The 72,089-nt window shown below is 41.4% G+C and overlaps 1 protein-coding gene across 2 annotated transcripts; it reads right to left on the bottom strand.

Annotated features, from left to right (window-relative positions):
* Window positions 1-18,740: 18,740 nt before the first annotated feature.
* LOC135247560 (thrombospondin-2-like) lies at window positions 18,741-46,192 on the bottom strand. Of its 2 annotated transcripts, none has more exons than XM_064321143.1 (22): window positions 45,352-46,192; window positions 44,771-44,839; window positions 43,440-43,990; window positions 42,283-42,367; window positions 36,515-36,717; window positions 36,016-36,156; window positions 35,831-35,924; window positions 34,319-34,489; window positions 32,382-32,558; window positions 31,184-31,357; window positions 30,492-30,619; window positions 29,995-30,147; window positions 28,108-28,326; window positions 26,661-26,768; window positions 26,267-26,426; window positions 25,566-25,684; window positions 25,068-25,302; window positions 23,050-23,277; window positions 22,296-22,567; window positions 21,458-21,555; window positions 21,203-21,342; window positions 18,741-20,777 (listed from the first exon to the last, which is right to left on the bottom strand). In XM_064321143.1, the coding sequence occupies exons 2-22, from the start codon at window positions 44,832-44,834 to the stop codon at window positions 20,770-20,772; spliced, it is 3,528 nt and encodes a 1,175-aa protein (XP_064177213.1). In that variant the 5' UTR covers window positions 44,835-44,839; window positions 45,352-46,192; the 3' UTR covers window positions 18,741-20,769. The 2 variants fall into 2 exon arrangements, with proteins under 2 accessions (XP_064177213.1, XP_064177212.1); XM_064321142.1 differs by having other exon boundaries at window positions 43,440-43,993; window positions 45,352-45,966.
* Window positions 46,193-72,089: the final 25,897 nt, after the last annotated feature.

The following is a 72,089-nucleotide window of genomic DNA, read 5'->3' as shown; positions in this document are numbered from 1 at the left end:
AGTGTTCTTTGGTCATAACGCAAAAAAACTATGCAATGGTCATTTCCTCATAAGTACTTGAAATTATGTACAGCAAGCATCCCCTGTGATAGACTGCAGTATAGCACTTGTGTTTTTATGAAAGACAAACAAAATATTAGATTAGATTATATATAAATTTAATCATTAAAGAAAAATCATACAGTAATGCAGTACTGTAAACTCAGCTGCATTGTAAAGTAAAAATAAAAACAACAGTAAAAGCAAAAACAGTTACAGTAACAACAAACTGTGAAGTAAAAAAAAAACTTATTTTCAGTGCTTAAGCAGCATTTTGCCTCTCCGCTGCATTTGGCCACAGAATTTCATCGACGTCGCATCTGTCTTCATTGGCAAGACAGCGCTGGCCTGAAGGAGCGTTGCCTGCTCATATGGACGCCTATTGTATACCTTCCACCTCCAGGCCGAGAAAAACTCCTCGAAGGGGTTTAGAAAGGGAGAGTAAGGTGGAAGGAATTTTGATCGGAACTCTGGATGAGCTGTAAACCAGTCTTGCACAGCCAATGCACGATGGAAGTTTACATTGTCCCAGACAATGATGAACACCATCTGAGCATTTGGCTGTATGAGACGGTTGTACAGCCCACCCAGAAAATGTATGAGGCGCACGGAGTTGTATGCCCCCAGCAGAGGGTCATGACCCTGTCCTTCGTTACCAACCTCAACCTCACCGACCTGCTCCATGTTGTCAGAAACTGCCATTCAGGTTTCTAAGCAGCCTTTCATGGCGTGGTGAAGAGATTATCAATTATGTTGCAATGCTACTCACCTGGGCAAGGTTGTTGGAAGTACTGCGACTACAAACACCTGTTTAATTGATTTAGTGATCTGCATTTGTAGTAATAAGAATTTGAACATTGTTGTAATATTAGGTGGCTGTATTCTGAGAATGGAGCATATGATTGGCACTTCGTATTAACAGTTTTGCACTTTGCATTATGAGTTTTGTACATTGAAATTCTGCTGTGCAAAGCAATCGTAAAAAACTGTAAAACATCTTAACCCTGCAGTCATAAAATCATGAGTCATAGTCAAAGTCAAAAGTCACACCTATTATAGCAAAAGAATCATCATGGTGTGTGTTTTGTAGTAAAAAATAAGTGAAAACTGATTAAATACAGTCTCTAGGCTGTAAAAAAGGAAAAGAGATATTCACTTATTTATTGTTGAGCAACAAGGTATGTCTACACAAGAAATATTCATTTAGGGTTTAAAATTCAATGAAGAGACTTTTTTCCAGGGGGTCTGATGGAGGTGGGTCATTTTTGACCGGCATGGGAGTAATTTTGACCCTGTTGACATGCCGTGCATGGGTAATATGAAGACAACATAAGGGTAAATGAGTGATGTGCATGTCTAATTATGAATTAAAATGACATTATATTGTCATTGTACTGTCATTGTTCAATTCCAAAATTATTTCCATCAACTACTCATGAGTTAAAAAAAAAAACAATATTCTTCTGCAGGCTATATTAACAGTTATTTATCGCATCACCATGGACAATGGCTTGCATCATTACAGGAAGCTATTGTTTCAGGACCTCACTCATATGCACTGTACATTATATTCATTCAGCAGATGCTGTTATCTACAGTTACTTACAATAAAGGAGAATATAAGCACATCCATTAGAGTTATGTGAGTAACTGTGTTCCTGTAATCTTGTTCCTGTGATCTGTTGTTCTGTAGGTTTCCATTTCAACCCTATTTTACCATACCTGATTCTACTAATCATCAGCTCAATGAGATCTCTAGTTACATTACATTACATTACAGGCATTTAGCAGACGCTCTTATCCAGAGCGACTTACACAACTTTTTTTTTTTTTTACATAGCATTTTACATTTTATCCATTTATACAACTGGATATATACTGAAGCAATGCAGGTTAAGTACCTTGCTCAAGGGTACAACGGCAGTGACCTTACCTGGGAATCGAACCTGCGACCTTTTGGTTACAAGTCCAGTTCCTTACCCACTGTGCTACACTCCGTCCTACAGTTGTTCAATGAGGTGTACTGTGTTAGGGCTGGAGTGAAAACCTACAGGACGATAGATCTCCAGGAACAGGGTTGGGCAGCCCTGCTATAATTGTGCCAAAAAATGTCCCCAAACCTTACAGCTTAAAGTTTAAAGCTTAGGTTTATGTTCCAGCTTTAAGATGGAACATAAACCTAATTAGAGCTCTATATTATGCCCTGAGCAGTGCTCAACTGGTAGGGAATGAAAAAGAGAGTCATCCATTTGACAGCATTTACTGGGTGCCTGTGTAGATTCTCACTCCCCAAATACATGGGAGTGCACTTGCAGTTGACCATACTAAATAGAGAAGAAGTATTCCCAATCAAGAATGAAAATAATCTGCTAAAGGCTTCAGAATATTAAACACATGGGGCTGCTGTCTCCCAGAGCCACAGTCATTGACCATAGTCACAGAGACTTGTTACATTTTGTAGAGCCTTATTAGAAAGCCAGTATCACCAATAATCATATTGCATGAGTGAAAGGCACACTGTAGAATAATACATACTATATATATATATATATATATATATATATATATTTATACAGGAGGACTCAATAATGAAAAAAAACGAATAAAAAAAACATATGAAAACCTTTTCCTTAATTAAATATATTTAACAATCCACCAGGCTATTGTTTTTATTTACAGTTAAAACTTGTTTTGATTATCATTTTGAGCTTCCAGCCTCGCAGTGTGATAAGCTTTTGTGCATGCATGTGCTTGAGTGTGTGCATGAGAGAGTAAGAATGTGTGCGGACATGTGCATTAATGCATGTGCATGTGATACTGACCTGGTTCTCAGATATTTGCATGAAGCGGGTGGTGAGGCATACAATGTCAGGATCTGCCCTGTGTCTGCAAGCTGCTTTCACTCTGTGTGTTTCTTTTCAAATTAAAACATTTTACATTCTTTAAATTCCTTCCAGGCTATAAATACCGTTGGTACTATCGTTCTCCACATGAGCCAAGCACTGCTTTTCACCTGAAAGCTTCAAACCACCAAGTTCATCCGTCCGGCTCCTCTCTGTACGCAGAGACAGCTATTTGAGTATTGTTTTATTGCTTCCTGTGTAAAAAGGTAGTAGAACTTTAAATGCGTGGGCATAACCTGATTTTATGGGTTTCGTATTTAGGCAGTGGCAACTTAAAGCTGCTTGTAAAATGATTGAGCAGACAGGCAGCAGCTGGGGAAGCAGGTCACGCCACCGTTTCACTAAGAGCGTCTGGAGTCGATGAACACGGCAACCTGGAGAAAAGCTCTGAAAGATTTATGATTTTATTTATTTATTTATTTTTTTGCAGGGTTGCTCGCTGGGTGGAAGCATATGTCTATCGTTTCAGCTTCAGATGCAGTGGAGAGAAGGAGCTTGTTCTGTAGTAAGAGCCACTGCACAGCTGTTGTGTGAGTCAGAGAGTGGCAGAGAATTACCTGCCTGTGATTCCAAGCACACCCACAAGAGGCAGTAGAGAGCAGAAAAGTGATTTAACATCCGGAGTCCTGAAGAGAAATCACCCAAGTTAAACCACCCACTGGTTTAAGAAGGCAGTAAGGTGTCACTGGTAAAGCCTCATGTCATCACATCACTGCTATTGAAGAAGCGAAGGGAACACGGAAGGGGAAGCGGTTCCACAGGAAGTGTGGTCGTCAAGCATTTGGCACGGAAGTAATATCGCAGTGTTTTAGCACCTCCGCTGAGAACTGGATCAGAAAAAATGAAATGGAGTTCAGCTCTTTGCACAAGGCTACCTCAACAGGCTTGAGGAAAGAGGTAGTCGGAGACTCGGAGCCATTTAGATGAAGAGAATGGGGGATCAATAGAAGAAGAAAATAAAACCAAACCACGCCCAGTACTGCATGTCAGGCAAACGCTGTGATCTGAGCATGCTTACATACTACAAAGCATGCACAGAAGTATGGTATTTTGGAGCTGATGTGTGATAGGACTGCTATATCACTGAAGTAAGCAGCAGCGACACAGCACAGAAACTCCATAGATGTTTTTTTTGCGAACTAGGGTGGAAAGGAAATAGATTCATGTGCTGAAGCTCAGAAGCTTACCATAGTTATATATATATATATACTGTATATATATCAAAGAACACCCCACCCTCTCTTTCTCTCACACATACACACACACACACACATATATATATATATACTGTATATGTGTATGTGCGTGTGTGTATGAGGGAGTGGGGTAGGGGATGTAATTGTGGGTGGGGGCATAGTCCACAGAATCACAAAAAAAAATTTTCTTTGTGGTTTTGACAGGAAGAAAAGTTATATATTTGAGCCTTTTGACAGCAGAGAAAGAGCCATTGTTTAGATAACAAGTTCTTTGATCCGTTGGCATTGGGCTGATGATGTCATCAAAATCATTAGCAGAGCTGGCGTGGGGGCCCCCGCCACAGAGCCGCATGAAATTACTCAGAGGGGATAACAGAGGTCTCTGTTACCACCTGCATTGGGCTGACTCTTTCCCCAGCAGGGTTACATATAGCACTGAGCCCCTGTCTACCAAAGAGATGCACACTGATGATGTCATTCAGAGGAGCTGGCTGGAACTCCACAGACACCAGAATTTCCTGTTTTAAGCCACACTGTCAGTGGTGTGGTGGGAATGAAAACAGAACTGGCTACGTGGTTTTATTCCTAATATCAATTGTGCCAATTTAGCAGGATGTTGTTTTTGCTAAGGCAACAATTGCCATAGTTCTGTTTCCTTAGTTATTAATTTGGTGTAAAAAAAAAAAAAAAAAACTGCATTAGCTTCATACAAAACAAAGATGTTGAGGGCATTTGCTTTTCTTAAGCAAAATCATGGCTTGTGCATTCATTGGTAGACAGATAAGACACATGGGTTTTACGTTGCTCTTGTTAAGTCTCACTCTGCCATGCGGGCTTAGGGGGATTTGGATACCACCCTGGCAACACAAGCAGTCCCTGTCCCAGAAGACCAACACTGTCTCTCAGCACTTTCATTCTTGTTGTACATTTGCAGAGGAGGCACCTGGAGTGAATCAGTCTCTCGCTGAAAAGTAGGCTAAAGCACCACACCGTTTCACAGTGTTGGAATATGACAGGGGCAACTGCACCCCTGCCGAAATTCATTGCAGTTTTATCCATTACATTACATGGCATTACATGACATTATTTCCATCCCTGTCCAAGGCCATTTTCACTGAACATGCGTCCACACGGCAAGGCGAGCTTACGTCATGCACTTATCCATCTGTACAGTGTTTCCTGAAGTGGTGACACTTACGTGCCTAGCTAAGGGGTATAACAGCAGGGTCCCATCTGGGGTTTTGGGACTAGTCAAGTCGTGATTCCTGCATCACCCTTGGATTTCCAAAATGTCCTGTAGAATAAAGCATTGGCCATTTCTCCATTGCAGAAACTGCCTGTGCTTTATTTTCTAGTTTTTCAAGGTCACCAGAAGTTGTCAACCTTAAGCTTAAAATGATTTTAAAATTCAATTCAACAAATATAACTTGTGAGTCCATATTTGTGCCTCTTGCTGTGTTATTGTTTATATACTGATTAACATCCAGTATTTTGCGTAGTTGACTTTACCAAGCACATAACTAGCATGCTGGCTAAAGTATTGTGTTTTCTGAATTTGTTAATCACAAACTATGAGCAACTTAGGAAATCTGGATGTGAGTCATATCCATCCCAAGAGTCAATCTTGCTCAGTGGTTCTGGAGTCCTGGAGGAGCCCGGTATATGCTGGCTTTTCCTGCAGCCAATCTCTTACTCAATTCAGTTTGTTGAACACATAATCGCCCCCCTTAATCGTATTGACACAATGCAGGTTTGGTTCATTATCTTTGACTTTTAATTCTTCATCATCTTCCAGATGGTTAGTTTTAATTCCCAGGTGTGCACACTTTCAATAGTTATGACCCTTTGTTTTACCAAACAAAAATGACTTTACAAGAGAAATGGTAATACCAAAACAGAACAAACACCATGTTGTAATACAGGACAACAGCAAACAACAAAAACTACAATTGTGTGTACATTTTTATAGGGGATAATGGGATAGAAATAGTAATTATAATAATAATCCAATATAGAAAAGGACTACAGGTATTCCCGTAAACAATGACTATTCAAATAGCACTGTTAATCTATACAATCCCATCATAATCCTATAAAATTGCTACAGAAAATGTATTCATTTTATAGAGATACAATTATGATATCAAAGGGGAGGAATAGTATTGTAAATTGCTGAAAGCTTATAATAAGACACTTCCTTTAGGAGTACTTCAGTCACCCATCATATGGGATCAGAAACAAAAAAAATAAAAGTGAAATGGAAAAGGCAATAGAAACAAAGTAAAACTAAACCAGAATTGATAAATAAAAACAAAAAAATAAGGGTGGAGGTTAGCCAGAGGCTTACATTACTAAAATCTCACCAATATGCTACAGTAGAGATTCTATAAAGGCACCCCAGATTTATTGAAAAGAGACCCACCCTGTCTTCAGTCTAGTCAGCAGTAGAATCATAAAAATAAAATAAAAAATCACTGTACCATTAGGAAGGGTGAGCAGTTTGGAGCCTTTGAGCCTTTGATGTGAATATGGGACTTATTTTCTTAATGGCACGCATGGCTATTGCTGGCAGAATGTGGCTTAAGGGTAAACAATTTTTCAAAATGTGAAAAGTGCAATTAAAACAAATGAACAGTTTGTTAAAATTCTGGGATTGCAACTGTGGTTTGGGATGAAAACCAGCATACACAGGACTACTATAAATACAAAGCCTTAATACCTCCCTAACTCATGCATTTATATATATATATATATATATATATATATATATATACACACACACACACACTCACCAGCCACTTCATTAGGTGACAGGAGTGGCACCCGGTGTGGTCTTCTGCTGCTGTAGCCCCTCTGCTTCAAGGTTTGACGTGGTGTGCGTTCAGAGATGCTCTTCTGCATACCTCAGTTGGTCTGGCCCGTCTGGCACCAACAACCATGCCACGTTCAAAGTCACTTAAGTCACCTTTCTTCCCCATTCTGATGCTTGATTTGAACTTCAGCAGATCGTCTTGACCATGTTTACATGCCTAAATGCATTGAGTTGCTGCCATGTGATTGGCTGATTAGATATTTGCGTTAACGGGTGCAGTTTGCAGTTGAACAGGTGTACCTAATGAAGTGGTCGGTGAGTGTATATATATTATTTTATTTATTTTATTTATTTTTTGCTAGAGTTACTCAAACATTGATTAAACAGCTGCTTCCCTTGAGTTATTCTGGGATTCTAGCAAATAACTATACAATTAATTTGTTAAATTGGTTCAACAACATTTGAATCCACTAATTTGACAGGTCATGGTAACAGTCTGCAGCAACAGCTGATACCAGTTCAAATGTAGAAGAAATTCAGATGGTGGAGGCTATAAAACAGAAGTCTAATTTTTGCAGGTAGCTGTGTTAATGCCATATTTATATCAAATCATTAGTCTGCAATTGAAAGGACAGTCATGTAAGATATGAGGTCAATCATAAGAACCTTTCACATTTCATTCCAAACTTTTGATTTTAATGCATAATGAGACCTGTTTACCACTCTTTAAGCATTCTTTGAGAAATTTCTCTGTGAACATTTTCTTGAACTCATTTGTCGTTATATGACATTCCTTGATGGAGTGCACTACATTTTTGTGATTAAAATCACAAATAACATTTTTTGTGACTCAAATTTCACCACATGCATATCTAGCTCCTTTTCGTGCACTGTTTAAGCACCCAACTCTAAATGCACTTAAACTGCCCAAGAGTTAAATGTTGAAATAAATTTGGCTTTGCGCATGTATCTCAAGTCTGAATTGGTCCCAAAGTGATTTTATCTTTGAGTCAAATTCAGACTTGAGAGACACATGGGCAAAGTCAACTAAATTAACAATCTCCTCTGCCTCAAACACACACACATGGACAAGCACACGCACACACACACAGCACACGCACATAAACGCACGCACACACACTGATGGTGAACTCCATAATGACCAAAACACAAGTGTGAGGTAGTGGTCTCTGGGGATCACAGGAACAGAAGCAGACTGTGGAACTGGCTGCTGTTATACATGACTTGTGTCAGGGGAGGGGGTCAGGGAGAGTCCTTGCTGAGTGAGAATAGGGCTGGATTCTACCTTTTCCACATTTATTTCCACACAAAACAACTAATGATCTCAGAATTTAGCTCTTAATGCAGCCATATGTCTATATATGGTATGTGCTTGGAGCACAGTACTGCAGGCACAGTGGCTTTCCAGGACCAAGGACTCTGTAGCCTTGCAGACACAGTGGCCTTCCAGGGTTGAGCGGCCCATCAGATACTGTGCCTTCCAGGGGTCACAGTCAAGTAGCTCTTCAGGCACTGTAGCCCTCCATAGTTGAGTAGACTTTCAAGCACAGTGGCCCTACAGGACTGGGATCCAATTAACCTTCTGACACTTTGGGTGTCCAGGGCAAGGGTCCAATAGACCTTCAGACACTGTGGGCCTCCAGGACTAGGGCCCAACAGACCTTCAGATGTAAGTGTCCTCCAGGACTAGGGTCCATGAGACCTTCAGACACAACTGCCCTCCAGGACCAGGTTCCAATGCACCTTCAGGCACAACTGCCCTCCAGGACTAGGTTCCAATGCACCTTCAGGTACTGTTGCCGTCTTGGACTGGGGTTAAGCATCCCTGAAACTACTGTAGCCATCCTGGGTTGAGTAGCCCAACAGATACTGTAGCCCACAAGTACTATGGTTGCAGTGCAAAATTGGGTTTTGATGTTAGTGATTTGAGTTCTGTGGAGATCCCGGCTTGGCAAAGGACCATCAGGGCTCTGGGCTGTAAGACACACAATTTCATCAAAACTACATTCAACTCCAACTTTCAATAATTTCTATTACATATAACACATTGTAGTCTCTGCTTCTGGATATGCTTAAACAGAATTTCCTCAACTCCCTTGCCCTGGCAAAACAGTCCATGAATAACATTTGCCAGCACCTTTATTTCATCTAATCCTTGGCTTGTTTCTCCAATGTGGTTTCAACATCCTCTCATGATTATGGCATCCAGCTATTCAACATTGCTGCAGCTTAATTACTCTTATTTTTCCGACAGTAATTGACACAGAAAAGGAATAAGCTCAGTGATGCGTGTTTGACCCTTTTCCACATATCAGTGGAATCTTACTGCACTCTTTGATGTGCTCACACTTCCACGTGCATGGAATGGATTGTTTTAGCCCAGCAATACCTAATGGTTGACTTTGTCTTCAAGCACACTATGCCACTTAACAGCCTGCCAACAAGGTGTTTGATAAAGAGGATTACAGACATTTTCCTTATAGATTTAAGAAGAGGAATTGTGTCTTTTCACAGTCCAGAACTGCGTCCAGATGCTGAGACTTTGCTTAAACACTTTGAGTAATAACTCAGACATGTTGACAGGCATCGTGCACCTCAATCAGCTTTCATAACGGAATTACTTTTACAAAAAACAAAACCACACTTTTCCAAATATTGTGCCAAAAATGGTTTCCCAGTATTTAATGGGGTTTGTGAACAAGGGTGCGTGTGGCAGCAGAACTTTTTCTGAGGTAAAAAAAGGTGAAATTCAGTGAAAAAAAAAACAGAAGCCAGATGTTTTCTGATGCTTAATGAAGCAATTATATTTTTTCTCCAGCTATTATAAATTACCACTGTTTTAAAATCAGCCTCACTAGAGGATAAACACCAATGAACACTGAAAGAACTAACTTTCATCAAACAATCTACACATGTACTGTACATCTTTAAGTTTTTGTGTTCATAGTTAATAATAAATTATTTACTGTCATGATGGTGCTGTGTGTGCGTGCGTGTGTGTGAGAGAACGAGAGAGAGAGAGATAGACTGAGAACATGCAAACACATGATTTAATTGTGTTTTATAGCTTTAATGTCTATTGGTGTGAGTATATGTATGATTATGTGAGGCAGAATGTCAATGAGAATGCACTGTGCATGATAATGTGCATATGAGTGCATGTGTCAGAGCAGGTGTATTGGGGGTTTTTGTCACAATCAAGATCATACCAAAGTAATGGAATAAGTCTTCCAAGTAGTAAATACTACATTCTGAAGTGTTTAAACAGGCACCAAACTTTTGCTACGTGTCCCAAAGTCAAGCTACTAGCACCTAGGCAATGGAATCATTAATAGGCCCCAGTTCTCCGAAAACACTCATAGTTTTCCCCAGCTGCTCAGAGAATGATTAATGGCTTCTAAAAAGTTTTTTCCTTAGCTGAGCTTTTTGGGATGTGCATTTGAGATGGAATCAGCTTCAGGTATTGCTCCACACCATGGCCCGGGTAGCCAAAATCAACCGTGAAATTCCCTGGACCTCATGCTCAGCTAAAGCCTGATTCTGGACCAAAAGTGAGTGGAAACACGCAGGGGAATGTGATCATTTTCATGATTATTATTACGTGCATGAGGGGAGTTTGCAAGTTTAACACCAAGCCATCCTTGCAGAAAGCTGAGACAAAAGACTCCTCACACACCACACCACCTCTCTCACACCGTTTCACCCGTTAAACTCACCACGGACATCGCCACGGACTTCTCTCATTAGTGTTGCTTTAGTTCCAGTGACATCGTAATGCTACAGCATATAATCACACTCTAGACGATGCTTCCCCAACAGTTTAGGGTAGGCCCTTCCTGTTTCAGCATGACAATGCCCCTGGGTACACAGCGAGGTACATATATAAGTTATTTTGTCAAGAATGATGTGAAATAACTTGTCAGGCCTGCAAAGAGCCCTGACCTCAACCCCATCTAACACTTTTGGGATAAATTGGAAAGCCATCTGCAAACCAGGCCTAATCACCCAATCAGTGACCGACCTCACTAGTGCTCTTCTGGCTAAATGGAAGTAAATCCCAGCAGCAATGCTCCAACATCTAGTATAAAACCTTCCCAGAAGAGTGGAGGTTGTTCTTGCGGCAAAGAGTATACCAACTCCACACTAATGACTATAATATAGGATGAGATGTTAGATGTCAGGTGTCCACATACTTTTGTCCATTTAGTGTAGTTTGTTTCGCAGAACCCAGAAACATGGACCAAATAATCTTTAACAAATGAAAGCATTGCTAGCAGTAATAATTATAACTCACGGTTCTGGGTTCCACTAAACAAATGAGTCTGGGCAACAGTCCGCAAATCATTAACATTCAGGGACAAACCCAAATTTATCAACCAAAGTAAAGTCGTTGAGATCTTAGCCGGCAAAGGTACAGGGCCTTGATGGACTGGTGTACCCCACAGACGGGTTTGGAATTACATACCAGATCTCAGGGTTGTGTAAGTGTGTGGAGTTCATAAAAATAAAAAAAATTGATAAAACATAAGCTGCGCGATGGGTCGTGGGTTCGAATCTCCACTTGGGGCCTTTCTGTGTGGAGTTTGCATGGTCCCATTTCCGCGTGGGTTTCCTCCGGGTACTCCGGTTTCCTCCCACAGTCCAAAGACATGCAGGTTAGGTTAATTGGCCATAGGTATTAGTGTGTGAGTGAATGCTGTGAGCGCCCTGCAATGGATTGGCAGCCTGACCAGGGAGTATTCCTGCCTCTCGCCCAATGTACGCTGGGATAGGCTCAATCACCCCCGAGACCCTGCTCAGGATAAGTGGGTATAGATAATGGATGGATGATAAAACATAGAAAATATAATTATTGATTTTGAAATATATAGCCTACTTAGCATGTAGACATTAACAGCATCCCAAAACCCTGTTATTTTTTAGCTGGGAAAACTATTATTTTTATTAGGGATGATCTGCCCGATTCAGTTACATTTCAAGGTTTTTAAAAACATTTTTTTAAAGAGAACTCCACACTATTGAATATCATGAAATCATGAATATATTATGTCTGGGAACAAAAATTATTCTGTTTTTAGAGTAAATCAAAGCTTAATAGCCAATAACACTGGCTTTCCACACCCTTCTGATTTTAAAACAGTGAAGCAAACACACTGTTTCAAAAACAGGCTTATTATGATGGTCTTCTGCACACTGAACACGTGTCAGGTCGAAACAATGGTTATGCAACTGTTAAGGCAGCTAGAGAAATGTTTAATTGGAATGGGTTGGGTTTGTTCTAATATTAAGCATGATTTTGACTCTCCTGAACTAACGGCTTTCATTTTCTTTGATTGAATAAAGCAATGCATCAATTGTAAAAAAATTAAAAAAATGGAGCGTCCCAACCAGTGGTCAATGTGCTGTCTTTCTGTCAATCTGTGTTTGTGCTTTATTGTCATTGGTGCTGATTTTAGTCCAAAGTCCCCATTTCCCTAACCCTATCCCTAACCTTTATTTATAGGTTGACACAAAAAATTTCCATTTACCCATTGGCCACTTTGTCTAAAAAGAGCATTTAGGAAAGCAGAAAGATGCTGTATGCTAGGAAAATGTGCTCACAAAGCACAGCATCCACAGAGTACCAGCTGTCATCAGCAAAATATGACTCTCTTCTTATCAGCGCTAGCTCTTCTCTAGTATGATGTGCACTGAGAGGTGTTAAAGGCTTTGAATGAAAAAAAATACGATGGACAGTGTGTTTAAAAAATCGCTGTAAAAAATTACGGAGTGCAAAGTCTCAGATGTAGTCATTCCTAATTCATTTAGAAGTGAACACAGGTGTTAACAGCCAGACGCGCTGTGTTCATTAATCACCTGTCGCCCTGCGTCTCTCTGAGTCGCTGGTCACCTCATTTACCAGGATCCTGTGTCTTCAGACAGAAGAGGAAATTGAGCAAAGACTCTGAAACCCCTTAGCAACACTGTTACTCAGAGTTTCCGTTGCCACGGAGCTCAGTGTTGATGTTTCTTTAGGCGACATCACAAAAGCTGGAGCCATATTTTTTCAGCTGTGGGCAGCGTATGACTGTGTATGTGTGCTTTTGTGCATCCCCATGTATGTGCATGCTTGTTGTGTGTGCATAAATTTGTTTGTGTGCATGCTTTAATGCAGATAATATGTACTTGTGAGTCAGTGTATGTACTGTATTAATGTACTCCATTTTAACATTTAACGTAAGAATGGGATGGCTGTTGGTGAACATACAGGCAAGGCGTGCACATGCACACAAACACTCGCACACACACACACAATACTGATACAGTACATGACTGATACATGAAAATAATGATTTCCTCACAAGATACCCTTTGGGCAAGGCGGTGGACCACAAAAAAGAGATTGAGATCGAGGAGGGTGGAGGGGGAATAATGTTTGTGGATGGAGAGAAATTGTAATTTCACGTAGCATTAAAATTAAATGATTTTTAACTCACCCAGTTCCCAGTTTAGAAGGCTAGGCAACAAGGATGTTTGAATGAACAAAAAATGTTACTGTGTGTACATGCCAAGACAGACATATTGAAATACAGAGTATGATGAAAGCATATATATATATATATATATATATATATATATATATATATATTGTTGTATTCACTTTTATAGGCATATCCTAAGTGGTTATTCAGAGACGATCTAATGTTTTTGTATTTCTATATAATGTTTTTATGTCACATCACACTCATACAGCATATACTTGAACATCTCATTCCAAAGCCATGGGCATTAATATGGATGTGGACCCCCCTTTGCTGCTGAAACAGCAGCAGGCTTTCCAGTAGATTTTGGAACATGGCTGCGAGAATTCGCTTCCATTTCGCCACAAGAGAATTAGTGAGTTTGGGCACTGATGTTGGGCATAAGGCCTGGCTCGCAGTCGGCATTCCTATTCATCCCAAAGGTGATTGATGGGCTAGAGGTCAGGGCTCTGTGCAGGCCAGTCAAGTTCTTCCCCACCAAGCTCAGCAGACCATTTCTTTGGACCTTGTTTGTGTATGGGGGCATTGTCAAGCTGAAACAGGAAAGGGCCTTCTGGATCTAGAATGTCATTGTATGCTGTAGCATTAATATATCCCCTTCATTGGAACTAAGGGGCCTAACCAAAATCAAGTTGACCCTATTTGGGCCAACACGGTTGGCGCTATGCATTTCGCCAAACCCAGATTCTTCCATCAGACTGCCAGATAGTAAAGTGTGATACATCACTCCAGAGAACACATTTCCACTGCTCCAGAGTCCAATGGTGGTGTGCTTTACACCACTCCAGCTGATGCTTGGCATTGCACATTAGGCTTGTGTATGGCTGCTCAGCCATGGAAACCCATTTGATTAAGTAAACAGTTCTTGTGATGACATTGTTTCCAGAGGTAGTTTTGAACTCTGTAGTGAGTGTTGCAACCAAGGACAGATGATTTTTACGTGCTACATGCTTCAGCACTCGGCCCCATTCTGTGAGCTTACTGTGTGGCGTACCATTTTGCAGCTGTGCTGTTGTTGGTCCTATATGTTTCCACTTCACAATAACAGCACTTACAGTTGACTTGGGCAGCTCTGGGAGGGCAGAAATCTGAAGAACTGACTTGCAGCAAAGATGGCATCCTATGACAGTGCCACGTTAAAAGTAACTGAGCTCTTCAGTACGACCCATTCTTCCGCCCATATTTGTCAGTGGAGATTGTATGGCTGTATGCTTTATTTTATGCACCTGTTTGTCATGGTTCTGTGTTTTGTCTCTGTCTTTCCTTGTTGGGCCGCCAGATGGCGGCACTTCTGTTATGTGTCCTGCTTGTACCCTGTGTAATTGTATTATTGTTTTCAATTGTTCAATCATTGCTTTTTGGTTGTCTCGTTTTCCCATTTTCCCTTCCCTCTCTGTGGCCTGATTGTTCAGGGTGTCCTCCTGTGTCTCGTCAGTGACTGTTCTATTTAAGTTTCCTTCTTCCTTGACTCAGGTGCTGGATCCTTGGTTGTTTGTTAGTGTGTGCTTCTGGCCATGTTTCTGTCCATGTTCCATTTTTACAGGTTTTTGATTCTTGGAGTTTCTTTGTGTTCTGTGTTTTGAAGTTTTCCTTTGTTTGTGAGAGTTGCCCTGCGAGGCCTTTTGTTCCCTGCTTTTGGTTCCTGTTTTGTTAAAGTCTTTTGTTCTTACCATTTGGAGTTTGAGTTTTTCCCCCTCTGCGTTTGGGTCCTAACCCCCCACGCACCCTGACACTGTTAGCAATGGGTGTGGTGTGGCTGTTCTTTTAGAAATAGCCAAAACCACTAATTGGAAGGGGTGTCCACATGCACTACATTTCCAAAAGTATTTCAATGTCCACACTCCCCTGCTTTTGGGTTTGGATCTTTCCATCTTGCAATAAGGCTGAATAGCTAAGGGCAACAAATGTGCTTCTGAAGGAATAACCTACATTCTAAGTTGAGTAATAAATCAAACACAGGTAAAATAATTTTGTCTTTACAATCTGACAAAGGAGTCTCCGAAACACATTAGTGATCTTATGATTCAATAAATATTTTTAAAGGGTGTTGCTGTCTGAGCCTTTTTTTGCTTCAGTAATAAATTATGGTTCAGCTCCTCTCTCATTTTGGAGGCTTTCCCAACATTCTCCAGTAGAAATAATTACTTCAAAGGAGTGCAGTTAAAACCAAAGAACACTTCACTTTAGTTACATGATTAAATGCAACATTACCAAAGTACACTAGCAAATAAACACAGCATTTGTATTAGACAAATTAAAAACTGTACAGTACTACCAACACATAAGTGTTAGATGTGAGCAGTGGAGAAAAAAAAAATCATAGCAATGAAACAGCTATTGTCAAGACACGTGGGGTTAGGACCCAAACGCAGAGTGAGGGAAAAAAACTCAAACTCCAAACGTTAAATGAAACGAAGACTTTACTTTTCAAAACAGGAACAAAAGCATGGAACAAAAGGCCTCGCAGGGCAACTCTCAAAAAACACAAAGAAAACTGCAAAACACAGAAAACAAAGAAAATCCAAAAATCCAAAAAACACATAGAAAACAGAACGTGGGCAGAAACACACAGGGCAGAACCACCACCAGAAACACACAAGGATCCAGCGTCCGAGTCAGCGAAGAAAAGAGCTTAAATAGACAAGACACTAACGAGACACAGGAGGGCACAACGCACAATCAAACCACAGAGAGGGAAGGGAAAACGAGAAATAACCAAAAAACAATAATTGAATAATTGAGAACAATAATACAATTAAACAGGGAAAGGAACAGAACTACAAACTGAAGTGCCGCCATCTGGCGGCCCAAAAAAGGAAACGCAGACAGACACAGAACCATGACAGCTATGACAATCCTTCCTTTTCAAATGCTAGTTGGTCCTTTGTTAGCTAACACTGGTATCAATTTTTAACTTTTAAGTCCCTTAACATAAGGTGTACAAGAGTGAAATTGGCTAGGTGTTAGTTCCTCCATTTTAGTTTTTTCTAGTGAAATTATCAACTTATCCTGAGATAAAATAAAAAAGAAAGAGAGAGAGAGAGAGAGAGAAAGGAAGAAGTCAGCGAGACAAAGAGAGAGAGAGAGAGACAGAACATGTACACATGTGATTGAATTGTGTTTAATAGTTTAGTGTCTACTGGTGTGAGTATATATGTATATATAGGGTTAAGGTAACAAAAATTTAAAAAGCTCATGTATATATATATATACATGAGCTTTTTTAATTTTTGTTACTGATATTAAATTTGCTTTAAAAAGTCTGTGTCATAGTGTTGCATTGTGACATTATTCATACACCACTGTTATCATTTTTTAATGTTTGTCTGCGTCTCTCCCTGGTGAATTCTCCTTTGGCACAGGCTCAGTCAGTCCACACACACACACACACACACACACACACACACACACACACGTTCGTATTGCTATATTTGTGAGGACTTCCCATTGACTTACATTCATTCCGCAACCTCTAATCCTAACCCTAACCCCAACCACTACATGCCTAACCTTAACCCTAACCTTAACCTAATTGTAACTCTAACCCTAAGTCCTAACCCTAAAACAGCCTCTTGAACTTGTGGGGACCAGCAAAAGGTCCCCACCATGCGTAATTTTCCTCATCTTTCTATCCTTGTGGGGACATTTGGTTCTCACAAAAATAGTAATACATGCCCACACACACACACACACACACACCCTCTTCCCTTCACTTTGGGGTGAAATGGGAGTTTGGGAAAAGACCCAGAACTACTTTTTGCATTTCCATACATTACACTGTTTATTTTCTGAGCAGATGTTTTCATCAAGAGTTTACACAGCTCTTTGCCCACCAAATTTGTTCACAGCTGGTCATATATACAGTAGCTATTCAAGGTTAAAAACCTTACTGAAAGATAAAGCAGAAGGACTGGACTTCTGGTTGTTAAGTAAACATTTCTGGAAAACATATGTTATTACATAAAGGCTGTGTGATAACAGACACATACATGTTTGTGAAGGCTGACAGCCTTTTTTTAACACCACTATGTTCTTTTAGAGATACACAGTAAAATGTTCAATTTACACTTACAGTGACCTTATTGGTCACTATTGGGCTATCAGACTACATAAATACATAAACTGATAGAGTAGAGGATGAACTGCATGTGCAAGAATTAGCCGGTGGGCACAGAGGCCGATCACATGACTGGCCTCGGCTCACCTTGGCACCCTGCAGTTTCCATATGAGCTACATGTGGGAGCGGGCATGCAGACCGGGCCCACGGCCAGGGTCTCACGATGGCCTAACACCCAGCCTGTGGGCCACGCCACGTGGACAGTCTTGCTACCACCCAGGCATGCCAACACCTCCAAGCCAAACCTCAAATGCCAACGCTGCTTGCCAACCCCTAACACCCTCCCCCCCCCCCCCCACCAACTGCATAGCGTTCCATGCTTTCCTCATCCTCCTGTTTGAACTGTCACCTTTCCTCAAAACCCTCCCCCCACCACCACCACCGCCATTGGCAGTCATCATAATATAGGTGCATCAGCCATATAATTACAATGAACCTCTGGTAAAAATGCATCCATCCATTATCTATACCTGCTTATCCTGGGCAGGGTTGCGAGGGGTGCTAGAGCCTATCCCAGCGTGCATTGGGCGAGAGGAAGGAATATACCCTGGACAGGCTGCCAAACTATCGCAGGGCACACTCACCATTCACTCACACACTCATATCTAGGGGCAATTTAGAGCCTCCAATTAGCCTACCTGCATGTCTTTGGACTGTGGAAAGAAACCGGAGTACCCGGAGGAAACCCATGCAGGGAGAGCATGCAGACTCCACACAGGAAGACCCAGGACCTTCTTGCTGTGGATCAACAGTGCTACCCCCTGACCACCATGCCACCCATGATGGTGATAATGTGATAACATTTAAAAACATTTAAAAATTATTAATACATTACATTCATTTTTAAAATGTCATATATTGGTTCAGTACCAAAAACACTGGCACTGAACAGCTGCAGGGTAGAGGTTTCAACATTTTTCCAATTGTAAGACATTTTGTCATACAGAGATTTACTTAGGATATTTTATTATGAAATGGTGGCTTTTAGATGTAGTACAGATTGAAGCTTCAATCACAGGTTTTAATTGGTCAGAAACCCGTTGCTACTGCCACTGATACTTTGTATCAAAACAATTTATACTGTACAACATCCTATGCATTTATAAATAAAAGTAATCATTAACAAGAAATGTATGTATACAACCTTTATTTATGAAACAACATCATTTCCATTCATCAAGAACACATACAAGTGTTTGTTTGTTTTGTTTGTTTTGAAAACATAAATTTTAACAAGGTGTTGATCCGAAAACAAATTGTTTTTGAAAAAGGTAAAAAAAAAGAAAAGAAATTCATGCAAAACTGATAATATGAATACTAAACCATAAACCACATGAACATATATCTTGATAAAAAGATAATGGCTATGTTTACAAATTTGATTTCTGGAATCACAAGGGTGATATTAAGGGGGCCTCGGTTAATTTCTCAAAGAAAAAATGAAATAAAAAATTCAGGGGTGCTGCATTGAATGTACTGGACGTGTTGTTTTCATGTGAGGTACCTTATTTTTTATTATGTTGTAGGGTACAGGGTTCACCCAAAGTGATTTTCCCCAAATTTGGAGTATTGCCTTTTCCCTTGAAGGATTAGCATAAATAATAATAAATCAGAGATCAAGATTTTTTACGCCCTTGGAGGGCGCACTTGAAGTCTCTTTTCCATGCCTGATTTAAATTCCAATGAGTAATCTCCTATGATATCCTCAATACGCTTAATAAGTCAGAGTGATCTTGCGTTTTAGATTTATCCTTTGCATTCTCTCCCACTGCAGAGGTCATCACACATTGCGCGGGCACTTTGATCTAAACTCACGGTCTGATAGAACTCCACATGGGTTAAAATTAATAGTATTAACAATATTATATACCCCCCCCCCCCCCCCCGAATTGCTTGCTTAATTTGAGGAAATACATTTTAGCTTGTTCCTTTTTTATACAAAAGTTTTTAATCCCTGTTTTTAACATTTAGAAAATATTTTCTAAATACTAATGTAACGTTTCAATTACTTATTTTCAGATAAACCGTAGATACTGAAATCAAAATGCAAAAATCCAGGAGAAAATATACTTTAGACTTTATTTTAAAGATAACCAGTCAATGTATTTCAATTGTGAAATTCGTCTATGTAAACAAATAAATAATTATTTACAATCTTTGGCAAAAAAAAAAAACAAAACAAACAAAACACTGACTAAGAATGGAAGCAAAACAAATAATTTACAGACAAATTTATAATACAATCCTGAATATAAACATCTTCATCTCCCAGTTATAAAACAGTTTTTAATCAGAATAAAAATTGTGCAATCCCTTGGAAAATTGGGATTTACTGAAACACAAACAAAAAAGACAACTATAACAAAAAAGAACACTTTAATGGTCAGAATTCAAGAAGCCAGGAAACAGACTGGTAACGATTAAGAGCTCTTTGTGCAATTAAGCTGGAATGATGCAGTTTGGTTACAATGCAGAATACTCCCAATGAAGCAGAACTATCCTTGTGAAATGGAGTCTTGTGATTAGATCACATGACATGCATCCCAAATATCCCAACATTACTCTGTGAACTCAAGTCAACATGAGAATATGAACAAGAATAAATCACGTGAGGAATAAAAAAAGGTAATTTAGTAATACGTGGGAAAAAAAAAACTTGAAGAAAACATATAGAGTGGTCTTACAACTAAAAAAAAACCTATAAGTGGTTGACAATGTACAATTCATAATTCCTCCAGGCACATATTTGTTTGGATTGTGCACTTAATTTTTAGTTAATGGCATTCATAAGGCACACAAAGAAATATGATGGCCTTGCTTGTCTCAAGTTGTAAAATCTTACCTTCCCCTCAACACCCCTCCCTACAAACCCCACCCCTTCAACTGACAGGTAAAGCAGACATTAGCCCTGAGAACTCTGTATGGGTGGAGCTAAAGTAAAGTAACCTGGACTAACATGTGAGGATGTGGCTGATTTTGAGCAATTCTGCATCACTTTGGCATAGATGGATTGACCTCCAATTTGTTCAACATTTTTGTGGCAGATGTTTTGGGTATAGGAATATGGTAGGAAAACTGATCCTGGTTCTGTGCATGGAGGCTATCTGGGCATGGAAGCCGTCCATCCAGAGCCATCACCGCTTCCACACTGAGCGGAACTCAGTTATCTAAAAAAACAAAATCAAAAAGGGACAGATCCGTAAAACATTATAGCACAAAACTTTCATTTACCATTTTAATACCAATTTAATACCACTAACTGAGTATTGAGACTTTTGCTGTGGTGACATGGTGACAGTAGTTTATGCTATTGTACTGTTTTTTTCACGGGAATACAAAGTAGAGAAGAGGATTGAGAATGGATGAAGCCGTACTTGTAAACGAGAAGCACACTTCTTGAAGAAAAGAAAGAAAACGGAAATCTAAATGTTCCAAGCAATGAAAATGGTACTGATACTAAGGTGTAAGTGGACACTTTGATTTTCTAAGCACCGTTCCATTGCAGAATAAGTGAGGCCCGTGGCTCATCGGAGTTTGACTCATTTTTGATGTGGTGTGGAGATGCAGGGCCAACGACCGTACAGAAACTCACCTCTGCACTCGTATTTGAGGTCGGAGAAGTAAACTCGCTCCTGCGAGAAGACAAAAAGCCCTAGCCTTCCGCCCGCAAATGTCCTATCGTAGACGGGGCCCGAGTCGGCCATAATCTGCTTCCCCTCATAAACAACCACCCTGGAAGAAGAGAGAGAGTGAGAAAGAGGCTTATCTAAATCTGCTCTATTTACTTTCACAAACAAGGGAACCCATTTTAGATGGCAAAGCCGTTGCGATTCCGTGAGATGTGCACCTGATGAAGCCGGTCTTGGGTCTGTGTATCAGGTGCCATCTGTATGCGGTGTAGTCCTTCCAGCCAATGTTCTTGGGGTCATGCCAGAGGGTGCGAACCTAGATGCATCGCAAGCAAGAAAAATTATTCATGGGACTATGAGGAAACCCCCCCCCTCCACCTAAAGTTATACACGGGCTATAATTAGGCGCATAGCCACAGCCATTGTTTGCAAAAACGTTCATATAACCAGACTCAAAGCTAACTTGGATAACAGGAAAATACTTGCAGCCTTGGTAACAGGCAATTAAGAGACACTGTAAATGAATGCAATATGACCGACAGAACAGAAATAAACAATTGATTGTGAATAAATGTGCCAGTCGGCCTACTGATTGAAACCAGACCTCAGCTTGTTGAATGAATACATCTGAAGCCTGCAAAACCGGGTGACCAGGGAGAGCCTGCTATTTTTTGTTTTCACTTTATAATCAGCAATTCAGACCTAAGAACACCAGGTGAAGTGAGTTATCTGTGTAATCTGATCATTTGTGGTCTTCTACAGTCCCCTGTAATATGCCATCCAGTTCCATGAGGGTACTCAGACACCCAGGATGTGCAGCTGGGATGACTACTGGAGGCCACTGGCAGGACATGGATGAAGACTTCCTAACCCAGAGTGGCTGGGGGGAGGGGTGTGTGGATAATTGAAGGCCCAGCTTTCCTGCGCAGTGATGATAGGGTGAAACAACAGTGTGCTGTGTTTGCACTACCCTTCAGGATGATCTACCAACCCCAAATTAGACTAGTCTGACTGTTCGAATGCAGGGTAAGTGAGCTTGTGAGAACACCAGCCCACCTGCTGCTTGGTGTTGCCCGTGTGCCACAGGGCATTGCGGAGGTATTCGCCGGTGCCCGTGGTGGAGTTGACCACTTTGAGGGAGACGCCGGAGATGCCGAAGGCCTTGGAGGGCTTCTCCTCCCAGTAGGTCTGAGTGATCTGCTTCCACATCACCACATAGAACCTGCGGCTGGACTGGTACCCGAACACAAAGCCCGCGTAGTCGTCGTCCCGGTCCGTATTCACGTAAAACGTCCCACTGAAGTCCACTGCGTTGAATTCGTCGAACCCTGGGAGTTCGTGGAGAAGGGTGGGAGATGAGCAAAACAAATCAGACTACATCCATTCTCAGGGCCAGATTTAATCATACAGATTTCATTAGTGAGAGCCGTCAACTTTCAAAAGGCTATTTTTCTTACACATCTTCTTTTCTTACTTTGGTCTTAATTTCACTGACTGAAAAAGAATGCCTCCGACATGAAAATGGAATACACATGAAATGTTACAATTTTTTATACAAGATTAGGGACATTGCAAAACAGTTGACCATAGGCTACAGTAAAGTCAATTCACATTGATTAACTGAAGCTTGTGAACACAGCCAAGGAATTAGACATGTACACATTATACAGGGGTTCCCAGACCACTTTGTAATTTTTCCAAGAATGTGTAAACCAGACTCGTACAGCTTGTTTATGAGGACTCCTATGAACTCTTGAGGTCAGCGGACCCATATTGGGAGTCCTAGCACTTTTCAGTACCACTCACTCACCGACTGCAATTCCTGGGTCAGAGTTGGCAGTCTGCAGCAACTCCTTGCCCTGGTTGCGCACAACCCAGTTCGGATCAATCTGCGTGGTTCCCTTGGGGTCCAAGTGCACCATCTGGAACTTTCGGAAGTCGGTGATGCTGATTTCGCTGTTCTCCGGGCAAACATCAAAAATATCGGGGATGCTGTCGTTGTCAAAGTCGTCCTGGCAGGCATCACCCCGGCCGTCTCCTGAGGAGGGGTTCAGAGGGTCAGTCAACATGCTTCTTCACACTAGGAGCACTGTGCAACTATGCCAGTGTGTCATGTCCACTTCAAAGTATTTTGAAAGACTAAGGAGAAAACGTATGAAAATGTGCGGGGGGCTATAGTTGGCACCGGCATGGATTCGATACTATATCATGGGGCCCATCCAAGCACTAGATCAGTGCCTTGTTAGGACGAGGCACTGATCAGACCTCAGGTACTCTTTTTATGTGGATAGCGCCATGCAAGGAACATTGCCACTGCAGTGCCATGGACACACTCATCGATGAGCCTGAAACTATTTTCCACAATACCAGGCACAAATCACTACATCAGAGCTAGTACCAACTGAAAGAGAAGGCCATCTCACGCAGATGCTAACTAGTACTGTGTAGGCATGAACACTAGCTAGGAGGTCCTGATACAGCCATAACTTGAGGACTCCAGCTAGGAAGATCTATGCTATGGAGCTCAGCTTGCTGTCATGAGACGCACCTTTATTGACTGAGCCACTTTCTAATGAGAGAACAATGACGTTTCTAATGGGAAACATGCTTCCAAGTAACAATCCTTGGTATGTAGGTCTGTTCTGAATAATAATAAATCATTGGTTTGCTAAGGTGCGTGTCTGCTTCTAGTTCACCCAAAATGACTCGGAGCCTGTTGCTCAAAATATAGACATGTTTAAATCGCAAACATATCATCTGAGACCGCTCGTAAGTTCTGCTAACTGAGGGTGATCAGTGTGCTGGCCAAGGGCATTAGAGTGATCCCAGCGGTGGCAATATTCAGGGCCCCATAGATGCTGTTTCACAACGAAAGCAAACACTGGATTTGGATAAAGCCATTGTAAAATTCAGCTACACATTTTTGCGCAGCTGAATAAATTGACAGACTATGATAATTGATGCCACATGGCACAAAGCACTGTTTGTCTTAGCTAACTATTTGAGTATCCTTGGCTTAAAGGATACTTACAGAAATAAAATGCATTTAAGTGTAATCTCTTGAATTACAAACACACACAAGCTAGAATAATCATGGCTTACAGCAAAAAGAAATACATGCCATCTCTTTGCACGGTAACAAATTCCACCAATTCATGCCGCAGAACTTCCACAGAACCAAGAGCATATTAAAATCAGGTTCACCGCTGGGGTTTATCCAGCCAGCCAGCCACATGCGCACATGCCAATGTGCAGTAAACACTGTCCCATGTTACATCTGCTGCCACTCCTACATGTTTCTGCCATGCAGTGAACATGACAGCATTGTTGTGTATCTACCTGATTACCTGTGTGGAATGTACTGTAGGTAAGAGGCAGGAGGTCAGAACCTACCGCCGCTAGGATTCTCGTATCGCTGCCAAAATGTTTACCTGTAGTACACCAAAGTGGCACATGCCCCACAAAATAACATCCAACAATAAAACCTCTAACATAAGGTATTCATTTTTAGTGTGCAATAATTACTGCTAAATTACAAAGAAATCACTCAATAGTGATCCCATGGGGTCGAGCTAAACTGACTGCTATTAAAACTGGTTAAAACCCATTCATTCCTGACAGCACATTTTTGTATGACAATTATTTTCACCTCTATTCACATTCTGTATAAGTTTTGTCTCTGATAGGATTACAATATACAGCACGGAAAATGGAAAAAAAAAATGTTTTCATTTTCACATTTGGTTTTATGGCTTGTGAGCGTTTGGCAGGCATGTTTGTGAAGTGTTCTGCGATTAGCGTGAAACAGGGCCACTGAGCAGTGCTCACTGTTAGAGTCCAGCTGGTCTTCATTGGGCACCAGCCTGCAGTTGTCCCGGTCATCGGGTATCCCGTCATTGTCGTCGTCATGGTCGCAGGCGTCCCCTTTCCCGTCCTTGTCGTGGTCGGCCTGGTTGGCGTTGGCGATGTAGGGGCAGTTGTCCATGTTGTTCTGGTGGCCGTCCTCGTCGATGTCTTGGTTGTCGTCACACCGGTCTCCCACGAGGTCATTGTCTATGTCGGCCTACCGGGTGGAGGGTGGGGCACATCAAAAGATGTTTTGACCCTAATTCCAGAATATTTCACAGCCCCACAATTCAGCAGGTTTTCCAATTCTCTTTAAAATCACTGACGGACTTAGAGCAGACCATCACAGCTAATCCGGTTCAATAAATAATCATTTGAATCTGATTGATTGGTCTGGTTGAGACTGAATGTAAAATAGATAATTATTTTCAGATTTATGATTTATATTTTTGGCCACACCCATTCCGCCGCCCCCATTACCTGGTCTGCGTTGTGAACGAATGGGCAGTTGTCACACTGGTCACCAACGCCATCTAAATCAGTGTCCTTCTGGTCAGTATTGTAAACGTAGGGGCAGTTGTCCCGTTCATTCAGAATTTCTGAAGACAATAAAAAACATATACACACACACACACATTATTTATTTCCAAATGATTTATGTCTTACACTTTGAAATTACCCAATGGCCAATGTCTACATAATATATTTTTGACACAATCATTTTTTTCATTTATACAAATACCTCATAACAGTTACTAAGAGATACATAAAACACAGACACACACGCACACACACAGGGCGCTGCATGCAGGACTGAATTTTATTTCTGCATGACTTTCCACACTTCAGGAAAGTGATCCATCAAAGAGACAGTGGCAGAATGTGAGAGTGTTTGGACAAGTGCTGACTGGGAGGCAGACAGCATGTGTGCAGTGTGTATGTCCCCACATAAACATCGAAAATCACTGTCAGGCCCTTTCAAACACAGTTCTTTTTACTATCATTATTAGTCATCATCAATAGTAATCTCAAATGTGTCTCGCCCTTTCGAGGTATTTAGAAAAATTCTCAGCCCTCACCGAACACATTTAAATGAGCATTTTGCATGGGTGCTATTTGCAAGTAGTCGGCACGCAATAATGATTTCACAAACTATGGTTGTGAACATATGACTGATTTACCGTCTCCGTCGATATCGATGGCGCAGGCATCTCCCTCTCCATTGTTATCCGTGTCCGTCTGGGTGGGGTTGTGCTCGTACGGGCAGTTGTCACACTGATCGCCAACGTCATCCTTATCATAATCAAACTGCCTCGGGTTGTACTGCAAGGGACAGTTATCCTGAAGAAGGCACAAGGAGGGAAACCTAATCAGCCATTTCCAAAACAATGGCCACCCTTCGTTTCACAGGCACCGACAGGCAAGCCTTTGAGTTGACCTTTAAACGAATTTCCGGGGTTGTGGCTACCTGTGAAGATGACAGCAACAGCAAAAGACAGGTAGAAACAAAAGTGACATGAATTTGGCATTCATTACAATGTTTCGATCAGGGTGCAATGGTGTTGGTGCACTCACCCTGTCATCCAAGATGTCATCGTTGTCATCATCGTTATCACAGGCATCTCCTTGGCCATCGTTGTCAAAGTCTTCCTGCCCTGAGTTGGGCAGTTTAGGGCAGTTGTCCTGCAAAAGCAAAACATAAAATGTAACTATTCATTAATGTAAGTAATCATAAAGTATAATAAAGTAATCTATCACAGATGAGACATCATCTTAAACATTCCTCCAATTTCTGAATTCCTGAAACCATTTCATCACCAATTAAAGGCACTCAAAATGGCAGTCACTATCCCCAAGGTCTAAAATGTTTAATTTCAGTTATAATAAAATAAACCACACCACAGCTTCTCGCAAACTCTGAATTCTAATTTATGTTTGTGCCTTTCATTTTTCTCGTTCTGTTCATTTTCAGTTTCACTCTCCAACCAGTGCATTTAAACTTAACCTCATTTGTTGGATCATCTCTAGCCATTCACTTATTGGATAGATTATCTCCAGCCTTACTCTCATTGGCTAGAAGTCTGATGACTGACAATCAGCAGCTATAATATAAAGCTGTGGTGTTTGTGGATATGACTTCAGTTTTTGGCTAGGTATTTTCTCAGCATGATATTCAGAGGTTTCCCACTGAGAAAATGTGAGCACAACCACCTTTAGCCCACTCCGGTTCTCTGATTCTGTCAACACATTTGGCCTATCGAGTGCCTTGTAGTCAGCCTACACCTCTCTGTCAGTGTGATTTAATACTGATTGACTGACACGGTGGCTTTGGCCTGGGGGTTCGGGCAGTTTGGTGGCATGACCTCTGCATTCCTCTGATCTTTCAAACTGAGCACACCAATGCAGGTTCTGAAGGTCAGTACTGCTGTAGGGATTCTTAAAGCAACAGACAAATCTGCTGCGTGTAATCCACAATAGCAAAGTTTAAGACGGAAACTAGGAGCCCCTGAGCCAGTTCTGGTGTGAGTTTGTGGTTTGGTAATAACATTAAAAATACAACTTTGCCTGCCATTACCAAAAAAAGCAAGAAAAAAAAATAATAAACCAATTTTGTCAGAAAGAATTAACAACTCAATAGTCCATGTCCTCTAGGATAAGCGCATTGCCTTTTTAGTTCTATTTCAGGGGGCACACTACAATGCAATAAACTTAATTTACCCGTGCTGGTTTCATTGGGCACGAGCAATGTGTACAGAAGACTGTAAGATGTTTTACAGCCTCAGAATACTAGATTGTTGACCCTAAACTGTGAGGTAATCAGAGGTTTCCAGCCACAGGCTGTTTCTGTGTTTCTGATGTGCTTTTATCCTCTCTGCAGTCAATGAGCTGAGCCATCACGGCCACGGCGGCAGGGGAACGTACCCCCGACACAGAACAATTCTCTACTCTATGAAGTGAGGTCATACCTCCAGCCCTAAAGGGGGCGCTGTCTGATGGTGGCGGTTGAGTGGGAGGTCAGTACCTTCTTGCAGTGATAAGTGGCATTGGCGCCACAGACCAGGTCCTGGTTGGGCCAGCCGTCCAGGTCAAAGTCCTCGCCGCAGATGAAGCCGTCCCCGGCGTAGCCGATGCGACACTGGCACTTGTACATGGGGTCGCTGAAGTGGCTGATGTAGATGCAGTCGGCGTACTTGTGGCAGCTGTGCGTCTTATCCTTACAGGGATTCAGGGGCTCACACACCTGGAGAGGATGGGGAATAAACATGGAGAGAGAGAGAGAGAGAAGTAGATGAAGAGAGAAGAGTGAGTAAGATAAGAAAGAGGGATGAAGGAAAGGACGTAGGAGGAAAGCAGAAGCAGGGATGGAAGGAAAAGAGGAGGAGGACAAAAAAGAAAATTGAAAGATAAAGAGGCAAAAGAGGAGTATGGGAAATTGAATGATGCTGTCACATAATTGCCTTTATTGGTTCCTTGGCTTTCTTTATCAAGAAAGCAAATACAAGTATTTATAAAGCAATCAATGCAGCAATCAAAACTTTTTAAAATCTAGGATTCCCACTGCTGTGCCCTGATTTTCATTAAATTAGTTCCATTTTTAGCTCTCTTATTTCTGTACAAATATTTTGTCCTCAGACATTTGGACTGTGGTTCAAGAGCCAATGAGCCAAGAGCCAATCTGCTGCTTCAGTGATGTCACAATGACAAGAAAAACTGTTGTCGACGAAAACGGTCTGCTTCAGGCTAGTTGGCATAGTAATGGCATCACTTTCAGGAGATAGGAAAGCCCTCAGGCTTTAGCATTCCTCAGGTTTCAAGCTACAGTCAGTCTTTAAATCATACTCTGCTGGTTGGCTTCAGATTCAGAAATGTGTTTCAGTGTGTTATAACTGAAAAGGTCTTCCAATCCCCCAATCTCCCCTTTCCAAAAAAGAAAAATATTGTTGTTTTGAATATCTTTTCATCCAGGGCCAAATATTTTGGCTGGTATTTTTCCACATTTTTCCTTCAATGTTTCTCCTTCAACCTAAAAGGTGTTGCTGGTGAAAGTCTGTGTGGGGAGGGGGGGGGGGGTGTAGCCACATGGCAGGAAAAACTTCCAACATACTTTCATCTCATAGTCTTACTGAAGCTGCCCTTGCCACCGCTAACACCTCAAAGTGACACAGGAGACTACCATATCAGTTACATTGCTGTGGCCCTCATAAGAAACAAAAAAAGAAATAAAATATGACACATTTAGGCCAGCCTGTGAGGAACACATGTCTCTGCAGGCTGGATTCCAGATGAAGAGATAAATTATGGAGAAAGGCCATAATATGTCAATCAAAAAATAATAAAATCAGGCAACACAGAGCCAGGTTCACATGATTTTGTATGGAGGTTCCTCTGTGCATGATATCATTGTCCTGCCTTCCCACTCAAATGGGCAAGCCCCCAGACAACGGAATCAGCTCACCCCCCAGAAGAGATGTTACACTGAGGTCCTGAGACACTACGGTCATTAAAGGAACACCCAGTACCTTTTTTTTTAAAAAAAAAAGAGTAGGGTGTTAGCCCCGCTGTGCAGGTCACACTACCATAAATCTGTCTAGATCATATCTCCGACCACCTGGTAATTCCCCCTACATTTGATTGGCTATGCATTTCATTCCCACTTTGACTCCCTAGCTCCCAAGCTGGCCTACCTGGTTAAAGACAACCTGGTTTAAGATTTTTGACCTAAATGGTTGACCTAAACATGATTTTAAATGGATCCACAAACATTATTATTATTATTATTATTATTATTATTATTATTAGTTCAGCAAATATTTTAACATGGCAAATGTTGTCATTTAAGAGGTATGTAAAGAATGTTACTTGTGTAAGTCCCACTGGAAAAGGTAGGATCCGTGAAAAATTTCCCCACCTGCTTATTCTTCTTGGCAGCCTCTACTCCCATGCCGTACGGCTGGATCCCTTTGTACCTGGGCGGGCAGGGCAGGCAGTGGAAGCCGGGATCAGTGTTGATGCACTGCTGGACTCCGCCCACCTTGTGGCACAGGTCTGACACCATATCACACTATTGGAGCAAGGGGGCGGGGCATAGAGAGAGAGATGGAGAAAAGAGAGGGAGTTTTATAATGATTTTTCTCTGGAGAGAGAGAGAGAAAGAGAGAGAGGTGAGTCAGTTTCATTATAAAACATTTACTGTCTGGAACATGGAGCCCCTTCTGGCTCTCTCTGCTGCTCTATCTTTGGTACCAGTAAAAAGGCAGTATAAACACTCTGTAATTTTTGGTTTGCGATTGTTGTGCAATTAACATGGAATGTACACAGCTGGGCTCGTTATACATCATCATCACGTGTAACAGCTGTCAGCACCAGCCACTGTTCACGTTTCAGTATTCATGGACTCCACTTTACCTCGTTCACATCCTCACAGTGGGTGCCATTACCACGGTAACCCAAGGGGCACGGCCCACACGCCCAGGACCCATTGACACCGGTGCTGCACACCACACCAGCGAAGCATGGGTTCGAGAGGCAGCCATCTGTTAAAGACCCCACCCACCATCGCAAAAAAAAGAAACAAAAAAAAAACACACACAACAAACTCTTTAATCTTGCAATGTTATGCTAGACAACTGTCTTACTGATATTCTTAGTTTTTAAATTAATTCAAGTCAAAGATCTGTACCTAAGTGTGAAGTGCGTGTTTTGCTTGATTGTAAAAGTTTCCTCAATGCAAGAAATTTTAGATTTCGCACATAAGCTGAGCTAAAATTGCTTCTCAACTACAATAAGAACATTTCAGCATTCGAATCCTGCTCTAAGTTCACAGAACATGAGGAACACATGATGGGTGGAGCCATCATATGCTATTGCTGACTCATTGACTCTTTACTGGTTTAAACAAGATTGCAATCAACAGCATGTGACATCTCCGCCTGCTATAGACTCCCAGACTACCGTTTTTAGTGCTTTTGTGTAGAATCAGTCAAATTTTAGAAAAGACTGTGTAGCAGCTTCACAGGCCCATCTGAAGTACTCCCCAGGGCAGGCCTGGTGGGGGTGGAGGTGGGGTTTATGGTGCCACGGGGATGCCACGTTCTCACCGACAGGGCAGGCCTCCTGGTTGCAGAGATCATTGTCGGTGGGCTCCCCCAGACACCTCCTGCCCCCGTACTGAGGCTTGGGGCTGTTGCACAGCCGGGTTCGACTCTTCAGACCCCCGCCGCAAGTGGCCGAGCAGATCGCCCACGGTGACCAGGGACCCCAGCCGCCATCGACTGGACACGAACAGACGGGAAGGATGAAACGCGCGTCACAAGCCGCCAGGCTGCCAGCAAAGGTCAGAAATGTAGTGCAGACACTGAGGGACAATGGGTTTATAATCGGGTTTGACGTTTCGTATAGTATGCTGCTGTAGCACTTTTCGCACAGTTCCATTTCAGAAATCATCCAGCTGTATAATTGGTCTTAGATATTGGTCTGCATAATTGTCTGGGATTGAGTTGTCTGATAAGATGATAATAATAATAATAATAATAATAATAATAATAACAATTAGTAGTAGTAGTCTTTATTTAATAACTGTTTCTAACTTTGTGGCAGAATATTGGATGAAGTACTGCAGAATTTTACATATTATACATTTACTTCTGGAATATGTGCAATAGAAAACATTAGAAACCAATAATTGTACTTAAGTAAAATGTTAAAACACCAGTAAAGGCACCAAGCCATCAAGCCTGTACTTCTCTAATAAAGGGAACGTCCTGACAGTACACATCCGCCTCCTGAAATGCGCTCAATTTCTTCCTTATTTTCTGTACGGAAACTTGACCGAGTGCCAGAGCATTGTCTTTCACACAGCTGGACTGCTTTCTGAAGCAGGACTTGCCATCAGGCTACACTATCGCCGTCTCTGATGTCGATTTCAAATGGAACTGACATTTACACTTGGTGTCTCAGCGGAAGCTCCCTCCTCTCATTTACTGCTGCTGAATATTCGCCTTCTCAGCTCTGGTCACAAGAGTTCTGGAAAAAATGACCTCACCAGAGCACATGCACAGTCTCTCAAGTGTTTTTTTTTTTCTTTTCTTTTGGCTCAGAATCAGACCACGGCTCGGTCAGGAAGGCGAGCTGGAATGGGGATTTTTGGGAGTTGTTTCTAGGGCTGGGGTATTGCGGGTGATTCCTGTGGATGGGGTGTCACTGAGTAATCAGGCCTGCTCCACCGTGTCAGGTGCTGATTGAATTTGGAGAGAGTAGAGGAGGTGCAGTTTGTCCTCTCTGGGACACCATACTCACTAGGACAGGGCTCTGCCTCACAGCTCTGGGTATCTCTTCCATTGCCTTTGCAGTCCTTGCCCCCCCACTGTGGCACTGGGGCATTGCAGTGGCGGATTCGGGTGATCTGGCCCTCACCACACGTCACAGAGCACGATGACCACGGAGACCACAAGCTCCACCCACCGTCTTGGCGAACTGCGGCAGTCGGGCAGACAGAAACGTAAATGTCCAGCAGACAGACAAAGGCAGACAAGAAGACTCTAAAGTCAAGCAGCGAAAGACTGCAAACAGACAGACAGACAGAAATAAATGTGAAACAAAGACAAACAGAACAGCATCACGCATACAGACGTTAATGAAACGTAGAACAAAAAAGACAGACATCACGAACAGGCAGAGAGTCAGTAACGCACACTGACAAACTGAAAGACAGAAAACATTGTTATAGTCATTTGATATAACTTCACATATTTGGTACAGAGAGAAAAATGATAGAAATTAAATTTGATTATGGGTCTGCAAGTTAAATCATGAGTCAAACAAGAGAGATTTAGCCTTGGCTCCAAAGTGGGTCAACCACACCCTCACTGATCCATTTCATACTCCACCCAACCAAATGAGGGTTTCCCCATGGGGCCACACCCCCCACCCCACCCAATGAAAAGCTTTTATTCCTTTGAATCGTCTCACACACAGTCAATAACACACTCATTCATATACTCACTAATGCACGCATTCATTTTTATTGGCCCAGATAGGTTTTGTGTTTTTTTTGTGATATTTTATATACTGTATTTATAGACGTTTCTGACAACCTGCTGGCTTTACAACAGCAGTTATAGGGTACTGGCATCTTAACTCTAAAGCCCCATGTACAGCAACATCATTACTTCAGAGGTTGTACGCATGAATATTACCTGATTAATCTTCAAAAAACTATCCTTAATATTGGTTGAAAATATTTCCTATGATGCATTCATCCTGATACTGCTGCACTTATGGAAAGCCACAATACTACCAGCACAATGTAAAAATAATATTAATGTTTATAATTGTAAATAAATGCTATAACATTAATATGTTAATATTTACAGCCTTTGGAAACATAATAATATATGTGTAAATTGTGAAGTGTATTCTCTTGCTTTAGACCACACACTCCCAAACAACCATCCTGATAAACCCCGCAGGTAGTCACAAAACTCTTGATATTTGTTGTATTTCTATTTAATGAACATACTGACTGCCATGATATGATATGTTGCGTCATAACAACATTTTCTGTAAGCTTGTATGTAGAGACATTAGGTGCACACATGCTCATACACACGTTTGGCAGATGTTCTCCCACCTTTGTTTTGTAAGATCTTCACTGTTTTCCCTCTCAGCTGTTAATCATTCATCCAATTTTACGATGACTGGTGATAATACATATGTCAATCTATCAAAGTTCTTAATCTGGGTAGCCCATGTGGGCTATGAGCCCGAGAAGTTTATTCCTAACCTCTCAGGAAGGAGGCCCAAATTCTGAACTGATGGCAGGGGAGGAGTCGTTTTAAGCCCCCTCAAATATAATCATGTCCGAATGCAAGTAGCCTTTAAAGAGTGTGAAGCGGTCATTTGACCACATACTGTTTCTAAGTATTAATATTTAACTGGTGTAAACCTGATGTAAAATGTGTAAAACTATGATTAAAAAAAAAAACTGCTTTAGTGCATGGCGTACAATGCTCCTTGTCTTTGTACATCTGTCAGAAGAACAATAACTCAGTGATGTAGTGATGTCATAACAAGCAATTACTCCATGCCATAACTATAAGACACTACTTCCCAGGGTGCACCTCTGGGAATGGATGGCCGTGTTTGTTGCTTGTGAGCAGTTTCTTTGCATGAGTCTGGACAGAGCAGGATACAGGTGAGGTCACGACAAAGGAAGTGATGCAACAGGGACTCACCGCGGCTGTCGCATTTCCCCAGACTGCACCTGCGGGTCTGGATGGAGGGGCCCGCGCAGGGGTTGCTGGCGTCGTCGCAGGACCGCCCTCTCTGCTGAGTGCCTGTGCCGCAGGTGACCGTGCACTCGGTCCACTCCGACCAGGGGGACCAGCCGTCCTCGCTGTCCATCGCTGATCGTGTGCGGGGCGACGAACGGAAACGCGGACGCGCAGGGGAATCCGGTCGTAGGCGCGCAGACGCAGGCACGCGCATGGGCACGGGCACAGACGGACACGCAGAGACATGAACACACAGACGCGAAGGCATGTCAGAGACAGGCAGGGGCACAGGGCGCTCACTTTTCCTAATCCAAACCAGAAAAGATCTGAGCTTCTCATCTGTCATCACGCTGGACTGGTGCCCATTTCCCCAATCTCTGTACACTGTCATCACTTCGGGGGGACTTTAGACAGAACCAATCAAAACTAAGATTGTCTAGCAGCTAGCAGTGCCTAGCTGAAGCACCCAGACCAAGGTTTAATAGCCATGCAGTTACTGTGGCCCTTCTGGACCAAGGCTTAATACCCCTGAAGTGGCCATGACTCACCAGTTATTTCTGTCTTGAAAGAGTTACCGTATGATGCTCACTGTTTTTACATATTTTTACATTTACATTTAGCATATTTATACAGCTGGGAAATTTTACCACAGCACCTGAGATGAGGGTAAAGACCAATAGTCTAGTGATCTGACCCACCTTCAACAACATATTTACAGTTCTGTCCTCATGCATAATGCATAAACAAGAGAGAAGAAAGGAAAGAAAGGAAGAGACGTGCTTGTTGTTTTAGAGCAGAATTTTAGGAGGAAGATTACTCGTTTTCAACCCATCATGACCACTTCAGAGCAGGGCTGAACCCAGAATTTCACAATAATCTTAAAAGGACAGAGTGGTTAACCCTTAAGAACACATTGGCATTTACTGTAAAAAACTACTTCCTGTTATTATATCTCAATAAACAGGGAGGGTCATTCATTCCACTTTGGATGGGTCTTGAAAAACACACATCTGGAAAAGAAATGATGCTCTCTATTAGAGGAAGATGTTATTTACAGACCCATATGTATTTGTTGGCATCTGCCACTCAAACTAAAATGAGGTCTTAAAACATCCCAAAAGGTTGATGAATAATGATAGGCAATTATGAGACTAAAACAAGCATTGAGACTGGGGAGAAAGGCTCTAAAACAGAGATGACCTAATAAGGACATAGACAGGCCAAATGATGGGTGGTTAATGGTCTAAATCAGGCCAAAGCAGGGATGACGAACAGCTTAAAACAGGCCGAAAAGCAGGCAGTTAAGTGAAAAAGAAATAAAACACCACAGAACATCTGTGAATAAAACAGGCCTAATGATGGGTGAACAAGGACCTAAAACAGACCAAAAGCTGGGTGAACAAGGACCCAAAACAGGCTAAAAGATGGGCAAACAAGGACCAAAAACCGACCAAAAGATGGCTAAATACTCACGGAGGCATACAGGGCAGCACTCCCCGTCAATGAAGGATGGACTGGCACAGGAAACAGCGGGACAGGATATCTGACGACACACCACCTTTGCCTCCTGTGAAAGAATGCCATTTTAATTTGCACACCCAGGAGATATAGCGCAATGCATACCGTAACCACAATGCTGAACGCATGCCCTGTATCACCTGACAGGTGCACTTAGTGCAGCTGTCCACAATCCATTCCTCCTTGTCTTCAAACAGTCGGCCGTCCTGCCAGCACATTTGCTGTTCTTTGGGGTTCTTCATCTTGGACAGAGCCTCACGCATGGCATTATTCTCCTCTGTCTGAGAGAACACACACACACACACACACCACACACAGTGGTTACCAAAGGGTTTTCCTGTAGATTTTCTCTTTCCAGAATTAGTTGTATGTGACTAAACGTAGAGCATGACTCGCAGTTTAAATGCTGTAGCCACATCCCCTTTCATTACTTTCATTACAATTATTAGTGAGTCTTGCGTGAGTTACTTCTGAATGCTCTAACTTTACTGTGGTTTGGGGTATTGCGAATGTTGAACGACATGAATGTGACTTTGCCAGTTTTTGTGTGCACCAGTGGTCAAGACTTTATATTGTGGAGAGGGTGTGGCCTGCCATCAGAGGCGTGGCCTGTTGCTGGGGGAGGAGTCGAGGACTCACCACTTTCTGCAGGCCATCCATGAGATTGCCCACAACGGTTCGGAGGCCCTTGAGCTGCTGGAACAGGCTTGTGAGCTCCTCGCACGAGCGCTCGCACATCATGTCTGCTCCCCCCTGGGGGGCGTCCGTCTTTTGGCCGATGAGGTTGGTGGCGATGGAGGAGCCCACGTCCTCCCCGCTCTCACTCACTATGTTTTCTTCCTCTGAACAGAAGAGGGGGAAAGGGGGGGGCACACAAGCCGTTTAAGTCACAATGGATTAGGGATCAATACTTTTCACAATATCAAATAAAACATTTTCCCAGGAAAAGGTGTATGCTGTCCTGGGAATCCCCAGAAACTGGGCTTGTTTTTAAGGCATAAGCTACCAGTAAAAATATGTTGGTCACATTTCAATAAGGATTAAATAAAACAAGGAAAAATATGCATAAACCTATGGGTTTCCAACATGACCATGTACTTAAAGAACACCATTTCAACTAAATTTGTTAAACTAAGTAACCCGCATTACAATAAGCCATCAGAATAAGTTGAGACGGAAGCCATCTTCTGTTACAGTTAAAGTTGCATGGTGGTGTGAGGATAAGCCATACAATCTTAAATAGTAATCCACCACTCAAAGTTCACATTACAGACTGTTTCTTTATTTTATTTTTCAACACTTGAAATACGTTCTAAGCATTAATTAGGTCAGTGGGATCAATAAAAAATTATGATATTGATTTTGTTGACTTCCCAAATTTGTAGACTAAGGCCTACGTGCTCTTGCATTATAACATAATAGGCTATAGCCTATACAATGTTTGAGATATGCATGTGCAAAAAAAATAAAAATAAAAATAATATATATATATATATATATATATATATATATATATATATATATAATAAAATATAACAAATTGGTCCATAACAATTACAAAATAAACTTTGGCCTATTACAAATAAAACAGATGTCTCTCTAAATAAAACAAAATAGACATTGGCCAATATGCTAAATAAAATAAAATGGACATAGGCCTGTAATAACTTGCATAGCTTTTTTTCCTTTGGAAATACACTTAAAAAAGCAGTCTGCATTGATGGTCTCAGCAGTTAAGAGATTTCTAATCTCTGTATGAAATTGTCCACAGATAGAAAGTTTTTTGGGACTAGAGGGAAAAGGCTACTCTGTGGAAGGGGGGTGGTGGTAGTTGTGATCTGCCTTGTGATGCCCAGGCCTGAGGATGTTTAATCCATGCTAAAGGAGACAAAGGTCCGTTTAGCGTCAATGTTCCAGAGTTCCGCGGATCTGTGAAACGACCCCTCAGAGGGAAGATGAGAGCCGGCTGCATTCCTGAGCCTATCAGACCAGGGAGGGAAGGGGAGGACCTAAAACATGGCTTATTGTTTTTGGCACGCTAATGGAAAAAGAAAAACAGCTGGGTGGCTGTTTTGAGTGATGAGAAAACCAGGCCGTCTGCCATAAATCTGCTTCAGCTCCCGTTAGATGTGCGTACTTCAGACGACTCAAGGAAACCTGCTTGTTTCTGATTTTTTACACGTTACAAAACCAGCCTTCATCAAATGAGACACCTTCACTGGAGCTCAGCGAGCCTGCTCGCTTATTTTTACTGTTCGTGGAAGACATTTCACGTTTTTTAAAGCGCTACCGCAGAGCTAAACACAAGGGAAGGCTCTCATGTTACCAGGAGATTAAATCATTACAACATTCAAACTCAGCACATGGGCGGAGACTAGACTTGTTACTGAGTCTCAGAGACAGGATTCAAGATACCTTTCTTTAAAAAAAAAAAAAAAAGTTAGCAAATGTTTCTTTGCATCAAAGTGGGTTTTAGTGTCAGCTCTGAGAAGTCTGCGGGGTGTATCTGAGGTAAACATCAGTGATCAAATTAGCATTCTGCCCTCATTAAACAAGCAGAGGTTGGCAGAGGCCACAGTTCATGACCTTTACAGTTGACGGGTTGGAATAGGGAAGTATACCATATCCACAAACATGTAAACACACACAGATGGGTCTCTGATTTTCTGCAGTTTCAACCGTTAGGCAGTTGACGCCGGGAGCTCCACGTATGCAAGGCAGTAATCTGGGTTCCAGACCGACCAGGAAGTGAGCGTGCTCTGTTGCCCTTCTGTCTCAGAGACACTGCTGTAGGTCCTGTTTTGGACCGGGGTTTGGGGGCGTGTTTGGAAAAGGCAGCCCAGTGTGGTCTGAGGAAGAAATTTACAGCACCTTTGCCCCATGAGGTTCATACTTGTGGGAGCAACTAAATCTGGATTGCTCAGGGGAAATACCTAAGTCATCAGCACAGGACTGCAGTGGTGGGAAAGGTGGTGCTAATGTTACTGGGATAGGATTGCGAACATGGATACATTAGACTGTCAATACTCTCTAGTAAGGCCTTGAGTGCTTCCTTATTATTTTAGTGGTTCAGTGGTATGACAAAGGGAATCTCAAAGGAGCCAGCAAACATAAGTATTCAGCCATTTATGGCTAACCAGTATAGGCTGGTCTTCACTAAGTGATAGTGAGCACTGTTATTGTGTAATATATCATCAACTTCTTTGGGGACTAACTAGACATAATGAACACATGGCTCTCTTCCCCATTTACATGACTGCTCCACTCATACATAAAGTTCTAACAATATCCTGGTATCCTCTTGTCAGTGTAGATACGCAGAACTCTAATATCACACCACACATTCTTTTAAGATAATCTGTAATTAATTTGCCAGAGGAAATTCATGTTTGTAAAATGTAATCCACCAAGTACTGTAGACACTAGCCCATTGTATGATGAGGATCCCGGTTAAGCTATACAACTGTGAAATGTTCAGTTTTAATTCAGCTTAATTGAATTTATAAGGGTCCACACAGGATAAACAGTACTCTACCTGTGTAAAATTTACTCTATTACAGGTCACTTAAAGTGAAATTGCACTTTATAACACCTCTGCTTCTCATGACTGATATTGTCCTTCTAATGATAGTGTCACCCTTAATTTTTTGATTATTTATTTCATTTTAAATGCCCAACGTTAGAAAGAAAGACCTATTTTCTTTAAGCGCAAGTCCACATAGTTGCATGGTTTCCGGTTTTTTCTTCTTAAATTTCGTTTCGCGGCAAAATCGAGAAGAAGTGAATCAAAACATTCCGTTAACTTAGCGTTGAAATCGAACAAACTGACGTTCTTTTGTTTGATGCGATATTGGTGTAATAATGAGGTGCATTGTACCCAGTTGTTATAATGCCCCCATTAAACTTGCCTTGAAAGCACATTTTCATAGTTTTCCATGCGATGCAATTTTGTGCCAGACATTGCTGGATGTAATCAGACACCCCAACATAACAGCCAAAGAAGTTTGCAACCGAGGACTAATGCAGCGACCACTTGAAGCCACCGACTACCAAGGCCTGGAGCTGTACCCACCATTTTCCCATCGTTGGTCGAACCGCTCAAAGTAGGTACTAAGCGGGCTGGCTAACGCTATCACGTCTGAGATACATAGGATGTCTACGGTAACAGTTAGACAGCTTGCTGGCTGTTGTTATAGGGTTGCCACCATCCATTTATTTCATCCTCAGACATTTTCGGTTTCGCTAGCTAGTAGTAATACAACACTATTTCTACGTCCAACCTACTGTTATTGCCTGCACGCCCACATCAGAAGTCGAGCAATGATATGCATCCTCCAGTTCGACACTAAACTGCCTGGGTCTACTTCCTGCATTTGTAAAGGAAAACAACAAAACAGCATAAAATATTAACACAATGAAATACCTAATCGAAAAATGAAGGGCAACACATTCATTAGAAGAACAATATCAGTCATGAGAAGCAGAAGTGTTATAAAGTGCAATTCCCCATTAACACTGAATATTTTGTCTAAGTTATTATGGTAAATTTGCACTAAGCAAACACAAGACTCATTTTGGCAGGGCCTTAACTGTTTGCCAGCCAGAACAGGTGTAAACCAGATGAAGCACATTTCATATGGATAGAGGACTCCACATCACATCAGAAATTATGTTCCATCTTTAAACAGAGAAATGCATTTAGCAAATCTATTCTTAGACTTATAATATCATGAAATACTGAGTAGAGCCTTTCTTGACTGGAAAAGCCCCTTGCCTGACAATTTAAATTACTTGAGGTCAAAAAACAATTTACTCAAAAAATGTAAGCTTCTTTGAAGGAATGCACAAGACAGAAAAGGAAAAGAAGACTCTATCTAAAGCAACATATCTTGCAACTGTTTTCAATTAATTTCTGGCTAAATCTCACCCTGTTTGGCCCTTTTTTGTCAGAATTATAAATTGGCATTCCTGATGGCATTATAAATGCCGGTTTCCAGACTGTGACATCAGTGCAGAGGAACGCTGAACCTCTTTTCCAGTTCAGCTCTCCCCCGCTCTGATTCACTGCTTGAAAGAACCCAGCTTCTTCCCCAGCCTGGTATGGTGGGTGGGCCAGAGTTACAGGTTAGAGCTCCATCAGCTACATCCTGCTGTCGCCAGACACAATTGGTTTTGTCTTGCCAGTTCTTGGGTGGATTCCTGGTTACAGGTATATAAAATTTTCTTCTGACATCATTGCAGGTACCCAAAGGCTCTTGGCATATGGGTGAGGATAATTGTGACCTTTTAACAGAAGAAGCCCTGAGTAGTTGAGTCCAGTGAAAAACGATTTCTGCATTGCATCCTCATCCAGTCATCTCACGCCCCATGACAACATGGGCAGGGCAAACGTGCAGTTACAAGCAGCCAATAACAGGCAGCACCCAAAAATGACCTCATTGTCACCCACTGCGAAGCAGCTGAGAGTATAACCATGGAGACCACAAAACTTCTTTTGTGTAATTCTTCATCCTCAGCAAATCAGAAGAGTGCACAGAGCCAGGAAAAACTAAGATAGACATCTGTGCATTTCTCTCCCTCTGCACATCTACTGATCTTATTCCAATGGTATCAACAGTACCATTTCCTCAAAACAAACAAAAAATAAATACATGAAATAAAAATTATGCAATGTGGTCAAGATACTTCTGGATCTGAAATACCTGGATTCTGACATTCTGAGGCCCAGTTAAAGAAATGAGATGGACAAAATGGAATGGGTGTGTGTGTGTGTGTGTGCGTGTGCGTGCATGCATGTGCCTGTGCATGTGTGTGCCTATGTGCATGCGTGTGTGTGTGTGCTCTGAATCTGGCGTCTGTTTTAAGATATTTACATTAGTTTATCCATAAAGAGAACCAACCACCAACCGCTAAGTCCTTCCATATGAGACAGAAAGGCTGTAATTCTGCTGTCTGCTGAAGGACTGCTGACTGTGCAATCTCAGGGTGAGGTGATGTCATTGAGAGAACCTAAGCACTGCTCACACAAGGCTTGATTGCCAGTGCAAAGAAAGTAATTCAGTGTTTCAAAGAAGACAGGATATCTCCCACTCCTTGCCACTTTGACATTACGGCAGTATTGGGAAACTTGTTAGAAGTTGAAAGAAGCCTCAGAAGTCTGAATTCACAAGCGTGGCTGCCACAAAACACTGCTTGTTCTGTACTACAATGTTCCACAATAGCACTCAGTGTTATTTTGGATTTTTATAAAACATTATAATCTGGTCCTAAGCAAGTGAATCTATTTGTTTCATTATGGCACAACTGCCAAATTTTATAGTTGGTATCTGCTGGTGACCATTGCCGTTCATATCTATAGAAATCAAATAGTGGCATGTTTACGGGGTTGCCACTTGGCTGACCCTTACCTTGCTTGGCGACCTCACAGCCCCGCCCCCTGAGAATATCTTCCAATGCCGTGTCAAAGATGAAGAGCACATTCTGGAGAAGGCCCTGGAAGAACATCGAGAGAGCAGCTGTTAGCCACTGGTACTGAAGTGACAATGGCTGGACATGCCGAAACACACCCAACCCTCAGCTAAAGCGACTTACATGCTCAATATCTATGGGAAAGGGGCATGGCTAATGGCTTGCCTTAAACACTGCCTGGAGACTGGGCTATTCAATCCTCTGAGCTATAAAGTACACCTAGCTTACAGCTGCTAGGATTGGAAAATATTTTCATCTCCAATAAATCCTTTCCAAAGGAAGATGATGAGCTCTTTCAAAATTCTGTTTTATTATTTAGCAAAATTTTATTTAACGAAGCAATAAACTGGGGGATTGGACATTTTCCAGTTAAATCAACAAAAGCAACAAAATGTGACCTTATGTTCCGCATAGAACACAGAAACATGGGTAGCATCTCAAGCAGCTTCAGTCATTAAAAGTTAAAGCAGTTTGCCTCAATGTAACATAACTGAAGGGGTGACAGTAAGCTAACATAGTGAATTATTCCATGCCATTAAACCATGAACAAATATTGGCAATATTCCATACACGAGACACAGATTTTATATTACAAGAAGGAACCTGTTGAATTCACATAATTTGGAATTTGCATTTCTCCCTAAATGCAATACACTACTTAGGTCTACCATAGTCTACGAATATATACATGCTTTCTAAGCTTCAAACTCACAGTCTGGTCCTTGTATCCTTCTTCATGGCTTTTTATTCAGTGGCACTCATTACAGAAATTCTGACAGTGACTTTAATGAATAAAAGTAACAACAATATTGAGCAAAGCACCTCACAAGAGAACCATATCAAAGAAGAGGCAGGTGGGTGCGGCTTCATTCTAAGGGAATTCAAGCAAGCTTTCAGATTTCCAAGTCCAAAATCCACTTAACCAGCAACGACATTGTCTAATGCTGCCAGTAGCCTTATATCACCTTCAATGGCTTAAATTATTTTACATGACAAAATGGCAGGTCTTGACCCACAGTTGGGAACCAGTGGCCTAATCACAGCGTGATTCCTAAATCTAGCTCAACCTCCCCGCCCATTATTCCCCTTCTCTCACCCGGTAGTGGCTCTCTCGGGTCGCCCCCTTGGCGAGGTACATGCTGCTGCCCTCTGCGCGAAGGTTTTCGTAGAACGGCTCGTCCAAGATGAAGCCATCGACGAGGCTACAGCCCACATACAGGTTGGCATTCTCGCCGTGCACGTGAAGCGTGATGTTCTTCCACTGCGAGTCCGACAGGTCCACGTCCTCGAAGGACACCACGTTCTGCGAGCCGTCCATCCAGTACACCAGGTCCAGGGTGTTTGTGCGGCCATTGGACACAATCTCCAACTGTCGACGGTCACCAGGCCCCTCCAGGCTCAGCAGGGTGCCCCGTGAGCCGCGGTCCTGGCGCATCGTAGCCAAAAACACGAAACCTTCGTTGTTCTGCACCTGCCGCAGGATCTGGCGAAGCACTGGCATGCTCACCGTCGGAAGCTGGTCGAATCGGATGAAGCGGTAGGCCGGCGTGTCAGGGTCATGACCTCTAAAGAGCTTGGCGCCGACGGTCTTGCGCGTGATTTGGCTAACCTCGAAGAGGTCGAACACTGTTTCATCTTCCACCTCTCCTTCTGACAGCAATGAGGAGGGAAGAGGAGGGGCAAATGTTGAAAACATAATGACAAATCTGGGTGAAACCACGACTGAGAGCTTTCATTAATCAGTTTCCTTAAAACTTCTCAGCCCTTTATACACACATACTGTACAGTGTTGCTTGTTTGAAATGGCCCTGGAAAACCCATCCCTAACAGAAAAGCCACATCTTTCCTGGGGGCTAGTTTCCCCAGGATTCAATCAAAGCTGCCAAAAACAACAGACTAAGTGACTTTCCCTTTTAATATGTTTTGACAAGTATGTTTAAATCCAGGATTGTTTTCAAATGTAATAAAAATATATTAATTGCAATACTGCACTTGCTTTTCACTGCAGTGGAAATACTTGTTTATTGCTGATTGCAGCAATAAACAAGTAATGATACCTCTTCTGAATTCTCTACAAACTTGAGCAGTACAAAGTTTAGAATTAAATGGAAATTAACTTCCAAAATTCTAAGTGTTCTAGATTATTACTATATTACTTTCAAATTAATTTGTATCTTATATAATAAACCCCACAGCTACACCTACTTAACTTTCAGCTCCATTTTTCTTTCAAGTGACGTTTTCGAAAATTACACTGGAAATTACAATACAAGCGCTTTAATTTCTATGTATCTTAATTTGCACAGTATGGCAGCATATAATCCATTATATATTTATTATTAATGACTTGGAATGATAAGTTAAGACATGGTTGTCGCAGACCAATCAAGATTGTTTTAAATGTGCGACACGTGCGGGGATAATTACCTTCAGTAAGGGCAGAAACGCACAGAAACAGAACTGGCAACCAAAAAGGACTTCTAAGAATCATGGCTCCTTGAAACACACACACACACACACAAAATTACTGTAAATGGCTGCAATTATCCGCACATCCCTCAAATTGGTAAAATGTATTACACCTCGAATAATACAAAAAATCTGTTTTCATTTTCCTGCAAGTGAAGTAACTGTATGCAGAATGGTGCACCAGCAAATGCTGAATCTGAATAAGCACGTTGTCAATAATATTTGTATTTGCTGAATTTCTCAGCATTAGACAACAGGATACTAAAAAGGTCATCAAATAATCAGTCACTGTAGCCATGTCAGTTACAAAAATACACACAATTTCTCGGAGAAAAAATAAACCGTATAATACAAAGTTTTCATAATTACAATTCTCATAGATTAATGCAGTAAACGGACCTAATCCAGCACACGACGGTATAGCCTAAATTGATAAATCAGGAAGCGACACGATCTGTGCTTTTAAAAATTATAATTAAAAAGTTGCAATTAAACAAAAACATGTTTTGTAACAAACTTTTAAAAAGTTAAAAACCTACCTGCTTCGAAGGTACCGTCCTTGGACAATCGGATTTAAATATCCACCGATAATAAGAAATCCTGGAGAAAACGATATTCTTGCAATATTACAAAAATATTCGGAAAAATAATTTAAAAAACAAAAACAATGTAGCACCAACACGCAGTAGAAAAAAGGAGGAACAGATCCACACCCGTGTGGATGTCTGGGGTGTTAATGGCATCAAGAGCATCTGGTTACGCCCTTATATACCGTTTAGCAGGACGCTGTCAATCAGGTTTCAGATGGAGACTCGCGCGAAGAAATTACTGCAGCCCCCTTATGGCAAAGTGACTGTTATATGTAATAACTGTCATCTGCATCTTTTTTTCATAATAAAATGTCCAGTGTTTATTTAGCCCTACAAGAGTAGCTACATATGGTCCGACTGTAGACCAAAGCAGGACTATATGTATGTCGTAAGAGTGAATTTAACACTGGAGATTTTACTGCGGTTGGCGCTAAACTTTTTTCTGTTCGAATATTTTAGAAGTTACGAATAGAAATATTGACAGAGACGCGGGGTGGGGGCTGTTGGAGTGAGAGCAGCCCCGCGTTCGCTTCTTAAGATCAAAGCCGAGGTAAATCCAAAGGAGTCTTAACATATACTGTTACGTTCTTCTCCATACTCGCTGGCATCACGTCCATGACATTGCCCTGGAGGTAATGCGTACGGGAAAGGTTGGAGCACGCCTGGAACTCAGCACAGGTTATGGGATTGACGATTTAGGTTGAACAGAGTTAGGTTATCTCAGGTTAAGGGGACACAGATTGACCGCATAGCTGTACAATTAGCCTACCACATACGTCGAATTCCGCAGGGATGACTCTAAATAAATCCTCTTTAAAGTAAGATGAATGAGATCCCGCCTGAAAGACAGCCAACTCTTGGATATAATGTTGCAGTCATTAGTAGGCGTCACAGCCCACCGGTAACACGAAGGCAGGCGCAGCAAAGTTAGCATGTGCAGCAGTAGCTGTTTTAGGCTACTGCTTAACGCATTTTGGTTCTACGTCAAAAGAAAACATACAAGAAATATATCCGCTTATTTGGTATTACCATTTGGATCGATACTGAGTGGGAGACAGGGGCATGTTAAAATTTCTCAGTAGGGGGGATATGACGCCACTGTTTGTATAGTGTGTTTAGTTTGATGTTTAATCGCTACTGGAGAGCGGTGTCTCCAAGTCTGGAAATCATTCGTTTTCATAAAGTCTAAGTCTCCGCCTCTCTCCCAGTGGTGTTACCGAGGAATGGTATTTATGGTCACTGAAACTATCTCATTTTTCAATGGAATTCGCCGTATCGAAACGCTATATAGCGCGCGTTGGAGATGATGCGCAGTCCAGTGGGTGACAGCAGGCGCGCCTTTACGCACCCCACGACGACAGGTTGGATTGTGTTTTTAAAACGTATTTGAAATAATTGTAAAGATAAGGTTAAATATATGTCCGATAAAGAATGTGAATCTCACAATGGACAGCATTAATCATTTAAAAGCCATTTCTGCACAGCCCAGCTGAGCAGCTGCAGATAGCGAGCATTGGCACAGCACCTCTAACTGCACAGCTGCAGAACTATCTCTATGAGACACCTATTAATCCTTTAAAGGCGCTTGGATCTGCTTACTGCCTTTCAGCGAGTTTTAAAAACACGTGGAACATTATTTGGAGAAAATCAGATGGTAACATCATTTACCTATCCAAAATGAGCTGTGGTTTGACTTTAAATCTAATTCTTGGCTATCTGTATTGTCCCTATAGCTCTCTGAAGAATATGAGAGTTGCAAACATATTCTGGGTACAACTCCAACCTGACAACCTAATAATCCCACTGTTTTACTGGCTGTATTAAACCCGATTCATAACAAGATCAATTTACACTTGGTCAACATGTTGAGACAGACATGTCATCAATCACCAATGTTGTTGTTTGTCAGTGCCAGATGATTAATGATCCCATCTGCATTATTATAAGCTATTATATTATTGTTACTTTTTGCAGTAGTAGTGTATTTTCACTGCTGTCAGTTTGCTTTAGATCTCCTTCATGTTCTTCAGTTATGTTTTCATCATATAACAAGATAACATACTGATGACAAGAAAATGCCATTCAGCCTTTTGAGGCTTGTCATTTGCCTCCTGTCTTTATCATTCGCCTCCTGTCATATAAAATGAACTCGATCAGGTGCTTTAAAAAAATTAAAAAATTAACACAACTCCAGCTCCAGCTAATGTGGGCGTTTAGCTGACTCTCTTCTCCAGACCAATATACACATACAACATGGGCATTCTTACAGTCCATTTATACAGCAATTTAGGTTAATTATGTTTCTCAAATGTATTAGGACAGTGTGAGGACTTGTGAATCAAATCTGCAACTTCAGTTGTAACCCCAGTTCCCTGACAGTTATGATACATTGCAGTCTGCATATTTATTCCGCTAAATGCAAAAAGTTACACTGGTTTAGCATATGCCCATATTCAGCTCATATTCTCAATCCCAGTATGTACACAGCTGCCAGATTACTGCAGAGGTGCAGCAGACGTTTCCTGCTCAAGGGTATGCCTGCAGTGCCTCGCCTGGCAATTATACCTGTAGCCTCCAGGAATACAATATCAGTTCTTAACCCAGTCGCAGTGCTGTGATCCGCACAGCAGAGTTGTAGTGTCAGATTACAGTAAATCTCTATTTACAGGCTGTCATAAAAAGAATAGGTAAAGAAATGGAAAACCGTGCATGGTGTACAGACTGACCAAATTCCTGTATTCGCCAGGAGCAGCAGCCACACATTGACGTAAATATTACAGTGCCCATCAGATTTGGCGGAGCAGACAAGTGACCTGGAAAGGAGCAGCAGCTGTGATTAGACAGACTTCCCCCTTCAGCTTTACTGTAGGTTCCCTACTCATGGTTCCCATGGCTTCCGAAACATGACTCGGGGAAGCGAGTCTAGTTGTTTCAGCTTCTGTCTTTACATCTTTTAAAGTGAGTCACAGAAAATATTTAAAGTTAAGCTCTTTCAGCAGAATTAGAACACTGATAGTGGCCAAGGAGTCCATGCTTTTAGGAATTCTGTGTTTCTTTGACTGTCAATGGTGTCCTCTTTTAGGTTGAATTTGACATTAACATTAAGAAGTTACAGTATACAGTGAATGCATGGAATACCATATACCTGACAATAGCCCAATGGTTATTCAAGGCCTACTGTAGTTTGACACAGTGGGAAACACTGTCTAGACCATGGCTGTAGGACTGGAAGCTGGAGAGCAGAAATTGAGAAATGTGCCCATTGGTGCCCTCCGAACTGAATGGGGTTATGAACTACCTTTTCGTGTCTTAAGTAAAGGTCATACTGTGTAAACTTTGCAGAAGAACCTGCGTGTGAAAACAGAAATGCCAGATGGGCAGCACGATAAGTATGTGCTGAAGACGGTATTTAATGTTCTCCAAACGCATGCTATTAAAATGTGTTTTTTAACACCAATATGAAATCTTATGCAACATAGTTGCACTTTCTGTGAAAATGTACTTTAAATGTCTTCCTCCTGTGAATAACAAAGTGTCTGCACACTTAAACCCAACCTCATTGATACCCAGCTGTATAAGGGAGCTTGAAACTTATCTTTGGTGCCTTGGGAAAGTGGGGCAGGGGTGCCATAAAATGTCTATATAATCAGCTGTGGATACACACTTGTTTTAGGAGCCAACTGCTGAAAATGGACCAGCCATACAGTGCTGAGTTGTTGAACATTTCCTTCCAAGAATACATTGCTTCTCACTCCTCTCTGCTTGTGGTCATTGGCTTCTAATTGCTGTGTGTCTCATCCCTCACTTTAATTGTTTTCATTCCACGCTCGGCTCTGGCCGTGAAGGGTTTCACGACTTTTCCAGGCAGCTCTGGGTTTGGCATGAGGAGAGAAGTGTGCCACTCACACACCATAAGGACAAAATATTACTCATTTCAGCCAATAATGATGTCATTGCAATGGATATTTTCTTTTTAGTGGGCTACTTCCTGATACATGTGTGTGTTTTGGTTTCGGGGGCCATGAAACAGCAGTGGCAAGAGCACACGGTTCCACAGAGGAAGCACACATGTAAGTGACTCAGCCTGCGGATCCACTTACATGGCAACACGTTTTCCCAATGTGGACCTGCCACCATAACATAACATTCCTAACTTATAGAATCCATATGTTTAAACAAATGGATAAATGCAACATTGTGCAAATGTTTTTTTTTGTTGTTGTATATGTATATGAGTGTTTGTGTGTCAGCATCTACATCTATACGGTATGTACGGTTTGTGTGCTTGTGAGCATGCATCACTTTCAGGGGTCTACTAACAACTTATCCAGGAGGGTGGAACTGACCCACTTCTCAACACCTTGGGGCTAGACTCTTTGGGATGGGAAAGTGGGAAATAGTCCAAGAGGAGAGGGCAGAGGCTGTGGAGGTGAGTGTTGACAGGTAAGGGTGAGGGTGAGATTTATAGGTTATTTTCCTTCCCCAAGTTGTCCCTGTTGAAGGACTAAAGGTTTCACAAGCTATCATAATTGCCTGTCTCAGAACTCAGGGGTGAATTTGAAGTTATGGGTGATGGTAACCCAGGATAGAGAGGAAGGGGCCTCCCGCAAACAGGAAGGTTTCTGATTAGAGGACTCAGAGGCCCCCAGTGCTGAGGCAGCTCTCTGATTGGAGGAATCAAAGGCCCTCAGTGTACAGGCAATGATTGGCAGGCACTGAGTACACTTTCCCTTTGTAGTGCCATCGTCTCTCTTAACATCATCAACATCTAAGCACCACTCTGAATGGGAGAAGAAAATGGCCAGCCATTTAACTAACTCTCATTTTAAAATGTGTTTCTCAATGGGCAGATTGGCTGCATGCACAGGTAAACAAACAACTTCTGTACTGCTTGTGAATTAATTGCACAGACTATTCTCATGTAAGTCTGCCATTATGCAGCGGCATTAAAGTGAGAGATTTCAGATGCACATTGGGAATGACCCTGATGACAGCAAGTCTCTCCTTCATTTTCACATCTTTTATGCCAGTGGTTCTCAAACTCGGTCCTGGGGGACCCCTGTATATACTGGTTTTCATTCCAACCTCAACAGCAATCCCAGAATTTTAACAAGCTGTTAATTTTTCTTCTTTACTTCTTTAATTCTAGCGTACTAATCAATCACTAGAGTCATTGCTAAGCACCTTGATTAGTAGAATCAGGATTAGGTGTGTGCACCCACGCTGGCCCTTTCTGGAACCCCAGCTCTCAAACATGAAAAGCACCTAATTAAGAAAAATTAACAGCTTGTTAAAATTCTGGGATTGCTGTTGAGGTTGGAATGAAAACCAGCATACACAGGGGTCCCCCAGGACCGAGTTTGAGAACCACTGTTTTATGCAACCTCCCTGGAGCTTATGCTGTATATAAACAGAATTCTTGACATTTAACTGCCAGTAATGTGACTGTGGCAGACCGTAATTTCTGTAATGTCCCAACAATTTTTTTTTCTGTTTATCAAATGTTTTCTATGCTCCGGATTATGTGAAAATAATTAAATCTTATTGTGATTACATTGCTTGCTCAGAGAAAATATCTTTCCCATGAAACTATTTTTAATCCGAAAAAGAAATGTAACTGACAATTAATTAATGCTTTGTGCACCCTCTCTTTGCTAAGAGAGGGCAAGTGCCGAGCCTTTTCCTCTAATGTTTGGTGAGATGGGAGAACACATAGCAAGGGTTATGACATCATTCCTCTATGCAGAATCTCTCCACACCCAACAGAGTCCTTAGTGTTCTCTTGTGGACTTTCCGTTTTAGCTAGCTTCACAAGTTTTCAATGGGCTTTAAGTCAGGGAACTGGGATGGACATTGCAAAAGATTGATTCTGTGGTCCGTTAAACATTTTCTTGTGGATTTGGAGGAATGCTCTGAATCATTTTTCTGTTGGAAAATCCAACCACAACCCAGTTTTAGCCTCCTGACAGAGGCGGCCAGATTTGGTCTAAAATCTTCTGGCCCTTCAGAATCCATGATGCTATGTATCAAGTTCCCAGTGCCTTTGGAAGTGAAACAGCCTGACCTCAAATCAACCAACATCACATATCAACCACCATACTTCGCAGTGAGGTTGATGTTTTTTCTGCATGACCAACCCTCTTTTTATGCTAAGCCCACCTCTGGTTTCCGTGTCCAAAATGCTAAATTTATTCTCTCAACTCACTACAGAACCCCGTTCCAAAGTTCCAATGATGTTTAGCAAACCATGCTCACGTTTGTGGTTTGATGACAGCAGAGGCTTTCTTCTGGCTTGCAAATAGCTAGCCTTGCAAATAGCTTTCTGGCTTAGAGGTGGCATCTAATTGAAGTTTTGGAGACTTGTTAACACCAAGATTTTACCAAACTTTTTATTTCTCCAACTGTGATCCCTAGGAAATTGTTTGGCTTGTGAACCATCCTCCTGACTGCGATCGTTCGAGGGCCACATCATCACAGCTCCAGTTGCCTTAAATGTCTTATTTATTACTCTTATAGTGGAAATTGTTATTTTGTTGCATTTAGCTATTTTTATAGTCATTGCCTGATTTATGAATGTCAGCAACCCTTTGTCTCATTTAATTTGTGTGTTCTCTGACTTCATCTATGCTGGTGGGTGTATTAAGGAGGTTTGACATGTATGTTACCTTTATACTCCAGTGACATATATATAATTTGTTTTTTTTCCTCATCTGACCAACCCAGCTCTAATCATAGTTCCAATGACTGATTTATGAAGGACAGAAAGCTTTTGTGCCATCTTATTTGTGTGTTCCCTGTCCTTCCATCTGCTGGTGGGTGTTGCCTCATGTTTATGCTCCAGTCAAAAAAGAAGTCATGGATGACCACTTAAAGACTCAGATGAAATTTTGCAAGTAAAATGTAGAGGTTGCTGGGTGGCCCATTCTGCTCAAGGCACTACGCTATGATGCATGGATAAGTGCCATGGCCCTGGATCAAGTCCGGACTGTGCCAATGCTGACTGTGGCTGGTAGCTCCACAGGGTGATGTGCAAGTTGTGATTATGTCACTGAGGGCATGGGAGGGTTCAGTTGTATAGGTGTCCATGTTTCATCAATTTCTGGTGACCCTCGGTGGTCAGTTGGGCCCGTGTGGGCTGCATGCCAAAGCTTGGCTGTGAGCCATGTCACAAAGCACACAGTGACTTCAGTATACTTCAGTGGCCTGCTAAGTCACCAGATCTCAATCCAATAGAATTTATCTGCAGAAACATCTGCAGGAACTGTGTGATACTATCAGGTCAGAATGGACCAAAATCCAGAAGGAATGTTTCCAGCACTATGTTGGATACATGCTGTGAAGAATGCTGTTGTTCTGGAGGCAAATGGGGGTCCTGCTCGGTACTAGATAGGTGTACCCAATAAAGTGGTTGCTGTGTGCATATTCATATTTACGCTGCTGATCACATCAGAAATTGCATTGTTCTTTGCTGTTTTGCACTGATATGTTCTGATTTGCCCTGGTTTATTCTGATGTGAACTGATTTGAGATGATATTTTCTCTGGCTTGTACTTGTATGGCCATGTTCTCTGAGTAGTTCATACAAGCCAGGTTATCCTTAATAAAACAAAGGAGACAGCTCTAATCAAGCAGAAATGCTCTGTCAAACTCTGTTAGACTCAGCTAACAGGAAGTGATACAACTCACATTCCCTCTAGTTCCTGCGGGATACACTCCTTCAGTTGTCTCATGACTGCCATCTGGACCAAAAACGGACTATCATCACTTCACAGATAGCTGCTCTTCCATGTCTGAGCTGCGACCGCAGCTCTATAGCTCTGTCTGTTGGTCGATCGGTCGGTCGGTCGGTCCACAAAAGTGTCCCACCCTGTAGCGGCCACAGTTTTCGCCCCAGGAGGCTGAAATTTGGCATGGAGGTTGGTCATGACCGAAGGTAGAGCTGAGTAACTTTCAGGCCGATTGACCAAGAGGGGGCGTGGCGATGGGCATGACCTATCACAAAAATGTGCATAACTCCCGAATGGTTTCACAGATTTGCACAAGATTTAGTGGAAAGGTTGATCATGAGCCAAAGAGGAGGTCACGTGTTTGTGTGAGGGTGTGTGCGTGGATGCATGCACACATGGATGCATGCGCGTGTGCGGTCGCAGCTATTGCAGATTCACACTTGCTTTATAGAAGGTCAATGGCAGCTGGACTGGTGTGATGCTAGCATGTGTTGATGTGTGAAAGAAAGTGATGTAACTGGACTTGACACAATTGAGTGGAGTAAGTACAATCATTGAATAAGGTCTGGGTTGAGAGGGAGGTTATAGTTGGAATTGAATGGTGTCTGGGTTCCAATTTAAAGGTAAATTTAATATCTTTTTCTCTGGGATTCTAAAGTTGATATGGGGGCTGCTTCCTCTTGTGACCATTAACAAAGCTCATTGCACAACTGTTTATACTTGTGACCACTTTTAAAGCCGACTGGCAACTTTCAAAGCATTCCTTCATTGGAACCATGGAACCTTTACAGCTAGTTTGAAGATTTTACCTTGTGATAACTAGGTGTCCCTGCTTCTGGGACAACCTTTAAATCAAACTGGTTGAATTTGCTTCCTGTTGTAACTATTTCTTAAGCTGATTGGATAACCTTTTAAGCAGCATAGTGGAATCATAATTTCTCAAATCATAAACCGATAAACAGCAGTTTCAGAACCACCTCATCTTGGAAGTTGTTTTGCGGACGAAAGTGATTGAATACATACTCAGAAGTAAATTAGCTGTGACATATCAAGTGGATATGACATTTGAATGTGCAACTTATGTGAATGTGTAATGTAATGTGTGTGGTAAATAATGAATGGATAGGGGATTAAACCAAACAATGTTAGCTTAAGTGCTAGGGCTGCAATTATGCATAGTCATATTGAATAAAAGAGGGGGTGGGTTTGCTGTTCATTGAAAGGATATTGTTCTCAAATGAGTATTCTTCAGACAACCTGGATTGACGTAAAGTGTATATCATTCAGAATATCACATGCATTGATTCTGTGGTCCTAGTCTTGGGTTGAATCACACCATACTTATGTGTCATATAGTTGGCTGTCACATGTAAATCTCACATCCATGTCTTCCAAGAATTGACAGATAAACCTGAAAAATGTAGAGGGACTCACCAATAAGAGTCAAGTAGTTAAACAAATCAAAATCAGTTACCAGGAACATTGGGGGCCCTGATGAAATACAGGCTCAGTGACACCTTAAAAACTGGAAATATGTAGCTGTAAAAATATTTATCATCATTACCCAAAAAGCAATGCAAATGTGCTTACCAGAAGATGGGAATGACCTGGGAAAAATACTGTACAAAAATTTGAAGCTTGAAAACAAATGTTATTTGTTTGTATACAATATTCATTCCAGGAAATGGGGAGACATCTTGGTTACATCATTGCTGTGCACCTGCCAAACCCATGCTGTTAATTTAATGCTTTCTGCTCCATAGGGCCCCTTCAGACAAGGCAGTGAAAACAACACAAAGCTCCTCTTCCAGCTAAGATGCATGTGTGCCCTGTACTTCCAATTGTGCATAAGCAGAACCTTCTCCAATACAAATACTTTACAGCAGGAAGGTCACTAGATTTTAACTGCCAGAGAGAGAGAGAGAGATACAGAGAGAGAGAGAGAGAGAGAGAGAGAGAGAAAACCGTCCCTAGTGGTGCTCTGCCCTGTACTAAAGCTATCTTCAGCTCCTGCTTGTTTAGGGAGCTAGTTGCCTTACGTTTTCTCTGCAGCATATGAAACGCATGTTCAGTTGGATTCAGATTGGTGAACTTGCATCTGAATTTCATTTTGCTTTGAAACCTGTTGCTTAGCAGTATCTTGGATTGCAGTGGTGTCCAATGATTCATGGATTGTGAACGGATAGCTCTGCAAATAAATCATCTGCTCAGCATAACTCACTAGATGAAAAACTGTCGCCATCTGCCAATCACACCCACATGTTTCACAGATGGGCGGGGGAGGGGCTTTGGATGTTGGGCAGGTTTTTTGGGCCTCCACACTTGCCATCACTACAAGTGAATCTTTGTCTCACCTGTACCCAGTACCCCTTTCCAGAACTGCAGGCTCTTTTAAGTACTTCTTAGCAAACTGTAACCGTCCTGTTTTTGCAGCTAACTACTGGTTTGCACATTGCAGGGTAGCCTCTGCAGTTCTGTTCCCGAAGTCTTCTACAGACAGGAATCACGGACACAACCACACCTGTCTCTTGAAGTTTTTCTGATCTGTCGGACAGGTGTTTGGCGGGGCTTTCGTCATCATTGTGAGATTTTAGAAGTCTTTCTTGGACTTCCAGGCCCTTTGTCATTACTGTACTCACTCATACTCTCTTTTTTCTTAATGATGTTCCAAACAGTTGATTTTGGTAAGTCTAAGATTTAGAATGTATAAAAATACCCTTTAATAAAAGATGTGAATCTGCACTTTAGCCATATGTGAACTGTTTGATTAGAAATCTAAAATAGTGGAGTACAGAGCCAAATAAATATCAGCCAAAATATTTATTTGCCCCGACCGTTATGGAACTTCATTGTTAATGCTGAAATGCATCATGCTTTCACTTTCTCTCATATTTCTCTCTTTCTCCAACTCTTTCTTTCTGTCTTTAACAAACTCAAACAACACACACAGAAATGGAAACAGACACATGCACACACTCTTAGCACCCACATGTGCACATTGCATAACTTTGTTAAAGGTGAATTCAAACGTGAGACATTTGCTGTGCATTCTTTAGGTCCCTTGTGATGCATCCCAGCGAGCTGTTCTTCCTGTCTAGATTTCCCATGCTGAAGGAGAGAAAACTCCCCTCTCCTGTCTCCATCTATCCCAGGAGTGGTGTCCAGACACTACACAACTTGGCCCATGTTGAAATCTACCAAGGTGTCACGCTGATTACACCTGTCAGCGTCATCAAGTATGCACCTGTGTGTCAGCTGCTCTGTGTGTCTCCTAAGCATGAATTCAAATGGAATAACTTGTGTGTCTGGACGTCTGCTAAGATCACATGTTTAAAGGGGTAAATTACTGACACATGCCTGCCATGCAAAACTAACTGCACTAGATCATGCCAACATAAAGGACAATCCAATGCATTACCAATAAGTAAGCAGTATACCACATCAGACGACAGAGGCATTAATGCAATTCCATAGGATGTCAATTCATACCCTGTATTAAATATAATAAAAAAAAAACGATGGTAGTACAGAGCCAGTTCAGCTTAACTCTCCTGTTGCATCTATAAATTTAACAGTAGTAGCCCCCCTCCCCCCCAAAATAAATAAATAAATAAATACCTTTACCATAAAACTTGTTGTATTTTCTTAAAATGACCCCAGCAATACAAAAATATTCAGTCAGGACCACTGTCATCAAGTTAGAATTAACAGCTAACATTACAATCTAAAGATTGCAAAAACTACCTAGACAAATCGTATTTGGATGGCTCAGTTCTGGAAGCCTGGAAGCCTGTCCATGCAAACATGGATTAGGAAGGGATCCCCCCCCCAGAGAGGTACATGGAGAACAGATCCAGCAGCAATGAGGACAGTCTTATAAACACCTGTAGGATGGAGCTGGGGTGGAGCAGGAGACTGGCAGTGAGCAGCAAGCATCCACACAGGAGAAAGGTGCTGAATGAATTGGGAGAGGCCATATTAAAGGAATGTGATAGGTAAACATCACTACTCAACCGAGCCATAGGCTGATTCAACCAGAGTCATGTTGAGCCATGTTCTGCCCAAGACTCATCAATTTGGAACGGGAAGCTAAATAAAAGGTTCTCATATGAAACATTGCCTATATCTCCCCTATATCTCCTCCCCCCTAGGCATAGCCATACAATGTGTGATACATGCCTGCACTCCCACTTCACAGTGCCCACTGATTTTCTGCCGCCATGACCAGGGTGCTTTCTGCAACCCCCACCCTCCAATGCACCCAACTCCAAAAAGTTTTCAAGAATGTTATACCAATCTTTCCTGGCATTAAAATCCATCAAAATCTTTCTGCTTGTTATGTGCTCTTTTTATTACATATTTTCTTTGGCATTTCCTGAAGTACTTTATCTTACCAAAATCGAAAAAGTATTTCTTTGTAGTCTGATGTGGTATCTTTTGCCAATATGGTGATAAACGCTCCTGGGAAACTCCACATAACCCCCACTGTTAATAGTGCATAACAAATGTTTTCTCTTACATCTTATTGCCAACAACTCCAACAATGAATACAATATAAAAACAAGTGGTGTAAATCCTCTAAAATACAGTCACTCTGGCCTGTGAAGCACTAATAATAAGGTATTCAGCCATCTATTGATTTTGGATTAAAAATACATTCTGGGTCCTGGATAGGGTCAAAACTGACCCACAGGGCAAGGGTTATGAAGGCACTACACAGAATGCACAAGGGTTAAGTTAATAATACATGACTTTCCACAGACTATGCATGCTACAGTTTGCTTCTTTCTCAAGAGATCAAGTTTTGGCCGTATACCGCTCCATAGGCTGATGTGACAACAAACGACCTCTCATACTGATTTTTTTAAGCAGCTGTCTTCCATGGAAAGGGAAAAGAAAACACACTCTCCAAACAATGTGATTCCTTCTTCCTTAAAAATAAAAATAATGTTTAAAAAAACCAGAGTTCAAATAACCATTTTATATTTACTGCACTTTATGGGGAAAGATTTACTCACCACCATTCCATGCTGAGGATCTGTTCTTCAGAAAATAAATAATTGGGAATGAGGCCTCACACTTTCCCTCAGCCCATGTGAATTTATGAGCGTTTATGCTTAATAAATCCTCAAAGCTTACATCCTGTCTGTGCCGTGATTTTAAATGAGGGAACAGTGTTGACTGGCTAGGGAAAAACTCTAGCTATCTGAACTAGGGATGTGACAGTATGAAAATTTCACGGTATGATAATCGTACTACTCAATATCACGATTGTTGGTATATCACAGTATCAGGTTTTAAGCTAAAAAAAATAAAAAAAATCACAAAGTTTACAACTCGATCTATTTATTTATGGATCTGCAGATTTTTAAAACCATTTTAATTGAAAAATAAAACAAAAAATGCAACAGAATAGTTCACTCCTTGTAATTGTATATTTAAAATAATAAAAATAATTTTTCCTGAATCCAAAGTGAGCCCACACTGATGAACGAGTTTGCTTTTTGGAGGGATATAATTCTTTGTTACGGTCAGTATCAGAATCAGCATCAGGCATTGCAAGTGTTGTAAGGGACTGCAAACGGAGATGCATAGCTGTATAGGACGGAGTGTAGCACAGTGGGTAAGGAACTGGGCTTGTAACCGAAAGGTCGTAGGTTCGAATCCCGGGCAAGGACACTGCCGTTGTACCCTTGAGCAAGGTACTTAACCTGCATTGCTTCAGTATATATCCAGCTGTATAAATGGATACAATGTAAAAAAAAAAAATGCTGTGTTAAAGTTGTGTAAGTCGCTCTGGATAAGAGCGTCTGCTAAATGCCTATAATGTAATGTAATGTAATGTATAACAGCTAGCTAGCCAGCGTTGCCAGGTGGGAAATATTAAACTATCGTACCAGAGGCCGAAATTACTATCGGATTTTAAAGAAAATGATCGTACACAGCCAAAAAAGAGAAATCATACGTGTAAATACGTAATTTCACAAAAATAGCGTATTTATTGTAAGCAACAACTTTGTTTGACACACCTACTCACATACTTCAGCCAATGAGGGCAATACCAACAGCCACAAAGGGGAGAAAAACATTTGCGCACCACATACACTGCGTGGAAGCAGGCAACTTCCTGGACCCTACTTGTATAAGACATTAAAAAGCCTGGTCTACAGATAATGTCAAATAGCCTACAATTAAATCGCAATTGCTCAAACATGTAATGGTTATCATTGAGAGCTGTAACTAGGGGTGGGCGATATGACGATATTAGATCATGAACAATTAAAATGTCTCCACAATCTGCCTTTCCAGAGAGATCGGGAGTATCTGGCTACAGTGAAACTGCACATTCCATCAATTGCACTGACAACGCTCATACGAGGCATCCAACATTGTTTTCTCAGCCAAACCTAAAATCAATTTTTTCAGTACTTTCGCAATTTTTTTCCGTGCTGGCAAATAATTCAGAGGTGATCCAGCGCTAGCTTTTGGTTGCTAAGGGGACGTGTATCGACCACCCCATATAAATGAATGGAACTTCACATAAATTTGCTAGCATACTACTTATTTTGCGACCATAGAGCAATGTTGTCACAACGTCACCTGTTGGTAATGTTGCGACTTACCAAATTATGGCCAAAGTGCAACGTTGTCATTACGTAGTGTGTTTGTAGGGCTGTAGAAGTGTCCTATCTTCCGTATTTGAGATTAATATGAAAAAGGGTGGTTGCTATCAGCACGTCTAGGAATCCGTACATATTCACAGTTGTAAGCCAAGTCGCAGGACGCAAAATAGCCGTTAGGAAAGAAGTTTGAAATTATTAAGCAACGTCTGCGCCATTGCTTTTAATGGGTCACGATGAGAGCGTGTCGCTTGTCTTAAAGTTGATAATGTAAATATTAATAACTACATGTACATGTATGAAGTTGGTTTTTCACATTTAGAAAATTTATTGGGGTCATCCACTCTGTGCGGCGAACACGCAAAACTCGGCCACGTACTCCTCCGCAGTATGCGACCCCTGGCGGACGCTGACACGCTCTTGCCCTGCCTCCAGCCCGAACAAGGGGGCCTGTCCTGAGGCAGGGCGCGTTCCGGAGGGCCTACCAGGGACCACCGGTTTACTCCAAACCACTGTCATGCTGAACAAAAAAAAAAAAAAAAAAAACACTGGGAAGAAGAAAAAAAAACGTTGGCTGGTTCCTTCCATCAGCGTTTTCGGGTGAAAGTACCCAGGTGCAGAGTGGCGAAAAAAAAAAAAAATCCAAATGGTAAATTTAAACAGAGACTTCACTCACAACAACAACAAAACCTAGGAAACCAAAAACGAGGCCGTGCAGGGAAACTCTCAAAAATACAAAAAGTAACTTCTCAAAGAACTTTTTAAACGTCTCAAAGTCCAAAAACATGCAGAGCTGAACACAGGCAGGGTAGAACACGGGCAGGCGTAAAACAGACAGGCAGAACACAGACAGGTCAGAACACAAACAGAACACAAGGCAGGGCAGAACTCACAGGCAGAAACGCACGAGCAGATACACACAAGGAACCAGCACCCGAGGCAGGGAAACAAAGAACTTAAATAAACCAGACAATAACCAGACACATGTGAACTCAATACATAATCAGACCAGAGTGGGAAGGGATACCGAGACAACCAAAAAACAATAATTGAATAACTGAAAACAATAATACAATTAAGCATAGGGAAAAGCAATGAGGGAAAAACGAACAGAACTGCAAAACTGAAGTGCCGCCATCTGGCGGCTCAAAAAAGGAAAAGCAGAAACAGAAACACAGAACCATGACAATGCCTCCTTGTTTGACTTAACATTACTTTCTGACCTAGCCTATGCTTACTGTGTGAACTGGACTTCCTGTGTTCACGGCTATGAATAACTATTACCTAATGAGTATTGTACCTTATCGGACCTGTGTTTTGTATTTGTTCCAATGACCTGCGGTATTCACTTATTGTATGTCGCTTTGGATAAAAACGTCTACCAAATAAATGTAATGTAATGTAAAAATAGCAGCAGTTACAGGGAATATTGTTGTTCCAGGTTTAGGTTATGACACCTTGCGGAAGGGCTGGACAGGAAAGTTTTAAATGTTTCTTTATTCCAAAAGTTTACTTAATATCATTAATGAACTCTTAATGAACTCTCACTGTCACCGCAAACCTTTCCAACAACACCTGATTGATTACTGTCTTGGTTTGATTAGTCTGCTAAGCCAGAAAAACATTGCACACACTCACAAAATGATGTTACCCGGACACAATTAAAAACATTAAAACATGACGACATTGGTTGGAGATATGATTGAATACGGAGGGGAAAGGATGAAATGGATGAAAGGATGATGGTGGGGCAGCAGTGGGTAAAAGCATTCAATAAGAAGAGAATGTGTGCTTGGCATTGGACAGCCTTGGAATCGCAACAAAGTTTTTTTGGATCTTTTTGGTGTTTTTTTGGAAACTCCTAACTGTTTTAGAGATTAATAAGATAAATGGGCAGGATGTTGTTTTTTCTACACAATGGGGAACTAATGGGACATTTAAATAGCAATGAAAGATAAATATGGGCCTATGTTAGGTCATAATGTATCCCTTCAAACGACAATGGTTCACACACGTTTTGTGTGTGTGTGTGTCTGTGTGTCCGTGTTTATTTGGTTGTTCACCAACTGAACCACACAATCACTACATCTGAGGAGTACACTCGGTGTGCAATTGGCAGACTGCAGGTGTCAAAATCACGTGTCTCTTGTGCGATGAGTGAGGACAATCCTGCTGTTTGAAGCCCTCCATATCTTTGGATGAGGCCACAGCTAATTAGACAGTGCCCTGTGGGACTACTGACCACAGCTGATGATAGCACAGTACAAATCCTTAAGAAAGACTTACAGACACAATGGGCTGCATTCACAAAACTTTTCTTAAATTATTCTTACTTTTGTTCTTGAAAATGTTCCTAAATACGGCATTTTATGTGATTAGCATAAGGAAACAGCTATTAATAAGCACAGATAATAAAAAAATGATGAAAGGTGAAATGTTTGTGGAAACATTCTTACATACAGTTTATGATAAAATGTGATCGTACACATGTTTTGGGCAGGCCCAATAACTTAAATGTTCTTTGAATTCCTGAGAAATGTGCTCATATCCTTATAAACACTGCAACTTGAGAATAAAAAAAACATTTCACAACTCAAACTGAAAAAATTACAATCATGAAGAACAGAGCACTGAAATCCAATGAGAACTTACCTCCCCCCCCCCCCCCCCATGACAATGTCATGTGATCATGAGTTCTCATTAATTCCTGGAAAATATGAATTGGAAATTAGACTAACAAAAACAGTGCACAGAAGGAATTGGAAGCATCCCATGCATGCACTGGAAACAAAGCAGAATCTTTTTTAAGAAAGCAGCTTTGATACAAATTAACCTCCCTGATTATGTAGATAGTGGAGAAGCAGCACCCCTGGATACTGAATAACAATTCATCCTTCCAAAACAAACAAGCTACAAAACTCCCGTCAAACAAGCATGCACACTCTCTCTCACACACACTCACCGGCTAGCAGCTTCCACACCGCTCTCACACATGCATACACACACATATTCCATCCAGAAATGCTGTTTCTTCCCCAGAAACGCTGTAGGTTATTTAGAGCACTATGCTTGGTATAATTCTCACCTGTCTGTTATGAATTCCAACCCATGCTAACAGTGGCCAGCAGCTCTGTACGGCGGTGCAGAATTAGCAGTAGTATCACTAGTTAGCTGCAGTCAGCACTGGCAGGATCCAGGTTTGATACCAGGCATTCATCCTTGCAGCTGAACAATGCCTTTACAGGAAGAACCACTTAGCAGTCTCCTCTATAAAACACCTGAGTTACCATCGGCTAAGCATGTTTCAGACAGTCTCTAAAACCTAAAACCCCCCAAAATACCAAGACCCATCTATAACAGTGGCATGGTATTACAGGTGATGGGTCGAGCACAGAGGATGACCTCCAGTGAGTGCTACCGTTTATTTACTTCTTTTCCAGAAACAATGGCTGTGCACTCCTCTAAGATGGGCCAATCTGCAGGTCTGAAAGGTACACTAGAACAGGATCAGTGGGTCTGAGGTGAATTACAAGAATAAACCTAAATGCATTACTTCAGACATGATAGTGAAAACTGTAGTTCCTTTACTCAATAATAAAACAATCCTTACAACATATGTGAACCATGCCCATGCCCTGTAAGCTTCCAATGAAGTTGAGTTGTTTCTGATGAAAAAGAAACCCAGATGAGACTTCTGCTGTAAAAAAAAAAAAACAAGACCCTTTTACCCTTTAGTTCTTCCAAAGTTCTAAAATATGTCTACACATGTCCAGGTACACTTGCGTCCTCCGTACCTACTTACTGACTGTATATACCTATAAAGGTAGGGGCGACATAGCTCAAGGTAAGAGCGGTTGTCTGGCAGTCGGAGGGTTTTCGGTTCGATCCCTGCCCCTGAGCAAGGCACCTAATCCCTAACTGCTCTGGTGAATGAGAGGCATCAATTGTAAAGCGCTTTGGATAAAAAGCACTATATAAATGCAGTCTGTTTACCTGTGAGCAGATGTCACTCATATTGGTATGGGTGCATGCAAATACAGCGAGCTGCATAACATTTGGGGAAAAGACATATTTTTTTGTGTTGATTTATAATCAAACAATTCACATGTGGTTGAAGTGCAGATCCACAGCTTTTATTAAAACGTGTTTTTATACATTTTGGTTTCACAACGTTTCATACATAATACCATCAATTTCACGGCATCATAATGTTAGGGACAAATGGTTTCACATGTGTTTCTGATTAGTCAGATGTGGTCGATTGCTTCTTTAGTGTAGGTATAAGAACACTTTCAGTATCTAGTCTTGATTCTAGCCTTTTAATTGTCTGTTGTTGACATTTGTCAAAATGAGGACCAGGGTTGTGCAAATCAAAGTCAAGGAAGCCATTTTAGGCTAAACATTAGGCTTACCAAAATCAACTGTCTAGAACATCATGAAGAAGAAAGAGAGCACTGGTGAGCTCTGTAATTGCAAAAGGCCTGGTAGGAAAGACCTATACTGCCCTACAAAGCCTAACTGCAGTAACTACGTAAAGGGTAAGACTGAGAAAATGAACCCTAACTAGCCACTGAAGTAAGCAGGAGCTGAAGATGGCTAGAGTAGATGGCTAGAGTACAGGCCATCACCAGTGAAGATACTCAGTACCTGGTGATGTCTATGGATCTTAAAACAGTCTTTGCATGCAAATTATATGTGACAAATAATAAACATGTGTTATGGCATAGTTCACACATGACTGCTTTCATTTACATAACATATAAAAAGTGTATAAAAAAGCCTTAAATAAAAGATAAGAAAGTGCATCTTAATCATGTGTGAATTTCTTGATTTCAATTCTAGAACTGTGGAGTAAAGAGCCAAATCAAGAAAAAGTTTTTGTCACGCACATGTCAGTTTGTTTTTGGCCAACATGGGGCTGACCATGCCCAATTTTTTGTAAAAATTTGTAATGGACAGAGTGGAGTCAGAGGAGAACCTTTCATATGCGGCTTTAGCATGCAGTCCACATGTGCTGGGGGTCTCTAGATAGCAATGAGCATGGACCCCTAACTGACTGAACCCTCCAATACAATAGGTAATGTATTCACCAATTGGCCATTGCCTTATGGACCTACCAGCCACAGCCAGTTCTGGTACAATACAGATTGGATTCAAGGTTGTGAGGCTCATCCACGTACCACAGGAGGATGCCTTAATAATATGAGCCATCCAGCAGCTATGTCCCAGCTATTATATAACAATTAGGCTGGCGTCAGGTAACGCTAAGCCCCCAGGTGTGAAAGACAGAGACAGGGGGTGTACTGGGTGAAGGTTTTACAACAGAGAGGCATTTGTAGTACTGCAGCTGGGAGCCATGGTGGTGGTGGGGTCTTTATGGGTCTGGTGCACCTTGAACTGCTAAAAGCTTTTCAAGGAGCTATTTCTGGAGTCCCTGACAAACTCCTGGAATGCACTGAAGAATGTTGCGTGCATGGGCTGGGGGTGTGCAGTGCGGTACTGTTGGAATACTGACCCCGATTACCTTGCTCTGAGTGTCTGTTCTGCTTGAAGACTTCTGGGAGCTTTTAAATGGTCTGGCGGGTGTGTCCACACAAACAAGCCACCCCCTTCACTTTCACCTTTGCCCTCATACGCCCCCATGCACATGAGGGCATTTGACCTCTGACTCTCAACCCTGTTGCCCCCCTCCTAAGACCTGCTTTATAGCAACAGATGAATGCACCTGGAATTTTCTACTCATCTCCTTCTCTTTCAGTTCAATGAAATGGTACCTTATCGGTGTGAAAGACCAAAGCGAAAGCAAAGGTTTTTCAAATGCAGAGATGAGATATATTACATTAAGAAGATATAACAAATATTCTGTATTGTGTAATATACAAACATAAACATTATAGAGGCAAACATAGCAAAAATGTATTGTATTTTTATATTTACATGTATTTAAAATACATAACTCATCCCACCAGTTATCAATATATCCACACAACAATTAGTAGTGTAGTGAAAAGTTGTTTGCAATGCATACAAATATTTCCCAGTATGTGTTATAATTAAAATAATGCTTCTATCCATGCCTGTGTTTGGGAAACCCATACTGCCGATTGCATGGTGAGGTAATGCTTACAATTTGGCAGCCTGTATCCCCCCCAGGGCCCTCTGATTGGCTGCTAACACAATGAGCAGTGAATTAACTAGCTGTCAGGCAGATGAGGTAAGGTCTTCCATGTAGAGGCATCTGAGTGTGTGCAACACCCAAAGAATCTCCCTGTCTCTCCAAGCTCTCCTGCCTGGACTCCTGAATTCCATCCTCAATGTTCTTCCTGCTTGTGCCACTAAATCCCTGAAGCTAATCCAGAACACAGCCGCACGCATTGCCTTCAACATTACAGACATTTGGCAGAAGCTGTTATCCTGAGCGACTTACACAACATTTTGCATAGCATTTACATTGGATCCATTTATACAGCTGGATATATACTGAAGCTGTGCAGTTTAAGTACCTTGCTCAAGGGTACTACAGCACTGTCCTCCCCAAGAATCAAACCTGTGACCTTTAGGTTACAAGACCAGCTCCTTACCCATTATACTACGCCTTTCAAACTTTCAGGAGTTGCAACTCAGGTGAAGACACTTATGTTCTGTAATAAATGTAATATAAGGTAAAAGGATAAGGTTCCGGTTTTTGGTGCAGTGCATGTGTTGAGACCAGAACAATGATATAAGCCTGATTTTAAAGGAACAGTGGTGTAAATTTAGAATGTGTTTTATCTGTTAACTCACTTAAGTAGTGGTTTGTAATATTCCCTGCTGGAAATCACGTATACGCAGCATAAGGCTGAGCTGTGGACATACCTGAGCAGTCAGATGGGACTTTTTTCATGTAGTTCAGTGTGCATTTGGTCTGGTATGTTTTTATTATTTTTTTAAAAATATTATCCATTTATTATTAGGCCTTGATGTTTGGCCTCAATTGCACATGTCTACTTGATGTCCAATGTTCCGTAGTTGAATTATACTAAGCATATTTTTATTTAAAAGAAAGGTATAGCATCCGCATACAATTCAAGAGCGTAATATTTTTTTCCCCCCCCAGAACAGTCCCGATACTGTCAACATAACAAGGATAAAGAAAAATAGAAATTATGCAGAAACAATAATAAATAATAAAATAAAAAATAAAAAAAATGGTAAACCTTAAATAATGGATAAAAAGAATTAAGTAAAATGCACAGATAGAAAATAAATAAGAAATATATATATATATATAATATATATATATAATTGCTAAGACATGACAAGGATGTGAATAAGAGTACACAATTCATCTTCGAGTTGAGGCATAAACAGAGGTGGGCAATATTTTGTACTTGATCAGGCAGGGAAGAAAGGTTTAGAGGTAACAGAGAGTAAAGAAAACTTTTGAAGGAAGGGTGTTTTGGTTCTCAAAGTATGACAACAAAGGGTCCCAAATAGGGTAAAATATTTCAGTTGACCCTCTGACACAGTACTTTATCTTTTCTCATTTTAGGAAGAGCATTAGGTTATGTAACCAAAGTGATGCTCTAGGTGGAGTAGCGGACTTCCACTCAACAAAATTCTCCTCCAGGCCAGCAAGGAGGCAAAGGCAATAGCATTCTTACATTTGGTCGTTATTGAAATCTGGTCACCAGTCACTCCAAAAATAGCAACTTCAAAACTGGTCTGGATATCTATATCAAAAGCATCAGAGAGTCTTAGATACAGTCGACTAAAAGTCTATCAAACTGGGGCAGGACCAGAACATGTGAGTCAAGTCAGCCATGTCATGATGACATCTATCACAGTGTTCCATCTACACCGGGATAGATTCTACTTAGTCTAGCCTTACTAAAGTGGACTCGATGGAGAACCTTAAACTGTATTAAGATAAGGCGTGCACAAGAAGTGGTCCCGGTCACCCCAACCAAAGCACTATCCTAAGTTTTGTCTGATATCTCCACTCCAAGCTCCCCCTCCCAGTCCGTCCTAATTCTACTAAGTGACTCATTGCTAAGGCACAAGATATAATTAAGAATGTTAGATATGAGACCCTTAAGGTGAAGGAGGGGTCTGTAATAAAACATTCAACTTTGACTCGGGTGGCAAGCTAGGACACGTTGGACTTTGAGTACGGGCAAAGTGTCTTATCTGGAAATAGCGAAATAAACTAGAATGCGGAAAATTTAATTTTTAAGAAAGGTCATTAGAGTAGTAAATGTCCCATCAATGAAGAGGTCATTAAATAAGGCCAGGCCCAACCTTTGCCACTGCGCATAACTAGAGTCCAGTTTAGCAGGAAGGAAGAGGTGGTTATTCGAAGGCCTTCGAAGGAGAAGCCTCTAAGATTAAAATGCTGCCGGAATTGGGCCCAGATTCTGAGAGTGGCGATAACGACGGGATCTGAAGAGTAATGCGAGGGGGAGAAAGGTAGTTTAGCTGAAACTAGAGCAGGGAGAGACGCTGATACACGAGTTAGCTTCTATCTGGCACCGATCTGTATCTGGAGATTGAGTCCAGTACACAATTTGTTGTATGTTTGCTGCCCAGTGATAATGCATCAGATTAGGAAGTGCTAGTCCACCCTGATCCCTGCTTCTCGAGAGGAGTTTTTTACGTATTCTGGGATTTTTGCCACTCCATAAAAAGGCTGATATGATCTTATCAACAGATCTAAAGAAGGACCTGGGCAGAAAAACCGGAAGACATTGAAACAAATATTAAAAACCTGGGCAAGACATTCATCTCAACACAATTGATTCTGCCAGCCAAGGACAAGGAAAGAACACCCCACTTCTGAAGGTCAGTTTTAAGGTTGTTGACCAATGGCACAAAGTTATTTTCATATAGGCCGAGAAAGGTACGACAGATATTGACCCCCAAATATCTAAAACCTGACTTAGATATATGGAAGGGTCAGTCATCATCTGCTTTAAGACGCTTTAAGAAATCGAGAGGGGTTCTATGGCGAGGGCGAAGAGAAGTGGGCTTAATGGGCATCCTTCTAGCTATGGAATCAATGAGTTGTTCCTGTTTTCTTTTCTTTGTTCTGTTAAGCATTTATGATTTCACCCCTGATTACAACTTTTAGTGTCTCCCAAAGAATAGATGGTATGATTGAATCTGATCTGTTGGTTTCTAAAAAGTTGTCAATTGAGGTTGACAGCATTGTGCAGAACCCCCTATCTGCTAGTGTAACCGGTGGTACCTAGCTTGTCTGCGTTGTGTTTAGAAAAAAATGAAGCCCAGACCAGAATATCGTCAGATCTCCGTTTATTCTGTTACAAAAATAAAATAATAGATTCCTCCGGTCAATCATGCACATTAGTTTGAGCTCCTACACAAATTAAATGACACAGGAAACATATTACCATACTACACAGTGTGTTTTGCGTAACCTTATACATATAATTTAATACAGAGACCATTATGTTGCTTACCTCTCCCAAGTAGTACAATAATTGAAAAGGGAGAGGTAGAGGCGGAAGACCTCATTTATAGAGGGAATCCCCGGAAGTGCATGTAGGAGCACTGAAATCGAGTCTCAATCGTTCCACGTTGACTCCGGAGGCTTAACATCAGATAGCTATTTACACAAATTTTGAGTAATTATAATAATGTACATTTGACATATTACTGCTGTACAATTGACCCTGTTAAAATAGTAAGGTGGTATTCAACCTCCATAGGGGGTCCCTGTCCCTCCTGATCTCATATTACCAACTGGTGTGTCAGTCATAGGCATTTGAAATTGTACAACGTATGAAATAAAGTTGTCCCTCAGATACTAGCCCAGCCTATATAGCATATATAGATGTAGGCTATACATGACATATGCTCCAAATTCGATGCTGTATTACCCCATCCACAATACATATAATAAAAAGGGGAAAAAAGCAGAATACCAAAAAACAGTAAGACAGTATACATGTCAAAACCCCAAAACTCTTGTATGATAATATAATATTGAAACTAGATAAAGTCAATGGTCTCTCCTAAGCTTGCCTCCACAAATGCTGCAGGACCTCAAGCATATTGCAAATCTCCCGGAGTAACATCCTTCTAATTCTAAGATGTTAAGAGGGCTCTCAATTACTAATATATATAATGAACTTATAATATGATATAATAAATCACAAAGACAGATAATGTCTATACAGTGTAAAGAACAGTAATAACCTAAGATGAATTTGAAATAAATGCACCATAGTACTTCACGTAAAATGAGATTGTCCAGCACCATTGCGGTTACACGTAGCACGGAGCAAACATGCCCTGGTATACAGTCTGCACTGCTTAGTTAATACGAACGATCTGCACCGTCAACATTAGCCAATGCTCATGACTGGCTAGCTATATCCCACAGAACAGAAGCTTAGATGAAACAACGATAACCGCACAAAATAATAATTACAAAGTTAGTCGCAAAGACCATATATAATGATTTTTATTTATATATTTTTATTTAACCTTTATTTACCCAGGGTAGATTCGTAGGGGCGACATACTGTAGCTCCGGAGGTAAGAGTGGTTGTCTAGCAGTTGGAGGGTTGCCGGTTCGATCCCCACACCGGGGCATGTGGAAGTGTCCCTAAGCAAGTCACCTAAGCCCTAACTGCTCTGGTGAATGAGAGGCATCAATTGTAAAGCGCTTTGGATAAAAGTGCTATATAAATGCAGTCCATTTACCATTCGCTGAGCATGGATGCTCTTTTGCAGAAACGCCCTGCATGATAAGGACTAAAGTAACACCAGTCACATTTGGTTTCGATTAAAGACAAAATAAGACAAAAAGTGAACCTTTACCTTTCATACACGTTTGGTATAACGTGAGTTAGATTTTAAGCGAAACCGTCAAAAAGCTCGAGCTAGCCCAGCCTTCACTATAAATACAGCAATAGCGAAGTGAGTTTAAAAGGCTGGCTAGCGAGGCTGCTGTAAATCCAATGTAGCACAGTCAGATCTGATGCGTGCAGAAATTAGCTGCCTGGCCATCCGCAAAGGGCGAGTGTTAACGATGACTATTTTGGAGTGACAATCCAACGGTCAAAGAATGCCTGAGCCTCCGACGGCGTCTCAAAAGGTAACAGTAGATACAGTAGCCATCTTCATGAACCTTTATCACCAAGAAGCTAAAATTGCACAAAGCCACAACTATAGCAGCAGTGTTTAACAAGTTACAACTGCAAACAGCTACATTACTGAAAGGGCTTGCGCATGCTCACTCCACTCAAAACATCTCATAATTATGACTTTGAATATTATAGCCATGATGACTATCTCATAATTATTACTCAGCATATCATAGTTGCAATTTACTATCTCATAATTACAACTTAGAATCTCATAATTACGATAAACTATTTAATAACCAAAAGATACTAAGTCATAATTGTGAGAAATGAGATTCCACCCTGTACCTTAAAAGTTACAAATTAGCCATGGACATTTGACACAGTCACAGACTGAAGTCATATACACAGGGCACTTATTTTACATGTTAGTAGCGTATGAGCTGTCACATGCCCACACGATTGATTGGCTACCATGAGTAGTGCCACTTATCTAATTTGATTGAGAGACACTATATTTTGTACAGGTTTAAGCACCAACATCTTTACAGTTAGCAGAAAGCTGCTGGCAGTGCAGTTTATCTGGTTTATGTTTATGCTTAAGAATGTGATTATCAGAAAAAAAAAGTTTGTATTTGTGTTCCTAGTCTGTTGCACTGAGCGACGTCCACATTCTATAAAGCACCGAAACTATTTTCAGTCAGCTGTTCACAGTAGTGTTCTGGGATTCATTTGTCGCTTCACAAAAGTGACTAAAATCTACCATGAATCATGTTTCCTGTGTTACAAAGTGAATTGGAGAGGTTGTTTGTCTAAAGTACTGTAACGTTATGTGTAAATATGCAAACTGTCATTTTGACGTTGGCCAGATTGCGGAACAGCAGTGCTTGGCTGGCTCATAGTCTATAGCTTATTATGCCTAATGGTTGTTGATAATGGCTGTCGACCATAATAACCGCACCCCTGGATACAGTGAACAGTCAATGCCATTTCATAAAGCAAGACGTTGTAGCCAGAGCCAGCAATCCCGCAGTGCAGTGACCTTTGCCTTTTAAAATGCCAATAAAAAAGCAGGTTTGAAAAGACAACCACACCCCCCCCCCCCCCAGATGTGGCCCTGTCTTTTGCACAAACATGCAATCTTTCCTCTCTCACCCCCCCACCACTCAGTACTTTGCATATAACTAACCCTGCATTAAAAAAATAGGTTTATGCAGGAGCCCTTGCATTTGAGACACTAATTGGATAAG

This window comes from Anguilla rostrata, chromosome 2 (genome assembly GCF_018555375.3).
Source record: "Anguilla rostrata isolate EN2019 chromosome 2, ASM1855537v3, whole genome shotgun sequence".
NCBI lineage: Eukaryota > Metazoa > Chordata > Actinopteri > Anguilliformes > Anguillidae > Anguilla > Anguilla rostrata.
Note: the sequence above shows the minus strand (reverse complement) of the source record. Positions and strands in the feature narration are given on the sequence as shown.

What these genes read in the sequence shown, in the direction of transcription:
- LOC135247560 (XM_064321142.1), bottom strand. Translation starts at nt 44,834, where the DNA reads ATGATTCTTAGAAGTCCTTTTTGGTTGCCAGTTCTGTTTCTGTGCGTT. An exon ending in TGACCCAGGAATTGCAGTCG is followed by an intron (nt 22,568 to 23,049) that starts GTGAGTGAGTGG and finishes ACGAACTCCCAG; the next exon opens with GGTTCGACGAATTCAACGCA. An exon ending in CGGGCAACACCAAGCAGCAG is followed by an intron (nt 21,556 to 22,295) that starts GTGGGCTGGTGT and finishes CGATGCATCTAG; the next exon opens with GTTCGCACCCTCTGGCATGA.